The sequence below is a fragment of the Hordeum vulgare genome, chromosome 7H (genome assembly GCF_904849725.1).
Source record: "Hordeum vulgare subsp. vulgare chromosome 7H, MorexV3_pseudomolecules_assembly, whole genome shotgun sequence".
In the NCBI taxonomy this organism is placed as follows: Eukaryota; Viridiplantae; Streptophyta; class Magnoliopsida; order Poales; family Poaceae; genus Hordeum; species Hordeum vulgare.
Genome location: NC_058524.1, coordinates 621238877 through 621310965, shown reverse-complemented (window position 1 = coordinate 621310965; position 72089 = coordinate 621238877). Strand labels below are relative to the sequence as shown.

The 72089-nt window shown below is 44.6% G+C and overlaps 1 protein-coding gene, 1 long non-coding RNA gene and 1 pseudogene across 5 annotated transcripts; 1 reads left to right on the top strand and 2 right to left on the bottom strand.

The window, feature by feature from the left end:
* Positions 1-26547: 26547 nt before the first annotated feature.
* LOC123412644 lies at positions 26548-27372 on the top strand (annotated as a pseudogene).
* A 4604-nt stretch (positions 27373-31976) lies between these two features.
* Positions 31977-33910, bottom strand: LOC123407713 (proline-rich receptor-like protein kinase PERK9). Of its 4 annotated transcripts, none has more exons than XM_045100903.1 (7): positions 33437-33907; positions 33213-33299; positions 33046-33117; positions 32844-32919; positions 32589-32736; positions 32326-32513; positions 31977-32233 (listed from the first exon to the last, which is right to left on the bottom strand). In XM_045100903.1, the coding sequence occupies exons 1-7, from the start codon at positions 33709-33711 to the stop codon at positions 32162-32164; spliced, it is 918 nt and encodes a 305-aa protein (XP_044956838.1). In that variant the 5' UTR covers positions 33712-33907; the 3' UTR covers positions 31977-32161. The 4 variants fall into 4 exon arrangements, with proteins under 4 accessions (XP_044956838.1, XP_044956839.1, XP_044956840.1 ...); XM_045100904.1 differs by having other exon boundaries at positions 32326-32487; positions 33047-33117; positions 33437-33906; XM_045100905.1 differs by lacking the exon at positions 31977-32233 and having other exon boundaries at positions 32326-32487; positions 32570-32736; positions 33213-33298; positions 33437-33910.
* A 2762-nt stretch (positions 33911-36672) lies between these two features.
* On the bottom strand, positions 36673-37247 carry LOC123411404. Its single transcript, XR_006613255.1, has 3 exons — positions 37089-37247; positions 36907-36966; positions 36673-36781 (listed from the first exon to the last, which is right to left on the bottom strand). It is a non-coding gene; the product is annotated as an uncharacterized LOC123411404 (long non-coding RNA).
* Positions 37248-72089: the final 34842 nt, after the last annotated feature.

The following is a 72089-nucleotide window of genomic DNA, read 5'->3' as shown; positions in this document are numbered from 1 at the left end:
AGCAGCACCACAAGATGCAACAATCACATGATGCATGAGATGATAAATGAGCATGCACCGCTATTTCTATCACTAGTACAAGCAAAAGAAACTACTACAAGTTTCTGGACAGAACTGTACACTAAGCCATTTTGACATGCATGAGGATGGCATGAACAGATGCGGCTCATGAAAACGATGCAAAACCATATAAAGAACATTGCAAACGGAGCTACGGATCAACGGGAATCAACGAAACAAGATATGCAGCTCTACGTGGAAGAATAAACACCACAACCACAATTGGCCCAAATCTGGTATTCCCAGGTTGCCAAGACAAGTAACAACCCAACATGAATGGATTGGAGCAAGGAAGAACACCACAACATCAACTAAGCACACACAATGATCAAAATGGCTATACAACTCAATCTGCCCCAATCTGCATCTTAGCTCTTTGTGAACTACATGCAACATAGCTACAACCCTCCAAATATGGCAAATAATATATGTGGCTGCAGTCAACCAAGAACACTACAAGCACCAACAATTAAACTCTAGAAGATACAAGGCCACAAACTTTCCCAAAACCATCAGATCTCAGGGACTTAGTGAAAATTCCTGCACGTGACTTTATGTCTTTGTTCTGAAGCTTTTTGACGCAATCAAAACACAACCTACTGGACTCCAAATGAGATGAAATTTTACAGGGAGCTTCACAAACATATCAGGTCCAAAATCCTAGCACTGAACTAAGGCTAGTTCGCAACACAATGACCAGCACATCCTCATCTATAGGAGAAGAAAATGTTTCCAGAATTCCCAGACTTAGTGAAATTCCAGATTTCACTAAGCTGGACTTTTTCAGCCACATGCCCACTTTGTCTAGGCATAGTTTGCATGTAAATAACACCAAGTGATAAATGACACCACTATGGTGTGGAGCAAAACCCCTACTTCTATCACACAAAAACACATGCCCTTGGGCTCTACCTATTCCATGGAAACCAAGATCAAACTTGCAACAAATCTGAATATGTCCACTCCATGAAGTATCCCAATGGAAAAACTAACTTCACCACTGGATTCCTTGGGAGTTTCTACCCTAAAAACACATATAAAATGTGGGCATCTACTTGGATCAAATGACCACAATTTAAGGGAGAGGGAACTACTCCAAATCATGCCTAGGGAATGGGCATCATTTCCTGTAGTTCCTACTAAAACAACAACTACAAAGGTTGAGCTCATGTGCACAATGACAAAGTGACATGGGGGTTTGAACCCCATCTTTATGTCATGCACATCAACTTCACAACCCCTTCTACCAAGCTATCTACAGATACAAATCACCATGCCCTCTTACATATGCACATGAGGAGGAGCACAAGTGTTGCAAAGTGGGGCTGTTTTTCTCCAATGCATAACATCAACTCATATGCATATCACCTAGTAGAAACCACACCACACACACACACACATATGTGACTAACATCATGTGTATGCACACACACACACATGCACCTGTCACAAGCACACATACATGCACCACATCATCTAGCACTACTATAACAGCAAAAGCAAAGGAGATAAAAATGCCATTCCCAACTAAGTGTTAAGCACAAGACTATAAGCACATGCATCTACAATCTCTACTAAGTGCATTTGCACACACACAAGTGCATCATCAAGTATCCACAAGCCAGCAACAATTAAACCTCCTTGCAAATTATGAGAGGAGGTAGCACAACATATATGTGCAACAAAAATGGCTACCTCACTACAAATAACAAGGCTGCAAATTAGTGAAACAGAGAACAAGGGACAAAAAATAAAAAAAAGGGTGTCTGGGGGTCGAACCACAGACCTGCTGCTCTAGCAAACACACATAAGGTGGCCACCACTCTGCTAGGTGGGTTGTGTTCGACATAACAGAGAAGCAGTACAAGGTATGCTGCCGTGCTCTGTGATCCACTGTTACCAGAAAAACTAAAACGAAAAAGGGGGGTGGCTTCCCCTGGGATCGAACCCAAGATCTCTCGAGTACAAATACATCCAGCTACCATTGCGCTACGGAACGACGTCTGGCAGAGGGAAGGACTACAACTAGGCAAACTAATACATCATCTGGTGCTCTGCTGCGCACGCAGAGATCACCAGCGACAGGGAGGATACCAGGGTGGACCTGATGCTGCTGCTGGGCGACGAGGAGGGGGATGTCAACTACCTACTGCTCATCTACACAACACTATGAGGGGGGAGAAGCCCTGCTGCTCAACACCTAGCGCGCCAAGCTACTGCACCACAACATCATCTACTAGCCTGATGAACTGCAACAGACGGGAGGCACGGCGAGCACACGACGGATCCGGCCGATCTAAGGAGGAAGAGGCGTAGGGAGAGGTGCACCTCACCTTGGGAAGGATGGGGGAAGCTGATCGGAGAAGGAAGAAGCGCCGGTGGTGTAGAAGAACGACGACGAGGAAGATCTACTCCTGCTGAAGTAGAGGAAGGATGGCACCGTGGCCGCGGCGAAGACGAGCTCGGCCCCGTCGGTGTGGTCACTCCCCGACCCTACCGACGACGGGAATGGAATGCGGGGTCGAACCCCGAGCTCCTGGACATGGCGTACGGCGTCGGAGACGACGATGACGGCGGGGTAGACGCAGGCACCTTCTCTGGCCTATCTACAGAACTTACCAGAGGAGGGAGGAATAAGATGAGATGGATATGGGGAGAGGTGGCGGCGGCAGGAGGGAATGGAGAGGAACCCTATGCGAGGGGGAGGGCACGGACGCCACGTTATATGGGGGGGGGGATCTCGACGTTTGTGCACGGCGTTACTGCTCACACTCTCTCTCTGCCTGATGGAAAAGAACGCACTGGGAGGGAACGGCGTCAGGTGGGAGAAGGAGGAGCGGGGTTGGGCTCCTATGCGCGAGGGAGAGGGGAGATGGGCCGCTAAGTGGGAGCCCACTTAGTGCGCCAGAAAAAGAAAAGAAACCCTGCACCTGTTCTATTTAAAAGAAAGCCCAGAAAGAAAACAAATAATACAAGGCAAAAACTACTGGGTTAAATTCAAAAGAAAATACGCCCTGGTCATATAAAATATGACCTATTTAACTAAAATAAGATCAAGATTTTTAGGAGAAGATAATATTTCACAAAACAGTATCGGTTGATAGGCTTTGTAATTTTATGCACCTTTAAAACACCCATTCAAAACCAGCAATTCACATCTCTCAACCACCACAAATCAAAGCTAACACATGAGCATTTTTAAAAGGGGAAAGGAAGAAGTGCAACTTGACATAGAGTAGGATTTAGAGAGAGAGGGAGGATGGTTTGAAACCTATGCAAATACTATCACATGCATCACCCCACACAAGCTATACACCACATGCACATCATCACAAGGCAACACATGAAATCACAAGAACACAATGCAACAACAAGAACACATGGCATGATATGGAATGCATGCATGCAAAGGAAGAGTAATTAATAAGGTGACATCACATGACATAATGAGCATGGGCTCTCTCATAACATTGACATGGGGGACCCACATTGAGAATGTTCCAAATATGGAAGGATTACATCTGGGGCACTACAAACTCTCCCACACTACAAAGAAGATCTCGCCCTCGAGATCTAAGACTGAAAGAAATCGGGAAATTCGGAACCGAGGTGATCCTCGCGTTCCCACGTAGCCTCTTTATTGGAATGGTGAGACCATTGCACTTTGAGAAACTTGATAGTCTTGTTACGGGTCTTGCGCTCAGTCGCTTCGAGAACCGCAACTGGATGCTCACGATAAGAAAGGTCAGGCTGAAGGTCGATATCTTGAAGATGCACAGTGCGCTCGGGGGTCTTGAAACACCTCCGAAGCAGAGAAACATGGAACACATCATGTACATTTGCAAAGGTTGACGGAAGCTCGAGCTGGTACGCAAGGTCGCCCCTCTTGCCAACCACTCTGAACGGACCAACGAAACGAGGCGCAAGCTTGCCTTTGATGCCAAAGCGCTGCATACCCTTCATAGGCGACACCTTGAGATAGACAAAATCATCAAGCTCATAAGACATGTCACGGTGCTTGCTATCGTAATATCTCTTCTAACGGGACTGAGCTGCTCTGAGGTTGTCGCGAATGATCCGACACATCTCCTCAGCTTCTTCTATCATATCATTACCAAGGATCTGACGCTCGCCGGTCTCGGACCAGTTGAGCGGAGTACGACACTTCCTGCCATAGAGAATTTCAAACGGAGCCTTGCCAGAACTTGCTTGATAACTGTTGTTATACGAGAACTCCGCGAAAGGCAGTCAATCTTCCCACTTCATGCCAAAAGAGATAACACAAGCTCTCAGCATATCCTCAAGAACTTGATTCACTCTCTCCACTTGACCACTAGTCTGAGGGTGGAACGCTGTGCTGAAGCGGATCTTCGTGCCCATAGCAGACTGAAAGGAGTCCCAGAACTTGGAAGTGAAGATACTTCCGCGATCTGAAGAGATCATCATGGGTACGCCATGCAAAGAGACAATCCTGGAGGTGTACAACTCTGCCAACTGAGCTGCTGAAATGGACTCCTTGACTGGAAGGAAATGAGCCACTTTAGTCAATTTGTCGATGACGACGAAGATAGTATCATTGCCCTTCTTGGACTTCGGAAACCCGGTGACGAAGTCCATCTCAATGTGATCAAACTTCCACTCGGGAATCGGCAAAGGCTGCAAGAGGCCTGCTGGTCTTTGATGTTCTGCTTTCACCCTTCGACATACATCACACTCGTTTACGAACTGTGCAATTTCACGTTTCATACGAGTCCACCAGAATGTCTGCTTCAAGTCATGGTACATTTTGGAGCTTCCAGGATGAATAGAGAGCAGAGAGTTATGAGCTTCTTCCATGATCACCTTCCCGAGATCACCTTTCGGGACGACAAGGCGATCCTCGAAAAACAACGTGTCCCTGGCATCAACAGTGAAACACTTATACTTGGGGAGACTCTTTCCCACACCAATCTTGACCTTTTTCACCATAGCGTCAAGTAGCTGAGCTGCTCTGACCTGATCTTCCAAGGTAGGAGAGATCTGAAGGTTCGCAAGAAAACCCTGAGGTACTAGCTGAAGATTAAGCTTCCTGAAAGACTCAGAAAGACCCGGCTGGAGAGGTTGCAGAATCAGACTGTTGCAATATGCCTTCCTGCTCAATGCATCTGCCACAACATTTGCCTTGCCTGGCGTGTACTCAACACTCGTATTAAAATCCTGGAGAATTTCCACCCAACGTGTTTGCCGAAGATTCAAGTTAGGCTGAGTGAAGATATACTTGAGACTCTTGTGATCGGTGAAAACTTCAACCTTACGTTCCAACAAGAGATGTCTCCAAGTCATCAAGGCGTGCACAACAGCTGCTAGCTCGAGATCGTGCACAGGATAGTTCTTCTCTGTAGGCTTCAACTGCCTGGAGGTATAAGCAACCACCTTCCTATCTTGCATCAAGACTGCACCGAGACCCTGGAGAGAAGCATCACAAAAGACCTGGTATGGCTTGGAATCATCCGGAGGGGCCAAGACCGGAGTGGAGATAAGCTTCTCTTTGAGTGTATCGAAAGCCAGTTGACACTCTGGAGACCAAACATACTTAACACCCTTCTGAAGAAGACTAGAGAGCGGCTTGGCGATCTTGGAGAAGTTCTCAACGAACCTTCTGCAATATCCAGCAAGCCCGAGAAAGCTTCGAAGCTGTTTCACATTCTGCGGAGGCTCCCATTCAACAATTGCTTGAACCTTGGACGGGTCAACCTTAATGCCCTCGGCAGAGATAATATGCCCAAGATAAACCACTTCTTTCAGCCAGAACTCGCACTAGGAAAACTTAGCATACAGCTTGTACTCTCTCAGTTTATCAAGCACCAACCTGAGATGTTTCTCATGTCTTCCTCATTCTCAGAAAAGACCAGAATGTCATCGAGATAGAGCAAGACAAATTCATTCTTGTATGGGGAGAAAATATAGTTCATCAATCGACAAAATGTCGGAGGAGCATTAGCCAAACCAAAAGACATGACCGTATACTCATGCGAGCCAAAACTAGTCCTGAATGCCGTCTTCGGAATGTCTTCCTCGCGAATGCGAATCTGATGATAGCCCATTCTGAGATCAAGCTTGGAGAATACTTTAGCACCTTTCAACTGTTCGAACAACTCAGTTATGTTCGGAAGTGGATATTTGTTCTTGATTGTCTTCTTGTTCAATGGGGGGTAATCGACACACAGCCGGTCCGAACCATCCTTCTTCTTGACAAATAGAACACCACATCCCCACGGAGACGAGCTTGGTCTGATCAAACTCAAACGCTCCTGCTCATCGAGTTGCCTCTTGAGTTCCTTCAATTCTTCTGGACCCATCTTGTACGGCCGTGTGCACACTGGCTCTGTGCCTGGCTCAAGCTCAATGACGAACTCAACTTCACGGTGCGGAAGCATGCCTGGCAGCTCTTCAGGAAACACATCTTGATATTCGCAGACTACTGGAACTTGCTCAATAGGATTGATCTCACCCTTTTCATTCAAGGAGAACAGACGGATTGTATCATCGCGCGCCACGAATATAATCACATCCTCCGAAGAGTGGGTAAGCTTCACTTCTTTGGCTTCACAATCAATTGACGCCTTGTTCATGGCCAACCAGTCCATACCAAGAATCAAGTCGATGTCGGAATTGCCCAAGACAATAGGAGATGCCAGAAAAGCATAAGCGCCCATCTTGACAGAAACATCCGGAATGACTACATTAGTGCTGAACAACACTCCCGGGGAAACCACACGAAAAGGTTTGTCCAAGGTCTTAGAAATAAAATCATGATTCCATGCAAATGGTCTAGACATGAATGAATGAGAAGCACCAGAATCAAATAACACTTTAGCAGGAATATCGTTGACGAGGAGGTTACCCATGATCACATCAGACGATTTCTCTTCTTCAGCTGCGTTCACCATGTTGACTCGAGCTGATCTGGGGTTGAATTTGACAAGAGCGTTGCTTGGAGGTTTGCCCGGAGGAGGAGGCGGCAGACGGAGCTGAGAAGTGCATTTGTTGGCATAGTGACCCTTCTGCCCACATTTGTGACAAGTGACATCTGCTGGCTGCCGGAACTGAGCCTGAGGAGGCCCTTGCTTCTGATGCTGGTATCTCTGCTGGAAGCCAGGGTTGGGTGGGTGGGAAGAACCACATCCACCTGAGTGCTTCAGCTGCTGTGAGTGCCGAGGAGGAGGAGGAGAAACCCAAAACCTCAGTTGCTTCTGAACCACCTGAGTCGAGGAAGAGCTGGAATCTCTGAAGCGCTTCTTGGAATTTTCCACCCTGAGCAAGGTTGCCTCTGCTCTGAGAGATAAGTTGTAGAACTTGTCAAACTCCTCAGGATCGTGCAAAGCAAGCGCTAACTGCAAGTCCTCCTTCAAGCCACCCCTAAACTGGTAGATCTTGCTCTTCTGATCCGGGACATCCTGCAGCGCGTAACGGGCCAGCTCGTGGAACTCGACATTGTACTTGTACACAGAATTGCTGCCCTGCTTCAAACGCCTGAACTTCTCGCGCATCTCCTCCACAAAACTGGAAGGGATGTAGTGTTGGGGAACGTCACATGGGAAACAAAAATTTTCCTACGCGCACGAAGACCTATCATGGTGATGTTCATCTACGAGATGGGATTTCTGATCTACGTACCCTTGTAGATTGCACAGAAGAAGCGTTAGTGAACGCGGTTGATGTAGTGGAACGTCCTCATGTCCCTCGATCCGCCCCGCGAACCGTCCCACGAACCGTCCCGCGATCCGTCCCACGATCTAGTGCCGAACGGACGGCACCTCCGCGTTCAGCACACGTACAACTCGATGATGATCTCGGCCTTCTTGATCCAGCAAGATAGACGGAGAGGTAGATGAGTTCTCCGGCAGCGTGATGGCGCTCCGGAGGTTGGTGGTGATCTGATCTCGGCAGGGCTCCGCCCGAGCTCCGCAGAAATGCGATCTAGAGGTAAAACCGTGGAGGTATGTGGTCGGGCTGCCTTTGAAAAGTTGTCTCAAATCAGCCCTAATACCTCAGTATATATAGGAGGGAGGGGGAGGGAAGAGGCAGACTCAAACCCTCAAGGTTTGGCCAAAATTGGAGGTGGAGGAGTCCTACTCCAATCCTACTTGGAGTAGGATTCCACCTTCCCACTTGGAAACTCTTTCCACCTTGTGTTTTTTCCTTCTCAAACCTTATGGGCCTTAGTGGGAACTTATTCCAGACCACTAGGGGCTGGTTTATCTCTTCCCATAGCCCATGAGACCCCTTGGGGCGTGACACCCCTCCCGATGGTCCCCGGCACCCCTCCCGGCACTCCCGGTACACTACCGATGAGCCCGAAACTTTTCCGGTGAACAAAACAGGACTTCCTATATATCAATCTTTACCTCCGGACCATTCTGGAGCTCCTCGTGACGTATTGGATCTCATCCGGGACTCCGAACGACATTCGGTAACCAACCATATAACTCAAATACGCATAAAACAACATCGAACCTTAAGTGTGCAGACCCTGCGTGTTCGAGAACTATGTAGACATGACCCGAGTGACTCCTCGGACAATATCCAATAGCAGGACCTGGATGCCCATATTGGATCCTACATATTCTCCGAAGATATTATCGGTTGAACCTCAGTGTCAAGGATTCATATAATCCCGTATGTCATTCCCTTTGTCCTTCGGTATGTTACTTGCCCGAGATTCGATCGTCAGTATCCGCATACCTATTTCAATCTCGTTTACCGGCAAGTCTCTTTACTCATTCCGAAATACAAGATCCCGCAACTTACACTAAGTCACATTGCTTGCAAGGCTTGTGTGTGATGTTGTATTACCGAGTGGGCCCCGAGATACCTCTCCGTCACACGGAGTGACAAATCCCAGTCTCGATCCATACTAACTCAACGAACACCTTCAGAGATACCTGTCGAGCATCTTTATAGTCACCCAGTTACGTCGCGACGTTTGATACACACAAAGCATTCCTCTGGTGTCAGTGAGTTATATGATCTCATGGTCATAGGAACAAATACTTGACACGCAGAAAACAGTAGCAACAAAATGACACGATCAACATGCTACGTCTATTAGTTTGGGTCTAGTCCATCACATGATTCTCCTAATGATGTGGTCCCGTTATCAAGTGACAACACTTGCCTATGGTCAGGAAACCTTAACCATCTTTGATCAACGAGCTAGTCAACTAGAGGCTTACTAGGGACAGTGTTTTGTCTATGTATCCACACATGCACTGTTTTTCCAATCAATACAATTATAGCATGGATAATAAACGATTATCATGAACAAAGAAATATAATAATAACTAATTTATTATTGCCTCTAGGGCATATTTCCAACAGTCTCCCACTTGCACTAGAGTCAATAATCTAGTTCACATCACCTTGTGATTCCAACGAATCCAACACTCATATAGTTATGGGGTCTGATCACGTCTTGCTCGTGAGAGAGGTTTTAGTCAATGGTTCTGAAACTTTCAGATCCGTGTGTTCTTTACAAATCTTTATGTCATCTTATAGATGCTGCTACTATGTGCTATTCGGAAATACTCCAAATATCTACTCTACTATATGAATCTGTTTCACTACTCATATTTATTCGGATTAGTGTCATAGCTTGCATCGACGTAACCCTTTACGACGAACTCTTTAACCACCTCCATAATCGAGAAAAATTCCTTAGTCCATCAGTTACTAAGGATAAATTTTGACCGCTGCTAGTGATTCAATCATGGATCACTCTCTGTACCTCTCAACAGACTTTGAGTCAAGGCACACATCAGGTGCGGTACCCAGCATGGCATACTTCAGATTCTACGGCCAAGGCATAGAAGACGACCTTCGTCTATTTTCTTTATTCTGCCGGGGTCGGGTTTTGAGTCTTACTTAAATTCACACCTCACAACGCAACCAAGAACTCCTTCTTTGCTGATCTATTTTGAACTCCTTCAAAAACTTGTCAAGGCATGCATCTTGTTGAAACTTCTATTAAGCGCTTTCGATCTATCTCCATAGATCTTTGATGCTCAACGTTCAAGTAGCGCAATCCAGGTATTCCTTTGAAAACTCCTTTCAAACAACCTTGTATGCTTTACAGAAATTCTACATTACTTCTGATCCACAATATGTCAACCACATATACTTATCAGAAATTCTATAGTGCTCCCACTCACTTCTTTGGAAATACAAGTTTCTCATAAACCTTGTGCAAACCCAAAATCTTTGATCATATCATCAAAGTGTATATTCCAACTCCGAGATGCTTGCACCAGTCCATTGAAGGATCGCTGGAACTTGCATACTTGCTAGTATCTTTAGGATCGACAAAACCTCCTGGTTGTATCACATACAATGTTTGCTCAAGGAAACCGTCGAGGAAACAATGTTTTGACATCCTATGTGCAATATTTCATAAATAATGCAGCAACTACTAACATAATTCTAACAGACTTTTAGCATCGCTACGAGTGAGAAAGTCTCATCATAGTCAACTGTTTGATCTGTCGGAAACATCTTTGCGACAAGTCGAGCTTTTCTTAATAGTGACTTATCACCATCATTGTCTGTCTTCCTTTTAAAGATCCATCTTTACTCAATAGTCCTATGACCATCAAGTAGTTCTTCCAAAGTCTACACTTTGTTTTCATACATGGATCCTCTCTCGGATTTCATGGCTTCCAGCCATTTGTCGGAATCCAGGCCCACCATTGCTTTCTCCATAACTCGTAGGTTCACTGTTGCTCAACAACATGACCTCCAAGACTGGGTTATCGTACCACTCTGCAGTCGTACGCGATCTTGTCAACCTACGAGGCTTGTAGTAACTTGATCTGATGCTCGATGATCACCATCATCAGCTTTCACTTCAATTGGTGTAGGCGCCACAGGAACAACTTCCTGCGCCCTGCTACACACTGGTTGAAGTGATGGTTCAATAACCTCATCAAGTTCTACCACCCTCCCACTCAATTCTTTCGAGAGAAACCTTTCCTCGAGAAAGGATCCGTTTCTAGAAACAAACACTTTGCTTTCGGATCTGAGATAGGAGATGTACCCAACTGTTTTGGATATCCTATGAAGATGCATTTATCCGCTTTGGGTTCGAGCTTATCAGACTGAAACTTTTTCACATAAGTGTCGAAGCCCCAAACTTTCAAGAAACGACAATTTAGATTTCTCTAAACCTCAGTCTATACTATGTCATCTCAACGGAAATACGCGGTGCCCTATTTAAAGTGAATGCGGTTGTCTCTAATGCATAACCCATAAACGATAGCGGTAATTCGATAAGAGACATCATGGCATGCACCATACCAAATAGTGCATGGCTATGACGTTCACACACATCATCACACTATGATGTTCCAGGTGGCATGAACTGCGAAACAATTTCCACATTGTCTTAACTGCGTACCAAAACTCGTAACTCAGATATTCATTTCTATGATCCTATCATAGACAGTTTATCCTCTTGTTACGACGAACTTCACTCCTGAAACAGAATTGAACCTTTCAATATTTTAGACTTGTGATTCATTAAGTAAATACTCTTGTATCTGCTCAAATCGTCATTGAAGTAAGAACATAATGATATCCACTTTGTGCCTCAACACCTATTGGACTGCATACATCAAAATGTATCACTTCCAACAAGTTACTATCTTGTTTTATCTCAATGAAAACAAGGCCTTGCTCATGTGGTATGATTTGCATGTCACTAGTGATTCAAAATCAAGTGAGTAGCAAGATCCATCAGCATGGAGCCTCTTCTTGCAATTTATACCAACATGACTCAAGCGGCAGTGCCACAAGTAAGTGGTACTATCATCATTACCTCGTATCTTTTGGCACCAATATCATGAACATGCGTAACACTACGATCGAGATTCAATAAACCATTGAAGGTGATTATTCAAGCAAATAGAGTAACCATTATTCTCTTTAAATGAATAATCGTATTGCAATAAACACGATCCAATCATGTTCATGCTTAACGCAAGCACCAAATAACAATTATTTAGGTTTAACACCAATCCCGATGGTAGAGGGAGTGTGCGACGTTTGATCACATCAACCTTGGAAACACTTCCAACACGTATCGTCACCTCGCCTTTAGCTAGTCTCCGTTTATGCCGTAGCTTTCATTTCGTGTTACTAATCACTTAGCAACCGAACCGGTATCCAATACCCTCGTGCTACTAGGAGTACTAGTAAAGTACACATCAACATCATGTATATCAAATATACTTCTTTCGACTTTTGCCAGCCTTCTTATCTACCAAGTATCTAGAGTTGCTCCGCCTCAGTGACCGTTCCCCTCATAGCAGAAGCACTTAGTCCCGGGCTTGGGTTTAATCTGGGGTCTCTTCATTAGTGCAGCAACTGCTTTGCCGTTTCACGAAGTATCCCTTCTAGCCCTTGCCTTTCTCGAAACTTAGTGGTTTTACTAACCATCAACTATTGATGCTCCTTCTTGATTTCTACTTTCGCAGTGTCAAACATTGCGAATCGCTCAAGGATCATTGTATCTATCCTTGATATGTTATAGTTCATCACGAAGCTCTCACAACTTGGTGGCAGTGACTTTGGAGAACCATCACTATCTTATCTGGAAGATCAACTCCCACTTGATTCAAGCGATTGTCGTACTCAGATAATCTGAGCACACGCTCAATGATTGAGCTTTTCTCCTCTACTTCGTGGACAAAGAATCTTGTCGGAGGTCTCATACCTCTTAACAAGGGCACAAGCGTGAAATCACAATTTCATCTCTTTAGAACATCTCTTATGTTCCGTGACGTTTCAAAACGTCTTCGGCGGCTTGCTTCTAAGCCATTAAGTATTTTGTACTGAACTATCGTGTAGTCATTAGAAACGTGTATGTCGGATGTTCACAACATCTACAGACGACGCTCGAGGTGCAGCACAACGAGTGGTGCATTAATGACATAAGCCTTCTGCGCAGCAACGAGGACAATCCTCGGCTTTACAGACTAAGTCTGCAAAGTTTGCTACTATCAACTTTCAACCAAATTTTCTCTAGGAACATATAAAAACAGTAGAGCTATAGCGCAAGCTACATCGTAATTCACAAAGACCATTAGACTATGTTCATGACAATTAGTTCAATTAATCATATTACTTAAGAACTCCCACTCAAAAAGTACATCTCTCTAGCCATTTGTGTGGTACATGATCCAAATCCACTATCTCAAGTCCGATCATCACGTGAGTCGAGAATAGTTTCAGTGGTAAGCATCTCTATGCTAATCATATCAACTATACGATTCATGTTCGACCTTTCGGTCTCATGTGTTCCGAGGCCATGTCTGCACATGCTAGGCTCGTCAAGCTTAACCCGAGTGTTCCACGTGTGCAACTGTTTTGCACCCGTTGTATGCGAACGTTGAGTCTATCACACCCGATCATCACGTGGTGTCTCGAAACGAAGAACTGTCGCAACGGTGCACAGTCGGGGAGAACACAATTTCGTCTTGAAATTTTAGTGAGAGATCACCTCATAATGCTACCGTCGTTCTAAGCAAGATAAGGTGCATAAAGGATTAACATCACATGCAATTCATAAGTGACATGATATGGCCATCATCGTGTGCTTCTTGATCTCCATCACCAAAGCACCGGCACGATCTTCTTGTCACCGGCGTCACACCATGATCTCCATCATCATGATCTCCATCAACGTGTCACCATCGGGGTTGTTGTGCTACTCATGCTATTACTACTAAAGCTACGTCCTAGCAATATAGTAAACGCATCTGCAAGCACAAACGTTAGTTTAAAGACAACCCTATGGCTCCTGCCGGTTGCCGTACCATCGACGTGCAAGTCGATATTAACTATTACAACATGATCATCTCATACATCCAATATATCACATCACATCGTTGGCCATATCACATCACAAGCATACCCTGCAAAAACAAGTTAGACGTCCTCTAATTGTTGTTGCATGTTTTACGTGGTGACCATGGGTATCTAGTAGGATCGCATCTTACTTACGCAAACACCACAACGGAGATATATGAATTGCTATTTAACCTCATCCAAGGACCTCCTCGGTCAAATCCGATTCAACTAAAGTTGGAGAAACCGACACTCGGCGGTCATCTTTGAGCAACGGAGTTACTCGTAGCGATGAAACCAGTCTCTCGTAAGCGTACGAGTAATGTCGGTCCGAGCCGCTTCGATCCACCAATACCGCGGAATCAAGAAAAGACTAAGGAGGGCAGCAAAACGCACATCACCGCCCACAAAAACTTTTGTGTTCTACTCGAGAAGACATCTACGTATGAACCTAGCTCATGATGCCATTGTTGGGGAACATCACATGGGAAACAAAAAATTTCCTACGCGCACGAAGACCTATCATGGTGATGTTCATCTACGAGAGGGGATTTCCGATCTATGTACCCTTGTAGATCGCACAGCAGAAGCGTTAGTGAACGCAGTTGATGTAGTGGAACGTCCTCACGTCCCTCGATCCGCCCCGCGAACCGTCCCACGAACCGTCCCGCGATCCGTCCCACGATCTAGTGCCGAACGGACGGCACCTCCGCGTTCAGCACACGTACAGCTCGACGATGATCTCGGCCTTCTTGATCCAGCAAGAGAGACGGAGAGGTAGATGATTTCTCCGGCAGCGTGACGGCGCTCCGGAGGTTGGTGGTGATCTAATCTCGGCAGGGCTCCGCCCGAGCTCCGCAGAAACGCGATCTAGAGGTAAAACCGTGGAGGTATGTGGTCGGGCTGCCTTTGAAAAGTTGTCTCAAATCAGCCCTAATACCTCAGTATATATAGGAGGGAGGGGGAGGGAAGAGGCAGCCTCAAACCCTCAAGGTTTGGCCGAAATTGGAGGTGGAGGAGTCCTACTCCAATCCTACTTGGAGTAGGATTCCACCTTCCCACTTGGAAACTCTTTCCACCTTGTGTTTTTTCCTTCTCAAACCTTATGGGCCTTAGTGGGAATTTATTCCATCCCACTAGGGGCTGGTTTATCTCTTCCCATAGCCCATGAGACCCCTTGGGGCGTGACACCCCTCCCGATGGTCCCCGGCACCCCTCCCGGCACTTCTGGTACACTACCGATGAGCCCGAAACTTTTCCGGTGACCAAAACAGGACTTCCTATATATCAATCTTTACCTCCGGACCATTCCGGAGCTCCTCATGATGTCCTGGATCTCATCCGGGATTCCGAACAACATTCAGTAACCAACCATATAACTCAAATACGCATAAAACAACGTCGAACCTTAAGTGTGCAGACCCTGCGGGTTCGAGAACTATGTAGACATGACCCGAGTGACTCCTCGGTCAATATCCAATAGCGGGACCTGGATGACCAGATTGGATCCTACATATTCTCCGAAGATATTATCGGTTGAACCTCAGTCTCAAGGATTCATATAATCCCGTATGTCATTCTCTTTGTCCTTCGGTATGTTACTTGCCCGAGATTCGATCGTCAGTATCCGCATACCTATTTCAATCTCGTTTACCGGCAAGTCTCTTTACTCGTTCCGAAATACAAGATCCCGCAACTTACACTAAGTCACATTGCTTGCAAGGCTTGTGTGTGATGTTGTATTACCGAGTGGGCCCCGAGATACCTCTCCGTCACACGGAGTGACAAATCAAAGTCTCGATCCATACTAACTCAACGAACACCTTCGGAGATACCTGTAGAGCATCTTTATAGTCACCCAGTTACGTTGCGACGTTTGATACACACAAAGCATTCCTCCGGTGTCAGTGAGTTATATGATCTCATGGTCATAGGAACAAATACTTGACACGCAGAAAACAGTAGCAACAAAATGACACGATCAACACGCTACGTCTATTAGTTTGGGTCTAGTCCATCACATGATTCTCCTAATGATGTGATCCCGTTATCAAGTGACAACACTTGCCTATGGTCAGGAAACCTTGACCATCTTTGATCAACGAGCTAGTCAACTAGAGGCTTACTAGGGACAGTGTTTTGTCTATGTATCCACACATGCACTGTGTTTCCAATCAATACAATTATAGCATGGATAATAAACGATTATCATGAACAAAGAAATATAATAATAACTAATTTATTATTGCCTCTAGGGCATATTTCCAACATGTAGTGGGACCTGAAGTCACGACAAAACTCGTCCCAAGATATCACCCTGTCGCCTCTGGAGTCCTTAAGCTGCTGCCACCAAATAGAAGCCTGTCCCTTCAACAGAAACGTTGCAAACTTGACATAGTCCTCCGGACGCTCATTGCTACACTCGAAATGCTTGTTCATATCACGGATCCAATCTTCCACATCAAACGGCTGGTCGCAAGAAGTGAACGTCTTAGGCTGGTTTGACAGGAACTGATTCAGATTGGCGAAGTGATTGCCACCGTGTTGGAAATTGCCCTGCTAATGATTGGCTCTCTCCTGGATCAACTGCAACAACATCTGAGTGTTTGCATTAGTAGCTGCCATCATCGCCTGCCAGGCCTCTGCAGGAGGAGGAGGCGGCGGCGGAGGAGGAGGTGGAGGCGGCATATCCTCACGCGCTGGGGTCTGACGAGTCGGTGGAGCCATCCTGAAGACGGACAACATATTAGACCACATAATAATTGAAGATATTGCTGAATCAAAAGACAGAATATCTGAACAGAATTTAGCATTGCACTCGAACAACATAGCAAGAGTGCATCCTCAAAGTAACAGACGACAACAACTCCGATAAGGACCACTGCAAACAAGTGTGAGCTAGAACCGCTCGGAACAAACATATGACCGAGATTTCCCAAACCTCAATCAAGCGTCTGTAGGAAGATAGTCCTTTAAGATACTACTAGATATCCCACCTATGAATTCCCGAAATAACTGGTCATGCAATCAGGTACACGGATACAAGGAGTATTTCACACAACTCCTAAACTAACCGTCACCTGTATCACATCCTTCAACACACAACCAGCATCTCGGACCTTCATCTACAACAGATCCTCGTGATCACAACGATACCAAGTGTGGTAATACCCCCGAACAATCTACACCAGTACTGGGGACATGGGGGTTATCTCACCACTACCCGTATTGAAGCAATAACGAACACCCTCCGTTCTTAGATACTCAGAAATCTGAATGATGGCGATGTGCACGATAATCCCTGGAGCTCAACTCCCCTGATACTTAGAGCAGATAGGAGGCACCAGGATAGGATTCCGTCACATCAAAATCATATAGATTTCACAAATACCCGCGTGATCCTAAAAAAAATTTTGAGCAAGAAAAGGAGTAGAGTTAAAGATTTCCTAAGACGGAAACCTCACCAAAGCATAGAAGAGGAGAAAAAAGAATCCTACTCTCCGATATCACTAAGACTCAAAACATTTTCTAGACTCGACTCGGCCAAATACGATCACACAAAGGCTCCTATGGTCGTAAGACTCTGATACCAACTTGTAACGACCAAGATGCGGTCCTTTCCGATCTGGGGGTCGAGGCCCCCGAATAGGAAAGAAGCGCATCTAAGCTTTCGCAAGCAAGTAACATAGCACAAATAATAATAAAAGTAGACAATCCGGGATTCAACTGTCTTCTCATTAATAACTCAGAGTACATCACAGATACAATCAAGGTAGTTCCGCTACGGACTACAAAACATGGAAATGCTATGCTACCCTGCCTGCAGGCCCACGATCAGGACCACGCCTCAGTCCTCGGGATAGTTCACGTAGAGGCAGTCTGTCTCCTCGTCGTACTGCCACGCCAGCTGGGTGCCGTCGGGATCATCTGTCTCTGGGGTACCTGTACCTGTTGGGAGTTTCGGAGGAATCCGTGAGCCACGGGGACTCAGCAATCTAAGACCTTGGTGCCAGAACTAGTCATGTTATTCGGTAGGGTAAGGGTGAAGTGTATCAGGCTGCAACATCCTAAGCTTGATTAAGTGGCTAACTTACGCAAAGTAATTGTGAAGGTGGTCTACACTAGCGGTCGGGATTACTTGATCACTAAGTGATCCTGAACACCTACCTACGGCATTCATAACACCACCGTGTTCCCGATCGAAGAGAAATCTTCGAGGAGACAGTCACGGTTACGCACACAGTTGGCAATTTTATTAGCTTATGTTTAAGTTCTTTAATACCGGATGTTAACAAAATATTCCAAGTTGCCACATAACCGCGGGCACGGCTTTCCGAAAGATTAAACCCTGCAGGGGTGCTCCAACTAGTCCATCACAAACGTACACAGGCCGCAAAGGCATCCTCTATCATGAATCTCGTGATCTCGTCGGATTCCTTAGAGGAAAACCTCAACTCTGGGGGAAACCAAAGCTTCACTGGGATTCCTATACGCAAGATATACCGCTAAGGTAAGACAAGGCTAGCAGGACCTCCCGACGTGTCGACGATCCTGATAAGAGCCACGTATCTCAGTCTCAGGACACGCCGGATGAGCTACGCGTACAGTGGCCTGATAGAAATCTCTCAAGTTGCCCTGAGTTGGCCCCGCACAGTGCTCTAGTTTGGACCAACACTCATGAGGAGCACTGGCCCGGGTTGTTGATTAAAATCCTCGGGGTAGCTATTCCCTATGCAGTTTATTATTAAGTGATTAGCAAATTAACACCAATGTTGGGTCCTGCCGGACAAGCCTTAGCACTACGCGATTTATCGAGGGGGTCCCCATAACAACCCCGAACGTGTTAGGAGCGATCATTATGGAATCAAACACCGGTAACCGGTAACTAAGGCGGCAATAACGGAACAAAGCACCTGGCAAAAGGCTAGGCCTCCCGTCATTTACCAAGTATATAGGTGCATTAATTAAATAATAGAATTAAAGATAATGATATCAAGCTGATGTTATCACATGATTCAAAGCACCTGCATCTAGCAACGCTAACATTAGTAGCTGAGCAAAGCCTACTTAGCCATACAAGTTTTGCTAGGGAGGGGAACAATGTTTGGGCTCATGGCATATGAAGAGGCAATTTAATTTCAGTGGTAGGCAGCGAGCAATATGATATGGAAAATGAAACTATCATAACAAGTCTAGAGATGGAATCAAGGTCATATCATCTTGCCTGTGATATCCTCAGCTTGGAATGGTTCTGGTTCGTCCTGCACGTACTCTCCTGACTCCACGTATTCGTTCTCCGATCCCGGTGCTACCCAACATAAGAATAACAACCAATGAACAGCAGCACCACAAGATGCAACAATCACATGATGCATGAGATGATAAATGAGCATGCACCGCTATTTCTATCACTAGTACAAGCAAAAGAAACTACTACAAGTTTCTGGACAGAACTGTACACTAAGCTATTTTGACATGCATGAGGATGGCATGAACAGATGCGGCTCGTGAAAACGATGCAAAACCATATAAAGAACAATGCAAACGGAGCTACGGATCAACGGGAATCAACGAAACAAGATATGAAGCTCTACGTGGAAGAATAAACACCACAACCACAATTGGCCCAAATCTGGTATTCCCAGGTTGCCAAGACAAGTAACAACCCAACATGAATGGATTGGAGCAAGGAAGAACACCACAACATCAACTAAGCACACACAATGATCAAAATGGCTATACAACTCAATCTGCCCCAATCTGCATCTTAGCTCTTTGTGAGCTACATGCAACATAGCTACAGCCCTCCAAATATGGCAAATAATATATGTGGCTGCAGTCAACCAAGAACACTACAAGCACCAGCAAGAATCACAGCAAAAGGAATTAAACTCTAGAAGATACAAGGTCACAAACTTTCCCAAAACCATTAGATCTCAGGGACTTAGTGAAAATTCCTGCACCTGACTTTCTATCTTTGTTCTGAAGCTTTTTGACGCAATCAAAACACAACCTACTGGACTCCAAATGAGATGAAATTTTACAGGGAGCTTCAAAAACATATCAGGTCCAAAATCCTAGCACTTAAGTAAGGTTAGTTCTCAACACAATGACCAGCACATCCTCATCTATAGGAGAAGAAAATGTTTCCAGAATTCCGAGACTTAGTGAAATTCCAGATTTCACTAAGCTGGACTTTTTCAGCCACATGCCCACTTTGTCTAGGCATAGTTTGCATGCAAATAACACCAAGTGATAAATGACAACACTATGGTGTGGAGCAAAACCCCTACTTCTATCACACAAAAACACATGCCCTTGGGCTCCACCTATTCCAAGGAAACCAAGATCAAACTTGCAACAAATCTGAATATGTCCACTCCATAAAGTATCCCAATGGCAAAACTAACTTCACCACTGGATTCCTTGGGAGTTTCTACCCTAAAAACATATATAAAATGTGGGCATCTACTTGGATCAAATGACCACAATTTAAGGGAGAGGGAACTACTCCAAATCATGCCTAGGGAATGGGCATCATTTCATGTTGTTCCTACTAAAACAACAACTACAAAGGTTGAGCTCATGTGCACAATGACAAAGTCACATGGGGGTTTGAACCACATGTTTGTGTCATGCACATCAACTTCACAACCCCTTCTACCAAGCTATCCACACATACAAATCACCATGCCCTCTCACATATGCACATGAGGAGGAGCACAAGTGTTGCAAAGTGGGGCTGTTTTTCTCCAATGCATAACATCAACTCATATGCATATCACCTAGAAGAAACCACACCACATACACACACACACATATGTGACTAACATCATGTGTATGCACACACACACACATGCACCTTTCACAAGCACACATACATGCACCACATCATCTAGCACTACTATAACAACAAAAGCAAAGGAGATAAAAATGCCATTCCCAACTAAGTGTTAAGCACAAGACTATAAGCACATGCATCTACAATCTCTACTAAGTGCATTTGCACACACACAAGTGCATCATCAAGTATCCACAAGCCAACAACAATTAAACCTCCTTGCAGATTATGAGAGGAGGTAGCACAACATATATGTGCAACAAAAATGGCTACCTCACTACAAATAACAAGGCTGCAAATTAGTGAAACAGAGAACAAGGGACAAAAAATAAAAAAAGGGGGTGCTGGGGGTCGAACCCCAGACCTGCTGCTCTAGCAAACACACATAAGGTGGCCACCACTTTGCTAGGTGGGTTGTGTTCGACATAACAAAGAAGCAGTACAAGGTATGCTGCCCTGCTCTGTGATCCACTGTTACCAGAAAAACTAAAACGAAAAAGGGGGATCGAACCCAAGATCTCTCGAGTACAAATACATCCAGCTACCATTGCGCTACGGAACGACGTCTGGCAGAGGGAAGGACTACAGCTAGGCAAACTAATACAACATCTGGTGCTCTGCTGCGCACGCAGAGATCACCAGCGACACGGAGGACGCCAGGGTGGACCTGATGCTGCGGCTGCGCGACGAGGAGGGGGATGTCAACTACCTACTGCTCATCTACACAACACTACGAGGGTGGAGAAGCCCTGCTGCTCAACACCTAGCGCGCCAAGCTACTGCACCACAACATCATCTACTGGCCTGATGAACTGCAACAGACGGGAGGCACAGCGAGCACACGACGGATCCGGCCGATCTAAGGAAGAAGAGGCACAGGGAGAGGTGCACCTCACCTTGGGAAGGAAGGGGGAAGCCGATCGGATAAGGAAGAAGCGCCGGTGGTGTAGAAGAACGACGACGAGGAAGATCTGCTCCTGCTGAAGTAGAGGAAGGAGGGCACCGTGGCCGCGGCGAAGACGAGCTTGGCCCCGTCGGTGTGGTCACTCCCCGACCCTACCGACGACGGGAATGGAACGCGGGGTTGAACCCCGAGCTCCTGGACATGGCGGACGGCGTCGGAGACGACGATGACGGCGGGGTAGACGCGGGCACCTTCTCTGGCCTATCTACAGAACTTACCAGAGGAGGGAGGAAGAAGATGAGATGGAGATGGGGAGAGGTGGCGGCGGTAGGAGGGAATGGAGAGGAACCCTATGCGAGGGGGAAGGCACGGACGCCACGTTATATGGGGGGGGGACCTCGACGTTTGTGCATGGCGTTACTGCTCGCTCTCTCTCTCTCTGCCTGACGGAAAAGAACGCACTGGGAGGGAACGGCGTCAGGTGGGAGAAGGAGGAGCGGGGTTGGGCTCCTATGCGTGAGGGAGGGGGGAGATGGGCCGCTAAGTGGGAGGGAGCCCACTTAGTGCGCCAGAAAAAGAAAAGGAACCCTGCACCTGTTCTATTTAAAAGAAAGCCTAGAAAGAAAACAAATAATACAAGGCAAAAACTACTGGGTTAAATTCAAAAGAAAATACCCCCCGGTCATATAAAATATGACCTATTTAACTAAAATAAGATCAAGATTTTTAGGAGCAGATAATATTTCACAAAACAGTATTGGTTGAGCTGCTTTGTAATTTTATGCACCTTCAAAACACCCATTCAAAACCAGCAATTCACATCTCTCAACCACCACAAATCAAAGCTAACACATGAGCATTTTTAAAAGGGGAAAGGAAGAAGTGCAACTTGACATAGAGTAGGATTTAGAGAGAGAGGGAGGATGGTTTGAAACCTATGCAAATACTATCACATGCATCACCCACACAAGCTATACACCAGATGCACATCATCACAAGGCAACACATGAAATCACAAGAACACAATGCAACAACAAGAAAACATGGCATGATATGGAATGCATGCATGCAAAGGAAGAGTAATTAATAAGGTGACATCACATGACATAATGAGCATGGGCTCTCTCATAGCATTGACATGGGGACCCACATTGAGAAGGTTCCAAATATGGAAGGATTACATCTGGGGCACTACATAAACATAGCACCGCACCGCGCCAGCACACGCCCTTTGGTCCCGGTTGGTGCCACCAACCGAGACCAATGCCCCTCTTTTGTCCCGGTTTGTGGCACCAACCGGGACCAAAGGTCTCTGTTTCCCGCCCTTTGGGCTGCTGAAAAGAGGCCTTTGGTCCTGGTTGGTGCTACCAACCGGGACTAAAGGGGTGCATTGGTCCCGGTTGGTGCCATGAATCGGGACCAATTTGGTTCAGTTCGTTCTTCCCCGCCGCCGCCAGGCTGCCCGTTCGTCTCCGCCTCACCGTCGCCGTCGTCGCCCCGTGCCGTCACGCGCCGCCCTGACGCCGTCCCGCGCCGCCCCTGCCCCGCGCCCCGTGCCCCGCGACGCCGCCGGCCCCTGCCCGTTGCCGCCCCGCCCTGGCCCGCGCCGCACCTCACCATCGACCGTCGCCGCGCCGCCCCGCCCCGCGCCGCACCTCGCCGTCGCCGTCCCCGACACCGTCCCCGACACCGTCGCCGTGAGCAAAATTTTTGCTAATTCAATTTGATGTTAGTAGTAGTTAATTTAGATGTGTAGTATATAATTTAGATGTGCAGTTAATTGAGTTAGATTTTGTTAGATTTTTTTTGTTAGATTTTTTTGTAGTTCATAGATTTTTTGTTAGATGTGTAGTAATTTAGACGTGTAGTTCATAGATTTTTCTGTTATTTTTTTTCATATTGTGTAATTAATTTGTTCATATTGTGTTAGATTTTTTTTCTGTTAAAATATTTTTTTGGTAATATTATTGTTGAATATGCATGTTTGTATGTTCATATATATGCAGAGATCGAATATGTCAAAATTTTATGATTTTTTTCTGTTCATAGAATTTTTATGATTTTGTTCTGTTGTAGTTTTGTTCATAGAATTTTAATGATTTTTTTGTTCATAGTATTTTCTTTGTCAATTTATGTATATGTTCATATTGTGTATGTATAGGAAAATTATGCATGATCAAAGTCATTTATGAATATGTTCATATTTAGAATAGAGGAAAAAGGAAAAAATAAGAAGATAAAGTGTTTAATATAATTAGTTTTGAAAAGAATAGAACTATAGTTAAACTAGTTTATTTTTAGTAAGTACTACTTTATTTTATTTATAGTAAGTACTTCATATATAGTTGAACTAGCTAGTTCATTTAATAAACTACTTTATTTTACTATATATATAGAAGTAGTTTGTTTTTAGTAAGTACTACTTTATTTATTTATAGTAAGTGCTTAGTAGTTGAACTAGTTGATTTAATTAATAAAACTACTTTATTTAAGTATATATAGAAGTAGTTCCCGCATCAACGTCGACGATGCCTATCCCGTATCCTCGTCGTCGTCGACTCGACGGTGGAGCCTCCTTGATCAGGGCCATGTTCGGAACTGAGCTCCGCCGGGCTGGTATTGGGAGGTGCTACCTTCCGGAGGACGTAGGTTGGTGAGGAGGCAGCCCGTTGTTGACCCAATCCTTGTTTGATGGCGGTCGCGTGGGCCAGTGACGGCGCCGAGGCTTCCGGACACCGCGGAGGTGGTACGTCACCGTGTCAGCGAGGAGGACGAGCACGTCCGTCGCTACATGGTTGCATTGGAGGGCAGGTTCGACAATACCTGGCAGGTTCTTCAGGGATCTCACTGGAGCTATGATCCTGTGATGGTTCCTTATCTTTGGGTGTCCACCGCCCGCGACGATACCCGTCGGACGCTACGGTTCTAGCTGTATTAGTGATGCTATATGTATGACAAGAGATGATGTAGTTTTGATTATAATTGAATGCATGCTAATTTGAATACTACTTTATTTTACGATTTGGTTTTGCTTATTGAATGCTCAAATTGGAAAAGTACTCCTACTTTGAATGCTAAAATCGGAGAGCACTATGCAGAAATCTAGGATCCCCCTCCATCATCCACGTCGTCGTCCCCGTCACCGACCCCCCTCCGACCTCGAGTTAGGGTCTATATTGTTTTATGCTATTTTACCTTAAGGAGGGTATTTAATTAGGTCCTAGCTAATACTGATGATCATGTTGCTGTAAATGTTGTATGACAATGTTGTAAAGGGTAGTAATTGGTCTCTTTAGCTGCTTTTTAGAGATGGAGTTCTTCACGATTATGCTTGAGAAATCCTCCAACAGGCAGTTGCTGCCGGACAATTTTGTGAAGATGCTGGACGACCATCGGCCACAGAACACGAAGCTGAGGCAGGTCGGCAATGGGCTTCATAAGCTGTGGGACGTGGAGGTGGTGTTCGACACCGATGAAAGCATGTACCTAGATCGTGGCTGGAAGCAGTTCGTCCGTGCCTACGACCTGCGGCACGGGTACTTCCTTGTCTTCAGGTACGACGGCAACGCCACGTTCGCCGTGAAGGTGTTCGACACGACTATGTGTCCGAGGCGCTACCAGGACGACGACGATGCCAGTATGCTCTGTCTCTTCTTCCTCTCCATTAGGCTATGTCTCACACCCATTTAAAAAAAAACTTTTTTGCATTTGGCAAGGCAATGGGAGCAGGAGCAGCGAGTACTAACAATGTTGTAAAGGGTAGTAATTGGTCTCTTCTACTGCTTTTCAGAGATGGAGTTCTTCACGATTATACTTGAGAAATCCTCCAGCAGGCAGGTGCTGCCGGACAATTTTGTGAAGATGTGGGACGGTCATCGGCCACAGAACATGAAGCTGAGGCAGGCCGGCAATGGGCTTCGCAAGCTGTGGGACGTGGAGGCGGCGTTCGACACCGATGGAAGCATGTACCTAGATCGTGGCTGGAAGCAGTTCGTCCGTGCCTACGACCTGCGACACGGGTACTTCCTTGTCTTCAGGTACGACGACAATGCCACGTTCGCCGTGAAGGTGTTCGACACGACTATGTGTCGGAGGCGCTACCAGGACGACGACGATGCCAATACACTCTGTCTCTTCTTCCTATCCATTAGGCTATGTCTCACACCCATTTAAAAAAAACCTTTTTACATTTGGCAAGGCAATGGGAGCAGGAGCAACAAGTACTGCGACAGGTGCTATGTCTACGGCAGCAGGGACTCTGGCTAGAGCAAAATTAGCAGCGACTCTGGCTACAGCAAAAGTAGCAGCAACGATGGCCTTGCGATGGTGATCCCACAGCTGGGCGACAGGGCCATGCCAATTTTGGTAGAGGAGTACATCCCATAGCCTGGCCTAGGGCTTCGTCGCTCTAAGCGCATCAGGATGATGAAGGAGAAGGTGAAGAAGCAGGAGTGAAGATCTTAAGAACCCGATGGAGCTTTAATCTTTATAGTGTAAACCTTTTAAGTACGATAGTGTTGAACTGCTACTGCACTTTCAAGTATGATGGTGGTGTGCCTGATGAAATTTTGTGCATGCTCATGGATGCTCATTGATGAAAGATAAAATTATTTCTTTTTGTGCTTGCTCATGGATGCTCCTTGGTTGGTGTATATAACAACCTAAATTAACCTCTAAACCAGCCCTTTTCAAAAAAAAAAACTCAGCTTTATATATGCAATGTTCCTTATATAGAGTCGCAAAGAGGGAATCCTACTGATTACTTACTGTCATGTGTCTTTTATGTGCCTTTTTCATCAGTTGAGACCGTATGATGATTTAACTAACCATTTTCAAAACATTTCTTATACGAATAAGAGAAATGCCGCTTGAGGACACCCTCAGGTATCAAATTCAGGTCCAAAGAGAATTGTGTGAACAACTTGAGGTTAGAAAAGTTGTGCATCACTGCTTATACTACCAAACTTTGTACCATATAGGTTAAAAATGCTTGTATCAGCCTAAAAAAATGCTTATTTCTGTGATCAGGTGCAGAAGAAGCTGCAGATGCGAATAGATGCTCAAGTGAGATATTTAAAGGAAATACTAGAGAAAGCTCAAGAAAACATTTCCTTTGATGCAAATGGATCTGCTGGCCTAGAAAATGCTAGATCACAGCTTACAGACTTTAACATGGCCCTTCCGGGCTTGTCAGACAATGGAACACATGTGTATGAAGATCGCAGTGAACAGCCGGTGAAAGCTATATCTGATGACAATCTTCATGATAATAATTTGGATTTTCAGCTCTACCGTGAACGTAGTCAGGAGGCGAAGAATGCCAAATGCACCCTGAAAACTGAGGACCCTTATTAGACTTGAATATTAAAGGAGGATATGACCTGTCTTCGCGAGGAATGCAAGGGTGAGTCAGAATCCGAAGATTAACCAGCACAGGAAATAGAGATATATTTCAGCAATCTGACAGTTTTGGGGAGTTTCACTATTTGCTATTAGAATTTGTTTCCCTGTGGCAGTGCTTAGCATGCTGGGTCACAAGTTTGACTTACTTTGTGATAATGTTAAATTTGCTGAAGAAATTCATGAACGCTTGAAGCCTGTAATGTATGCATATGTTATGTAGAGTGCACATGGGAGATGAGAAAGCATGTAACAATCAGGTATCAAGATATATGTATATTCTAAATTTTCCTTTATGTACCACACATTGCATAGTTTGATGTGCACAGATCCACAGAACATGTTCCATTTTTTTGCCTTTATCTCGACGGGTAGGCAGAATAAATCCGATAAGCTTGATTGTTATCATGGTTATGGTTATTTATGATTTATCCTAAAAACCTAAACATTAGCTAAGCATGTGTATAATAACGAGAACAAAAGAGTTTATATGAGTGGTTTATTTTCTCATTGTCATATGAAGTGCCAAATATCAGTATTCTACATTTGCTGTCAATATTTGAAAAATTAGATTCAATTATTTACTGGTGGGCATCTCTTTTTCTTGAGATGCTTCTATATATATGATGATTGTCTCTTCCTTGGTTTATTGAATTATGTTTTCAAATGATAAACATAGCAATAAAAAAATAGTGAAAACAAAGAAAGAATAAAGTAACAAGGAAAAAAAATCAATGAAAACCAAAAATGTACGAAATAAAAATTGAAGATAAATAAGAAGAAAAGAAATAAATAAAACTGACAAAGAAACACAAAACCGGTAAAAATAAAAAATTCAGTGATTAACCCGAGGAATACGAGTGCAAAAACAAGAAAAAACAACAAAACTAAGAAACATACAAAAAACAAAGTGTAATAAAGAACCAATAAAACCTAAGAAGGAAAAAACAAATAAGAATAATTAAATAAATAAATAAAGTGTAATTAACCAAATGTTTCGTTTTTTCCATTGTAAAGTCGCTACGCTTTACTATGGTTATTAGCAAGCGGACTACAAATTTACCATTAGCATATTAGTAGCCCAAATGGCTAGAGCTCAACCCTTTTAACCCATAGTCCTCGATTCAATCCCACATAAGCTTATTTTGTTATTTTCTCTATTGAGCATATTTTTTTATATTAATAAAACACAAAACTGTGAGGGTGCTTTTAAGGGCTGTTATCCCACGCACAAATTTAAATATATGGCGCACAAATTTAAAAACGGAATGAGTAATTAAAATGAAAATATATGAAACATTGGTTAGCATAATAAAAGGTGTTAATAACCTGTTGAGGTATTTAACTTGCTTTATAAATCAAGCTGGCCATTTTTTCTGGCCGCAGCGACCACGTGGAGGCCCATCTGTCCCAGTTGGTGTAAGAACCGGGACTAAAGGACGAGGGCATTAGTAACGACCTTTTAGTCCCGGTTCCAAAACCGGGACAGAAGGCCCTTACGAACCGGGACAAAAGGCCCTTTTTCTACTAGTGAAATGAGCTCGAGCATTATCAAAGAACCCTCTACACCCTCCCGCACCCGGCTCATGATCTACGGGGCAAAAACCCGACAACACCTAAACTACACATACTTCATATCAACATTAAAAAAAGACGTTCAAGACAGTTAAGGACAGAGGGAACACACATATACAAGATCACATGACAGGAAAAAGAACACCAGCCATGACTTAAACATTGTAGCAACACCATCACTTCAAGAGCAATCAATGACCTCATCAACGAGATGCAGCTCGTGGGTGGACACCTAGCAGATTTGCAGCATTGATCTTAAGCATTTAAGCCCCTTCCTTCAAATCCACAACATGATCTGCTTTCTAGAGTCATGTCCAATACACCAAAAAAGAGAAGGCATCAAAAACAATTTCAAAAGGAGATTTGACCACCTTCTTCTCAAAGGTTGCCTTCTTGTGGCACAACCAAATCACCTAGTAGATATATGCCAAACCAACAACATAAAATATTTCGTCAATAGAAAAAAGAGTAATACACTGAACAAAATTACCAAAGAGATTTAGCGCAACACTCACTGCAAAACACTAATCCCATGATTCTCCAAAGAACTCTAGCCACAAGACATGTAAGGAACATCTGTTAAGCACATTCAGTTTGTGAATATAATGAGCAAGTTGTATTACGCGGCCAATTGTTTTCCTCATTACTTCTCTATTTAACATAATATTCTAAAAGAGCTTTTCGCCAAAGAAAAACATTATTGAAAAGCTGCCACAAAAAAAGAACTTATAGAGGGAATTTGCTTTCTAAATCCATTTCTAATTAGCACTAGCCACATGATTTTCTGGCTATTAGTACCTAGATTTGGTAGTAGATTTATTTTTCTTCTCTAGAGACTAGAGCATATTATCTGGATGTAGAGATGCACACAAATACACATTTGGGGGTAAACAATATAAAAAAAATATCAACAAAAATATGTAGACACAGATCTAAGCACACATACTCGCGTGACTGTCACTGAAATTAGAGCCATGGAGCTTGAAGATTGATAAAGCCACGAGATGCAACTCGTTGTTGTCGCCAGGTACATCCACTACTTACTGAAAACATTGTCTGCCTTGACACTGCTTCGATTTCGTGACCTCATGCGCATGGGAATGCAACCACCCTAACTCATTCAACCAAGTAGAGCTTGGCCTTCAGAAACTAGGATATTTTTTCCTCCCATGTTTTACAACGATACCATAGAGGTATGCTAGATCACGTGTTCATTATTTTGCGAAAATTGCCTACGATCATGAAGTTCATAATGATGAAATTTGCGTGATGCAATATGTTTTCTTGAAGTAATTCCGAAGATTAAGAATTATAAATCCCACTTCCTACCCACCATGCCGACTTAGGATTGCACGCAAGACCCGATCATAACCGAACACACTATAAGAAACGCAAGCTCATCCATCTCTGCTTATGTATACCCTAGACTAACTATATGAAAACTACAATAAATATTTTCTTTTTGTAACACCACATCCTACATCTTATCTTTTGTTAACTTAAATGTGAATACATATTTGTATGTTTGGAGGTCAAAATTCCAAGCTTTTCCAGTGGCCGGTGAGCTATGACAACGTCTAAGCATAGCGGAGTACATGCATGGAACCTTTGATCATCCTTTTGCGCCAAAGTGGCCAAGTTGCACCATTGGTTTCGAAGAGCAGGTGGTTAATTATTTTCTCGGGAAAGTAAGCAATTAAGATCTTTTAACACATATCAGTTACCAATCGTACCTATTCACTCCCGCTGGTTATTTTCTGCAGGGATCATATGGTGTATTTTTAGGAAATGCCTTGAATTAGTATTTATTGAAAGGAAACCAGAGATAGAATATCGACTCGGGGAAACATGACATGCCCAATGCGCCTTCCAAAACTTGGACTCGAGGAAGGTAAGAACCCTAGGGGAGGCCACACGCTGGAACCCCCGAGCTGCATGTTTGAAAAGCTTTCTAGTTTGATAGGGCAAGTAAAGAGTATGAACTGCCCTAGCAAAATTAATAATTTAGCAGTAGAACAAATCATGTTATTTTTCATTGGGTCGTCCACCCGTTAATTAAATAACTATATACTAGCAAAAGAGCCCGTTCGTTGCAACGGGTAAGAAAAACGCTCACTAATCTAACAATCATGGGTCCATAGGCCCGTGTCCTTTATTTCAACACATGAAATCCCGTGTGTATTTCTATTTACCCTTCTTTCCACGCTCGTCGACGCTGGCTTTAGTGTTCACACCATCACAACATGTTTGAATGTTGTCAATCTTAAGATGTCCCCCTCTCAACATAAAATGATAAATTTATTTTTTCTGTGAGGTTTTGACAAGGCGTGCATGCGTGATTATAGATATTGTTTTTATTCTCCATGCTAGTTTTGCCAAAGTGTTCATTTTCAATTCAAATCGACACCGATATGAAGGAAAGATTGATCATGCGCTATCGATTAAGGTTTTATCGTAAATAGCATTTTTAAATTGTTAACATGGAAAATAATATCATATTCAGATTCTACATATTTTTCTAATCAAATTTCATATATAACATGTTAAATTTAAAGTTAGCGTTAAAAAGATATGGATTTTCAAAAAATCAATTAATATATACTGCGGGTTGATTATCAGAAACTTAAGAGGGTTTCTAGAGAAAGAGTATGACGGACTAAGAATACCTATTTCTTTTATTAGTATGTATAGATTTCTTTTCAAACTTTCACAAGAAGAGAATCCTCACGTGAAGTTTCATTCCATTTCAAGAGAGCGTTTATAAATCAAGCTAGTGTTAGGAGAGATAGTTGCCCCATAGCTCGGTGTCCACTTTGAGCTTGATCTCTTTGCCTTATTCTAGTCGAAAGATGATTGTCAAAAAAAATCTAGTCATATGATGTGCCAACTTGTTATGTTTACCATTGGCAAGAAGATCAAGATTAGCAAATCCATAAAAAAAAATGTGCCCTCTAGAAGATGTCTTATTTGAGCCGGTCGATTCCATTTCATCGCCCCCTCCTCTTTCAGGAATTTACTGATTTCAAATGGTGTGGGAAATTAAGATGGCAATTTCCGAGTCGTATGAGGTAGGAAACTCTCAAGTATTGTTCTAAGGGAAGAAACTGCCTATTCTGATCGAGAACATGCCATTCTTCCTATTTCAACCGAGGAGAACATGCCATTCTAGAGGGTGATCGGAAATTACGGTTCAAGCTTTCCCAGCCTCTTTTCATGGATGGACTCTTAACGCCTACGAAGGCTTGTGTATAGGGGCGTACAACAATAATTTCCACAATGCCCTATTCACAACACTCTCTTACTTCAGGGAACCTATGAGAAAAACAACGTATATAATAACTAAAAATACATGACCATGTGGGCATACCCTGTTAACGTACACACCAAAGAAAGAAAGAGACATGTAGTAAGACAGCAAATACAAATTCACTGTAAAATATCATGAACAAAACAATCAAAAGATGAACAGAAACAAAATCGTCGGAAGCTCGCGAGGCTGGCTACAGATCCCTCCTGCCGCCGTTGCTCAGGTCCACGTCGTTCAGGGTCAGGCTGTCCAGAATCCTAACGACCTGCAACGCAGCCCAAGACGAAACAAATCAATGGCGAGAATAGACGTTGCGAGGTTGGAGGAGGTTCTTCTTCCTCGCCCGAACGCACGAACCTGCCCCATCTTGGGCCTCCTGGCGGCCGAGTGCCGAATGCACGCCACCGCCGCCTCGATCATGCGGAACATCTCGACGTCGTCGTAGTCACCGGTGAGGCACGGGTCCACCAGCTCCTCGAACTCCTGCTCGTCGATCGCGCGGTTCAGCAGCGGCCTCGACTGCGACAAGGGCACGAGCGAGCACACTGTCAGTGATGGATGCAATGGCGTACTGCATGGATGTGCTGATGCTGATGCCTGCCGGTGGTGATCTTGCTTACCCACTCCACGAGGCTCTCGTCGCCGAGGGGGCGGGATGTGTCGACGGGCTTCCGGCCGGTGATGAGCTCCAGGAGCACCACCCCGAAGGAGAACACGTCCGATTTCTCCGTCAGCTTCCCCGTCGAGGCATACTCCGGCACCAAGTACCTGTTCGTTTTCAGTCACCACAAACACAGAGTTTTTGACAATTTTTCCTCGTTTCCTATCGACGTGCCAAGATGAATGGCTCCTGCAGTTAGAGATGGTTTGTTTACCCGAATGTGCCCATCACACGCATCGAGACGTGCGTCACCTCGTTCTCCGCGAGCCTGGCGAGCCCGAAATCCGCGACTTGGATTACGATGAACGCGACATTCAGGTTTCGTCAGTAACTGAACATTTTTTTCTCGACAAAGGTAGTAACTGAACATACTACCATCGATAGAACAACAGCCATTTTATTGAGAAAGAGCATAACCTGAGCTTCTAAGTTGTCGTTGAGAAGGATGTTGGATGACTTGATGTCCCCGTGGATGATCCTTGGATGACCTATGTACAACAGCAAAGAGCACAAAAAATCAGCTGCAAATTCAGAACGAATAGACGCAGAAATAGGAGCAAAAGTAAACCCATCCACATCTTACAGTCCTCGTGCAGGTAGGCCAACCCACGTGCCGATCCCGCCGCGATCTTCACCCTCGTCGGCCAGTCCATCACCGGTCTTACCCTCCCTGCAAGCAAAGCAATTTAGACGCACAGAACCAGTGGGTGAGCCATGGCCGTTCAAGAAGTTAATACTATGCGTTTAACACAGCTAGAGTCAGAGAAGCAGAGAACGGGGGAATGGATGAGGGATTTGAGGCTGTACCAGGAGGAGGACGCGCGGGCGCACCCCTGCTCTTGCTGGGGAAGGGTTGAGCCCGCAGCGAACGGGAGGGGATCCCGTTCCAGAGCCGCCGCCCGCTGGTTCTTCTTCTTCCTCCTCTCCAGATCCAGAGCGAGCCGAGCCACCACTGATCCCGATCCAGAGCGAGTCGAGCCACCGCGCCCGTGTTGCTGCTTCTTCTTCCTCCTCCCCTCTCTTCTTCTCTCTAATCCCTCTTTGCCTCCCATTCTGCTGGCGCCATGGACCTCCGCCGGCATCCCGATCTCACCTCTGTTTCATTCCAGCAGGGGACGAATGGATCCGGGGTGTCTTGTGCCAGATCCGGCCTCGTTCGTCTCCTGCATGCCCCTGGCATCGCCCCGCCGGCGTTGTGTGCCGCCGTCCTGGCCATGCCTCGCTCGGGAGGTTGGTGACGACCCACCCCTCGAAGCTTCCCGTGGGCAGCACTGCCTTGCGGCCTCGATTCACTTAAAACTGTAGTGCGGGTTGAATAGCCAAAACAACAGGGGCTTTTCTGCAAAACCGACAACGACGTACGACAGAAGCAATCCGTGGTTTATTATTACTAGTAAAAGTGTCCGTGCGTTGCACCGGGTTAGATTGTCGATTTTTGGATCATGTATTTCGTATTTGACCCCCTCCCATCATGTTCTTCGTCAACATCTACTTGAACTTCGCACCGCCTTTGAAATGCAAGTAGGTATGTAAACATACGACAAATGATTATATATAGTACCGACTAATACCTATACAAACTCTCCAAGCAAAAGAAAATAAAAGGTACTAATAGAAACAATTTCCTCCATATGAATGGCTGCCCAGCAGCTCCAAAGAACAGCTACTTGCATCTGTATCAGTAGCAATTGAAAGTTAAGTTGTAAATAAAGACAGAAACTGCGCGGCACAAACTTGAAAATTTGTTTTTTGTAAGAGATATAAGATGACCTGCATGATTATAAAGGCAGAAACTACTTGCATCATTATTTTAGCAGTCTTATTTTACTTTTTTCCGTAAAATTTAATATCCATAGATCATAAGATGACCTGCATGATTATAGATTTTAAATATATTCAATTAAGTCCAAATGGCCGAAAGAGTTGTACATAAATATAATGAATTGAACAATGCCTATATTTCCTTTCTCAGAGGATTCCTGTACTATAATTTGGACCTTGCTGGCATAGTTGGGTATTGAAAACTCCTTATTTCATTTAGTTCATGAACAATTGTTTCTATGGGGAACCGGACCCATGGAAGGTATTTTTTTCCAAAGGTCCTCATATTTCTGTTGTGTGTCTTTGTATGTGTATAGGTCAAAAGAGACATGCCTGAACCGCATGAAGGTGTAGTGATCTTTTTTCTCCACATGATATGAAGGATTGCTTATATTGTAACAAAAGCAAACAGAAACTACAACAACAACTGCCATGTTTGTAACTAAAGCAAACAGATAATACAATGACAACTACCATATTGCATTTAAGTTATTTATGCCACACAATTTTTTTTCCATTCTTCTATGCTCATGTAAAGTTTGTGCACGTCTGCAACTCGCTGCTTTCAACTGCGCCTTCATGGTATGCTTTCTGTTCCGTAAGCGGTAAACCTATCCATTTGCAGTTCCGAATAGGATCTACTTCACTTCTCATCATAGGCGACGCCACCTGACTTTCAGTTTGAGTAGCTTCTTCAAGGTCGTCAAAAAAGTCTGCTTCAAACAACCCTCGCAGACTTTGGGTAGATCTAAGGGAAGCAAATTCATTATACAACTGTGCAAACAAAGGAAAGTTCCATGATCAAGTTCAGTTAACCATGAAACAACTTTTAGTTCTAAGCTCAAGGTTACTTGATTTTAAGTTTTTACATGAATGGTTGGACTATTGCTCGCTATAACTGAAACTGTTAGGAATAGAGGCACCAGAAGTTGACAACCAAAGTAGCAGGGTTGTTTTTAAGGGTGTCGAGGCATTACATACCTCTGGTGTAGCCATCGTTATTGGACAGCTCGACATATGTTCTTCTACCTCCGGCGAACTCGAAGCTTCTTCCTCCGGCGAACTTGAAGCCAACATGATGCTTTTCTGGTCCAACTACTCCAGGATTTGATGGATTTTCTGGTCCAACTACGCAACCTGATGGAGACGCCAGCCGAGGATCCTCAGCGAAGTCCAGCCCTGGTCGAGCAATCCATTGTTTTGTGTTGGAGAAGGACACCGTCACGAATTCAATCCAAGACAGACATGGCAACAGGAGAAGGCTCTGCCAGTGGCGAACAGGTCACAACGGCGTGCTCTCAGCCGGCACTGGTGGACGGCGTACTCACCCTGCCTCCTCGATGCATGCTCTCCCTCCACCGGCAGCGCTTGCGGTCGCGCCGCTCCGTCCTCGCCTCTCCTTGTCCCTGCTTCCGACCACCTCGGCAGCCCTGGTCTACAGCCCCTCATCGTCCTCTGCTCCGGCCGCACCTTGGCTAACCGAAGCATGTGCATCCTTGCGTTCTCGTCATCCTCTGCTTCATCCACCCTTTGGCTGGCCGATACCCGTGCTTCCAACTTTTGGTAGTATAGTATAGTGCTCCCAGGCTTCACGTCTATAGCCAACTTTTGATAGCTCATGGAAATCATGGTCTCATCACCCTTGATGGTATAATCTGTGGTTATGGTAATCTCTTGCCCCTGATTCAGCTTTATAGGCTTGCCATCTTTCAGAAAGCCTGTGCAAATTTCTGGTCCCTATACAAAGGCAGTAGATTGGCATAGTTAGAAAATAAATAATGTTGGCCAAGCTCATGCATGATTCATGTGCTACACTGAACTTTACAAGATGTTCAAAGAGATTTCTAGGTACAAGGTCATGAAAGCAGCTTTTAGCATTGCACAAATTACTAAGTTCAACAGTAAGTAGAATGAAGTAAATCCTGATATGCAACCCACAAAGCTAATAATTTCATCCAAGCTAATGAATATTTAATGCATTGGCTAGATCCTGTAAACCGTATGTCACAAGTAAATTATATTTAGTATAAAATGCATTTCAAATCCAAAACAGTACTTGTGCTATCTATCTCAAAATCACTATCTGAGAGAGATCTTTTGTACAAATCAAAGACATGATATCTTCATACAACATGAAATCTCAATTCGCATTGGAATCGGACCATTATCACACTCTTCACCACTGGACAATCAGAAAATACTGGTGATACTGACCTGATTCGCATACTGCAAGATGAGCTCTTCTGTTTGGTTTTTACGGAGCTGATTCTGTATCCAGACAACAGTCATCTCACAAGCCGTGCAGAGAAGATCAGAGCCTCGCTTCTCTTTCTTATTAACGACATATTCAATTTGGTTACTGCATAGTCATTCATGAAAGCAAAACTGTTATGAAAACATTGAGATACACATGTTTGGAAATGGGAAATACGGCTGCATGCGTATATTGTGCTAACCTGACAGAGTGACTACCATCAAATACACACAAACCGATCTGACTGCACACTTTCTGTGGCCTTGTCTGCTCAATGACAACTTAGTATTAGTATTCTTGTAATTGGTTAGAGAATTCAAGATCGGTGAGAAGATTGTAATAACAATAATCCAATTGCCAAGACAACATGAGCAACTGACAAACCTGTGCTACAAGCATCTCGAGGATCATCTCTCCATACTCTCTCTCTACTTCCTTGCATTCTGTACTGATAATCCCCTCAGCCCCAATTGCATGATTGACTTGAGCCACTATGGTCTAAGAGCGGTATAAAATACAAATGTACAATGGATGTCCCAGTTATATACCCAACAGGATAGAGTCAAAACTGTTTCATTTGAGAAAAAGAGCAAAAGAAGTAATTCACAACTTCTATACATATTTACACAAATACAAAAAAAATCACCTCAGAGCAAATGAGGAAAATTTACACATACAAAAAAATTCCAGACATGTTCTACATACTACTACAGCAAGCAGTGTGATTTTTGCAATAGAGTACTTTCAAGAAGTGGTGTGACATTTGTTCTAAGAAACGCGTGAGAGGGTTGAGAAACGCGTCAGCAGGGCCGACTTACACGGGGCCGGAAGTGGAGGCGATGACGCGGGCGTCGGCGGCGTAGAGGTGGCCTGGGAGGGGGAGGAGGTCGAGGTCGAGGAGGGCGTAGCGCACGGCGTACTCGAAGGCGTGCCCCACCGGGCGCCGGCGCGATTGCCGAACGCGGCCCTCGTAGAGCCGCGCGGCGCCGCCATCGGGAGCGGGACGGCGGGCGAAGGGGAGGCGGAGGAGGAGGAGCAGGGAAAGCAGGGTGGAGGTGAGGAGGGGTCCGACGCCTCACCTGCGCGAGGACGCGGCCAGATCTCGTCGCCTTCCTAAGAAAAGATTCGGGACGGCGAGGCGGGGAGAGACAGGGGCAAAGAAGGATTGGTCGCAAGTGGGATCTCGTCCCCGGCCTCGCCGTGCTCCGGCCCGGTCATCCCCGTCGCCGTGCCGCCCAGTGTCGGCCCGGCCGTCCGCATCGCGAGCTGAAGATGCGGTCGCTGGAAACGTTTTTTCAGATGCACTTACACAGGGACCGCGGGTTGATTTCGAAGAAACAGAGTTTTTTTTTTACAAAAATGCCATGACGGACGACCAGAAACCCTATTTGCTTTATTATTAAAAAGTTAAGAAGAGATTTGCGACATAGTGACATGCCTGATGGAGTCCTAAGCTCCTTTGATGGCTCTATCAGAATACTCCAGTTGCAAGTCAGACAGATCACTCGAAGCTTCCAACGAGCTCTCCTCTCATGGCCGGTGAGGTAGCTCTGAAAGAGACTAGTGTCCGGCCGGCCAAGTACACGGAACCTTCACCTGCTTCTTGCTCAAAGTGGCCAAGTTGCACCACCACCGGAGTCACAGAGCACCCGGTCTAAACTCCCAATTGGGTAAGCGATCAAGACTTTTAAGCTACTATAGTCAGTATCTATCCTGTTCTACCGCTGATGTTGATGATGATGCCTTGTCACTGTCCGTTTGGTTGCCTGTACCTAGTAGTATATACAGTTATAGCTTGCTTTTTAAGCTATGGTCGGCAAATACAAGCATATCTCGGCGGTTCAGAAAACTCAAGCAGCTGGGGGAATCAGACGCGCCGTGCCGGAGTGATAGATCAGGTTTCTTAACTGGGCAGGTGTCGACATTCGCATGATCGCATCTAGTTATGTTTGTTTCTGAAAACGACGTCGGTTTTGGACGGTCTGGCCTCGCTTCTGGCTTGCCATTGTTCCTCCTTTTGTTTCTTTGCCGAGAAAGTCAGGAGCTCTGCATTGCAGCATGGTTACTGTCATGAACGCATGCAAGGAGATGCACTAGTGGAAAACGGGCCTTTGGCCTGGACCCTTTAGTCCCGGCCTCCCTCTAGGCCGGGACTAAAGGCCCGACCACGCCGTCACAAATCGCAATGCCGCCCACGAGGCTTTGGTTCCGGCCCGTAAGGAGCCTTTAGTCCCGGTTTGTGTCTCAAACCGGGACTAAAGGGCTACGCGGTGTGCAGCCCGCATGTGCGCCACCTTTAGTTCCGGTTTGTGTCTTAAATCGGGACTAAAGTCCTCTGCCTATATATAGCACAGCCCCCCTCTCCCCTCTTCTTTACATTTTTCTTGGATGGAAGAGTGTGGGTGTGTGCTAGCTCTCCATTTTTTTGATGCACTAGAGGTGTTTGTTGAAATGTGTGTTAGAGCGATGCCGCTTTGTTGGGGCATAGTTTATCTCTAAGTAATTTTAGTGATTGATGACAGTACCGTAAAGGACTAACCGTGTGTGTTAAGGTTTCAGATAACACACGTCAACGGCACAAGACGACTCGTCTCCTCATTCATGGAACGGAAGCACGGCGCTCTCTACGATTCTCTTTATTTGAGTCATAGGAAAGCCGTACTATTAAGAGGGGATCCGTAGTGGAAAGGTTTGGGTGGAATCTATCGTTGCACGCGCACTCTTCACATATTCTCCCTTACCTTCTTCATTGGAGCGGCCCCCGCCACTGTGTTTCTGTCCTCCTTGCAAAATTGGTCCCCAGCGGTAGTACCGCTGGCCCTAGCGGTAGTACCGCTGGGATGCTAGCGGTAGTACCGCTGCAGCCAGCGGTAGTACCGCTGGCTGGCGGTAGTACAGCCCCTGGTCTGCGGTAGTACCGCTGGCTGGCGGTAGTACCGCCCCTGGTCAGCGGTAGTACCGCTCCAGGAGCTCAGTACCGCCTACCTAGCGGTAGTTCGTGGACGAACCTTTTTGTGAAGACTTTCTTGGCGGTGGTAGTGCTTTTTGCACTACCAGGGGCCCAGCGGTAGTACCGCTGGGGCCAGCGGTAGTACCGCTAGGCGGCGGTAGTACCGCCCCTGGTCAGCGGTAGTACCGCTGGAGTGCCAGCGGTAGTACCGCTGCAGACAGCGGTAGTACCGCTGGAGCTCGGGCAGAGAGTGGGAAAATGGTCTGATTTTTCCCCCCACTATATAAAGGGTTCTTCTAGCTGAGGAACCCTATCTCTTACCTCTCTAAGCTCCATTGTTGCCCCCCAAGCTCAAAAGTGCCCGATCTCTCTCCCTAGCCAATCAAACTTGTTGATTCTTTAGGGATTGGTTGAGAAGGCCTAGATCCACACTTCCACCAAGAGAAAAGTTGATTCCCCCACCAATCCCTTGCGGATCTTGTTACTCTTGGGTGTTTGAGCATCCTAGACGGTTGAGGTCACCTCGAAGCCATATTCCATTGTGGTGAAGCTTCGTGGTCTAGTTGGGAGCCTCCAAGCTTTGTGTGGAGTTGCCCCAACCTTGCTTGTAAAGGTTCGGTCGCCGCCTTCAAGGGCACCTATAGTGGAATCACGGTACCTTGCATCATGCGAGGGCGTGAGGAGAATACGGTGGCCCTTAGTGGCTTTTTGGGGAGCATTGTGCCTCCACATCGCTCCAACGGAGACGTACTTCCTGTCAAAGGGAAGGAACTTCGGTAACACATCCTCGTCTCCATCGGTTCCACTTGTGGTTATCTCTATCCTTTACTTTGTATTTGCCTATGCTTGTGACTATATCTTACTTGTCTTAATAGCTCTCGTTGTTAGCTTCTTTAGGGTTCACCTCATTGTCGTATTATTTGTGAACTCGTATGTTGCTTACCTTAACTTGCTAAGATTAATTAAAAAGTGGTCGTTGTCTATTCACCCCCCGCCCTCTAGCCAACCATCTCGATCCTTTCAGTTGGTATCAGAGCCACGTCTCTTTATTAAGGGTTTAACCACCCGACGAGTATGGAAGGCGAAGAGGGAATTAACCATGGGCAACCCGAGGCCATGGACTTGACTTCGGTCACAAGGGACGACTTGAATACGGCTATGGCCGCTCTCAAGACGTCCTTGATGAACGAGGTCAAGACCATGCTTAAAGAGTTAATTGAGGGATTTAAAAGTTCACCCGAACCGGCTATAGTGGTTAAACCCACCGTTTTCGATTCGGAGGCCAACTCCTCTAAGGAAGCGGTTAAAGGTATGCAACCTCCCTCGTCTCACGAAAAGGATGGGACTGGAACATATGCCTCAGTTCCACCCCCATGGTCTATGGAGGATCCTTTCCCGCACCACGTCTTAATCCTGTTGGTCCTCCTCCTAAGCTTGTGAAAGGTGACTTTGCTAACTGGGTATTTTCTATTAAGTCTCATTTGAATCACAGCTCAACAAATTTGTGGAGAATCATTGAGCAAGGATATTATCCCCATGATCCAAGCAACCTCACTCCGAGAGAAGATGCAGACAATCAATACAATCACTCTGCGTTGTTTATTCTCCAGTCTGCAGTGCCACCTGAAGATCTTCCTCACTTGCGTCCCTTCACTTTGGCCAAGGATTGTTGGGAGCATATTATGGTGTTGTACAAGGGAATCTCAAGCATTCAACGATACAACTATGAAGTGATACTTGATAAGGCTGATGAGTTTGTGATGAAGGAAGACGAGGACCCTCGTGATCTCTATCGGAGGGTGACTGCTATTGCTGTGGAACTCAAGGATCATGGGAGCAAGGATGTGGATTACACATGGGTCAAACGCAAGTTCCTTAAAGCCATCATGCCTTTCAATAAAGCTATGTCATCAGTCATTCGTCAGCGGCCAGACTTTCACTCCTTGTCTTCCAGTGAGGTGTTGGATGAATTCATTGCAATGTCAATCATGAACGAAACAGCCGACAATGCACTTGCTCGTGTTTTATCAAAGAAAACTTCACCCAACCATGCGTTGAAGGCAAAAGCAATGCTTTAAGAAGAAGAAGAAGATGAGGAAGAGGAGGGCTGCCCTGAGGACACAAAGTATGCCTATCATGAGCACATGGCTCTTGCATCAAGGAAGTTCTGGGGCAACAAGAGGAACTCAAGACCCACTTTCACCAAGAACAACTCAAGTGGATTCAAACCCAAACAACGAGTAAGGACATGCTATAACTGTGGTAACGTGAGTCACTTCGTGGCCGAATGTCCCTATGAGAAAAGGGAAGACAACGGAGGCAAGCTCATTCGCAAAGACAAAACCAAATCATTTCCAATCAAGAACAACTTTGTGAAGAAACCTCACCCAAAAGGGATGGTGGCCCTTGAAGAGTATCCTTCAGATGATGATGATGATGATGATGATGATACAGTGGCAACGACAACTGTTGCTATTGCCACTACCTCTCCCCAGAAGGTGTCTCTCTTCAACGCCCCCAACGAGAACCACATCACCAAGTGCCTCATGGCAAAAGGTATCAATCAGGTAACTCCCATCATTAAGACCAACATTGCTTCTGCTCCTTCATTGTTAAATTGTGTTGAAGATAGTGATGTTGGGGAACTTAATGAGCATGATCTTGACAAGTTTCTGTGCACTATTAAGGGAGAACCCAAGAAGCACTTTGTTGCTCTCTTAGAACAACTGGGTGAGGCCACTGACCTCATTGAGTCTCATGAGGAGACCATCTCTGAGCTTCAGGGACATAGTCGTGACTATGCCGATGAAATTGCCGAATTATCTAGTGCTCTAGAAGAGGAGCGCACTCTTCGTTTGGCTCTTGAGGAGTCATATAATGATGACTGCGCTAAAATGCAAAAGAAACTAGATCATGATGTTGTTCTTACTCGTATGCTTAAATCTGAAAAGTATGCTCTTGAGGTTGGCCATGACAGACTCAAAAAGGAGTTTGACATACTTGACAAGGCCCACAAAGCCTTGAAAGGTGCTCATTTCTCTCTAAAAGAGTCTCATGATCAACTCCAAGCAAAGCTTACCAAGGAGATCTTGTCCTCCCTTTGTGTTAATTGATAATGCTTGTGCAACTAACCCCTGTTGTGAGCATGTACATCTTGTGGAGGAAAATGCCAAGTTAAAGGAGAAACTTGAGAAGGGTCTTGTGGCATGCATACAAGGTGAGAAGAGTCTGAACGATCTCTTGAGCACTAAAAAGGGTGTTGTGGGAAAGGAAGGACTTGGACTTACCTCCAAGTCAAAAGGTAAAAGGAAGAACAAGAACAAACGATCTCTCACCCTCATGGACATCTTTGTCAAAGAGGGTGAGGGGACTCAGAAGGTGAACATGAACAAGGTGGACTATGGGAATCCCAAGAAGGGCAAAACCGTTCCTACTAACACAATCGGCAAACTCAATTCTTCTTATGTTTTGTGTTGTGCTAGTGATGGGCATGTTTATGCCAAATTTGTTGGTTCCTACGATGAGGATATTGAATGGGTTATCTGGGTTCCTAAGACCCTTATCTCTAACATGAAAGGACCCATTAAAAAATGGGTACCTAAAACCAAGCCTTGATCTATTGCAGGAGTTTGCTTCCGGTGGGGTGTCATGGTTGCTCGATAGTGGAGCAACAAATCATATGACCGGAAGCAAGGACTTAGTGGTGGATGTGCGTCCCTCTCCACCTATGCCCACCCATGTCCAATTCGCCGATGCATCCTCTTCAAAGGTATTTGGATTTGGTAAGGTGGTCGTCTCTCAAGATTTATCTATTGAGAAGGTCATGCTTGTTGAGTCACTTGCCTACAATTTACTGTCGGTTCGTCAACTTGCAATTATGGGTTTTCCACATTCTTTAATATTGACACTGTGGTCCTCCTAAGGAGCAAGACTCTTAAAGTAGCCTATGTTGGACATGTCGAAAATGGTCTTTATGTGGTGAACTTCTCAAAGCGGCCCACTAAGACTGTGACATGTTTAATGGCTAAAGTTGATGTGGGCTGGCTTTGGCATCGCCGTTTAGCTCATGTCAATATGAGATCTTTGCAAAGTCTTCTGACAGGGGACCATGTTCGAGGACTAACAAATGTGAGCTTTGCTAAAGATCGTGTTTGCAGTGCCTGCATTGAAGGAAAGATTCATGAAACTGCTCATCGTCCAACGACTCTTATCTACACTAAGAGGCCATTGGAACTTCTCCATATGGATCTGTTTGGTCCTCCATCATTTGATAGTCTTGGAGGCAGAAAGTATTGCTTAGTGATTGTTGACGACTACTCAAGATATACCTGGGTATACTTCTTTAAAAAGAAGAGTGAGACTCAGCAAACGGTCATCAACTTTGCTAATGAAGGGCAACGTCAACATGAAGCAAAGATCTTGATGATTAGGAGTGACAACGGCACAGAGTTCAAGAACTACACCTTAGATGAGTTTCTAGGTGATGAGGGAATAAAGCACCAATATTCTGCACCATATACCCCTCAGCAAAACGGCGTGGCAGAAAGGAAGAACCGGACCTTGATAGACGCTGCAAGGACAATGATGGCAGAATTCAAATCTCCATATAACTTCTGGGTAGAGGCCATCAACACCGCATGTCATGCATCCAATCGGCTCTACATCCGCAAAGGCTTGAACAAGACTCCGTATGAGATTTTAACTGGAAACAAACCCAATCTCAAGTACTTCCGGGTATTCGGTTTGGAGCAAAGTGGTCTTTGTGATGTAGGTGATGAAATTCCTCCCCAAGCCATAAGAAGAATGGGGATTGGTCAAATACTCCCCATTGAGGAACCCCTTGTGGCCGAAGGAGAAGGACAATGCTCTACTCACGTGGAGCCATCACCCCCACAAGCCCCACACGCTTCCGATGAACAAAGAGAAGACTCTCAACAAGTTGAACAAGCTCAAGGTCAAGATCAATTGCCCAACAATGGTGATGTGTCCCATGATATTCAAGCACTACCCCAAGACTCCGAACCTGCTCATGATCAAGATCAAGTGCATCCCCGAGATCCATACCAAGTAGAAGCACAAGATCAAGATCAAGAGCAACCACTAATACAAGAACAAACTAGTGAACCTGCTCAAGTCGAAGGACAAGATGATCAGGAGACTGTCTCACAATTCCCCTCTGGAGCTCCAACAGCTGGCTCAAGACGCAAGGGCAAGCAAAGGAAACAAGTCGATGCTCCCCCGTTATCTAATGAAGAACTCTTGGAGCGTCGAGCAGCCAAGAATGCGAACAAGCTGAGAGTCAAGTCACATCTTATGAAGAATGTACTTGGCAGTTTAAAAAAGGGAGTATCCACCCGTCAACAGCTTTGGAATTATTGTGAGCATCACGTGTTTGTCTCGTATTGTGAACCTCAACAGGTACAGGAAGCGCTCGATGATGAGGATTGGCTTATGGCCATGCACGAAGAACTTAACAACTTCGAGCGCAACCAAGTCTGGGATTTAGTTCCTCGGCCAACGGAGGAACATAATGTCATCGGGACCAAATGGATATTCAAGAACAAGCAAGATGCCAATGGAATTGTGATTCTAAACAAGGCAAGATTGGTGGCTCAAGGCTACTCCCAAGTCGAGGGTATCGACTACGGTGAAACCTTTGCCCTTGTTTCTCGTCTAGAATCTATTCGCATGTTGCTTGCATTTGCTTCTCATCATAACTTCAAATTACAGCAAATGGATGTGAAAAGTGCCTTTCTTAATGGTCCTTTGAATGAGTTGGTCTATGTCAAACAACCCCCGGGATTCGAACATCCCAAGCTCCCCAATCATGTGTACAAACTTAATAAGGCACTCTATGGCCTTAAACAAGCCCCACGCGCGTGGTATGAGTATCTTACTGAGTTGTTACAAGATCGTGGGTTTGAAATTGGGAAGATAGATCCCACTCTTTTTACTAAGAGGGTTAAATGGGATTTGTTCATATGCCAACTCTATGTTGATGATATTATCTTTGGCTCTCCTAACATTTCATTCAATGAAGAATTTGCTGCACTAATGACTGAGAAGTTTGAGATGTCCATGATGGGAGAGTTGAAGTTCTTCCTCGGGTTCGAGATTAGACAAGGTCTAGAAGGGACATTCATCAAACAAGCCAAGTACACTCAAGACATGCTCAAACGGTTCGAGCTCGAAGATGTCAAACCCGTCAAGTTCCCCATGCCAACAAGATGCAAGCTTGACAGTGATCCCAATGGTAAAGAAGTGGATCAAAAGGTATACCGCTCCATGATTGGATCCCTCCTTTACCTTTGTGCATCTAGACCGGATATTATGTTAAGTGTAGGGATATGTGCACGGTTCAATCTGCACCAAAAGAAAGTCATTACATGGCTGTTAAGCGAATCTTTCGATATTTGGCTCATACCCCAAACTTTGGCCTCTGGTATCCCAAAGGAGCAAACTTCAATCTAGTTGGCTATTCTGACTCAGATTGGGCAGGAGATTGTGTAGAGAGGAAGTCAACGTCTGGAGGATGCCAATTCCTTGGTCGCTCATTGGTAAGTTGGTCGTCAAAGAAGCAGAATTGCGTCTCCTTATCATCCACCGAAGCTGAGTATGTGGCAGCTGCAAGTTGTTGTGCACAATTGCTATGGATGAGGCAAACTTTAAAGGATTATGGTGTCACTTGTGACAAAGTGCCTATTCTATGTGACAATCAAAGCGCTATCAAGATTTCCCTCAACCCAGTGCAACATAGCAAAACCAAACATATTGATATTCGTCATCCCTTCATTCGTGAACATATCAAGCTAGGTGATATTGAGGTTCACTTCATCCACACTGAAGAGCAACTTGCAGATATTTTCACTAAGCCTCTAGATGAAGCAAGGTTCCGGGAGTTAAGGCATGAGCTAAATATCATTGATTCAAGTAATGTGGATTGAAACTAGGCATATTGCACCTCACTTTGCATTCCACCTTGGTCTAGATGTAGGCATGGACATAGGGGGAGTGTTGTTCTCTTAATGAACTTTCCCTCCCCCCATTATGCATAAATCAATCTAGTCTTTCACTTTAGCCATTGTCAAATGGCACTTGTGCTTCAAAGACGAGCATTGGTCATGAACCCAAGGATAATTCTTCGCGGTGTCATACCATTGTCTCAAACATAGGTGGCCTCGGCCACCGCCCCTTTCTTTTGTATAGAAGAAAGGATATACAATGACAAGTCAGTACATTTTTCTAGGTGATCTCGTTTTTACTTACTTGTCATTTGCCCAAGTTCTTCTCTTATCCTAGGCCGCGTTGTGACATTTGCAGCGGTACTACCACCAGGGTAGCGGTACTAACGCCAGGGGTAGCGGTACTACCGCCAGGACCCCAGCGGTACTACCGCTAGGGATAGCGATACTACCGCCAGGATCCCAATCTAACACGACCGGCTAGGAAATTTTTAGGGCTGTCTCAAGGGGAAGCGGTACTACCGCCAAGGGGAGCGGTACTACCGCCAGGACCCCAGCGGTACTACCGCTGCATCCAGCGGTACTACTGCTAGGTTCTCAGCGGTACTACCGCTGGCCCACATCCCTTGGGCTATATAAAGGAGGGGGGGTCCGTTTTTCTCAGCCTGTTTCTTCTTTCTCGCGGCTCCTCCCTCCCCTAGCCCGAAATCTCCCCGTTTGGATCTCGTTTCGAGGAGCTCCTTCTCTCCGTTGGATTGGAAGGGTTGCTCCACCTCTCCTTCCTCCTCCAAGGGCCATGAATCCCGGTAAAGCTCCTCCCCTTCTTCTATTTGGTTGATGTTCTTGTTCTAGGGTTAGGAGCATTGGGGATTGGATCCATGTCTTTGATCTTGTGCCTTGTTCTTGGATGGCATGAAGGAGATATTTGAGGGGAGTGTAGGTCCTATGAATCATTGTTGATTATGTTGTCATGCCCTAGGATTTACTTGTTTTAGATCTAGCACTTGAACTATGTTTGGTTTAGATCTAAAACTTGCTCTCTCTTGCCTAGGCATGTACTTATTTCGGTGCTACCTGTGATCCTCATGTGAGTAGGGCTGGGGTGGTGTTCTTAGTGCTCATATACAGCCCATGCCCTCATAAAATTCGTGTAGCCCTATGCATGAGGTCTATTTTTATCTGTCAGATCTGAAAGTCAAACCCCAGCGGTACTACCGCAAGGGGTGGCGGTACTACCACTAGGACCCCCAGCGGTACTACCGCCAGGGGTGGCGATACTACCGCCAGGGGTAGCGGTACTACCGCCAGGAGGATTCACTGTGCATTCTTTTCATGTGCTTGGCAATGAGTGTTTATTTTTTTGCTTTTTCTAGTTCATTGCCTTGACTCTTTTTGTCGCTTCTTTTTGCTGTGTGCTTTGTGTCACAGGTAGCTCTCGCCATTCGAGCCCCCCACGGGACACGCAGTCAAAGCAGTTTCGCAACCCAGAGGCTCCCGAGGGGTCTGCCACCTCAGGTCTTCAACCGAAAAGGCAGTCCTTCAAGAAGACCGCAAGCAAGGACAAGAGGATCAATGTCCGCACAATGTCCCCCAAGGACTTTCTGCGGTTTCGCACTCAGAACCCTTATCTCAACGAGAGGGCTGTGATCAAGGATGTTGACCATGTCTGGGCAAAGTATCAGTGCAGGATCTACCGTGATGTTGTCGCACACTTCAAGAAAAACTATGTCTCCGTTCAGTGGATTGACCTAGCTCATCTTTAGCATAACCTGGACTATTTTGGTGATGCCCTCTCTCTGATTGACAAACTGGGCATCAAGGACATCATCACTTACAAGACAGATTTTGACCCCACTGCTGTTGCTCAGTTCTATGTCACGGTCCACTTCTCTCCTAAAGAAGAGCGCTCTATGGTGTGGATGACTGGGACTCAGAAGATGACCGGTACCTGGCGTGAATTCATGCAGTTCCTCAACATTGACTTCCAGGGAGCTGACACTCCACTTGGGTTGCGTCCTCATGCTGCAGCCACCATCGATAGGGCCCCCGCAAAGGACAGATTGCAGAAACTCTATGTGAGGAAGGGTGTGCTCCCCAAGCACCTGGACATCATGCATCGGATCCTTCGCAACACCCTCTTCCCTCGCATTGGTAACTTCGACGAGGTTCATGGCTCCTTGGCTGAGATGCTGCTGCTTTGTGAGGAGGCTATGTCTAAGGAGTCTGCCCCTCTGGATATTTCTGATGTGATGTTCATGGAGCTCTGGAACTGCATCATCATGCGTAAGGTTCCCATCTACGGGCCTTATCTGTTCGCATATATTTGTCATAAGTGGCAAGAGGCTTTTCCGGAGGAGGTGCTCTACGCTCAGTCTGACTACATTGTGCACGACCCAATCAAGCTTTGCGTCAAGGAGAAATGGGCCAACCCATCAACTTCCTCTCAGCACATGGATACTGACACAGAGACTGCTACTGATAGAGGAACCGCCTCTCAGTCCCGCTCTTCTGCCATGCCATCTTGGGCCATCAAACTGCAGGATAAGATGAAGACTCTATTCTGTATGCAGGCTAAGGGTCAGTACCAGACGCACGTGGCTCAGAAGGAGAGCCGCCAGAGGCACAAGCGTGTTCTCAGGACTCTTGATGTGGACATCTCCAGCGGATCGGAGGACGACATCACTCCAGAGGCTACTTGGGTGCAGGCTCAAGGATACCAGTGGTCTGGTGATGAGGCGGAAGAGGAGGAGCAGGACGACCAGGAGGGTACCGACGAGTCTGGCGATGCTGAGGATGAGGAGTAGCTACCTGTGGCATTAGGTGTGCCCCTTTTTGGTGTCTTGTGCCAAAGAGGGAGAGAGTCTAGGAGCTGGATTTGCTTTCATAGTCGAACTTTGCTTTGCTTTGCTTTCTTTCGTGTGGTTTGCTTCGAACTTGGTTTGCTTCTAGTTTGCTATCATTTGTGAGACATGAACTTATGTGAGATTTATTTCCATCTTATGCTATGAGTCATATGCCCCGTATTGTCATATATCTCTATCTTTTTGTTCTCATATTATTCTCTGTGCAAATCCGGTATTGTCATCAATCCACCAAAAAGGGGGAGATTGTTGGGGCATAGTTTATGCCTAAGTAATTTTGGTGATTGATGACAGTACCGTAAAGGACTAACCGTGTGTGTTAAGGTTTCAGATAACACATGTCAACGGCACAAGAGGACTCGTCTCCTCATTCATGGAACGGAAGCACGGCGCTCTCTACGATTCTCTTAATTTGAGTCATAGGAAAGTCGTACTATTAAGAGGGGATCCGTAGTGGAAAGGTTTGGGTGGAATCTATCTTTGCACGCGCACTCTTCACATATTCTCCCTTACCTTCTTCATTGGAGCGGCCCCCGCCACTGTGTTTCTGTCCTCCTTGCAAAATTGGTCCCCAGCGGTAGTACCGCTGGCTGGCGATAGTACAGCCCCTGGTCAGCGGTAGTACCGCTGGCTGGTGGTAGTACCGCCCCTGGTCAGCGGTAGTACCGCTCCAGGAGCTCAGTACCGCCTGCCTAGCGGTAGTTCGTGGACGGACCTTTTTGCGAAGACTTTCTTGGCGGTGGTAGTGCTTTTTGCACTACCAGGGGCCCAGCGGTAGTACCGCTAGGCGGCGGTAGTACCGCCCCTGGTCAGCGGTAGTACCGCTGGAGTGCCAGCGGTAGTACCGCTGCAGACAGCGGTAGTACCGCTGGAGCTCGGGCAGAGAGTGGGAAAACGGTCTGATTTTCCCCCCCACTATATAAAGGGTTCTTCTAGCTGAGGAACCCTATCTCTTACCTCTCTAAGCTCCATTGTTGCGCCCCAAGCTCAAAAGTGCCCGATCTCTCTCCCTAGCCAAGCAAACTTGTTGATTCTTTAGGGATTGGTTGAGAAGGCCTAGATCCACACTTCCACCAAGAGAAAAGTTGATTCCCCCACCAATCCCTTGCGGATCTTGTTACTCTTGGGTGTTTGAGCATCCTAGACGGTTGAGGTCACCTCGAAGCCATATTCCATTGTGGTGAAGCTTCGTGGTCTAGTTGGGAGCCTCCAAGCTTTGTGTGGAGTTACCCCAACCTTGTTTGTAAAGGTTCGGTCGCCGCCTTCAAGGGCACCTATAGTGGAATCACGGTACCTTGCATCGTGCGAGGGCGTGAGGAGAATACGGTGGCCTTAGTGTCTTTTTGGGGAGCATTGTGCCTCCACACCGCTCCAACGGAGACGTACTTCCTGTCAAAGGGAAGGAACTTCGGTAACACATCCTCGTCTCCATCGGTTCCACTTGTGGTTATCTCTATCCTTTACTTTGTATTTGCTTATGCTTGTGACTATATCTTACTTGTCTTAATAGCTCTCGTTGTTAGCTTCTTTAGGGTTCACCTCATTGTCGTATTATTTGTGAACCCGTATGTTGCTTACCTTAACTTGCTAAGATTAATTAAAAAGTGGTCGTTGTCTATTGACCCCCCCCCTCTAGCCAACCATATCGATCCTTTCACGCTTCAGTTCACCGAACACAACTACGATATGAGATGCCCGAGCCACACTTAAACCTCTTCCTCTTTATTTCTACTTATTCTAAAAGGTTAGCAACTATATTTCCTCGTTTAGACCGTGCGGTACTAATTTTTCGGATCGTGATTGTATTTGATATACTGTCGTATAACGTAGATGAGCCATCCATGGATGTACGGTGATCGACGCACATCCGCTTATAGAGAAGGCGTGCATTCTTTTCGAGATGCAGCCGATGCGAACAAGCATGGTGGTGGCTATATGTTTTGTCCATGTGTTGAATGTCGGAATGAGAAGGATTACACTTCCTCAAGAGTCATTCAGAGCCACCTGCTTCGGTCCGGTTTTATGTCGGGCTATAATGTTTGGACCAAGCACGGAGAAAGAGGGGTTATGATGGAAGACAACGATGAAGAAGAAGAGAACGATGATGAAAACTACCGATCTATGTTCCCTGAGTATGCTGATACCGCAATGGAAGACAATGAAGAAGAAGATCAGGATGAAGAACGGGAACCAGATGAGCCCGCTGATGATCTTGGCCGGGTCATTTCTGATGCACGGTGAGGTTGCGACACAGAAAAGGAGAGGTTGCAGTTCGATCAGATGTTACAGGACCACAACAAATTGTTGTACCCAACCTGTGAAGATAGCCAGAAGAAGCTGGGTAGCACACTGGAATTGCTGAAGTGGAAGGCAGAGACCGGTGTGACTGACTCGTCATTCGAAAAGTTGCTGGTACTGATGAAGAAGATGCTTCCAAGAAAGAACGAATTGCCCGCCAGCACGTACGAAGCAAAGAAGCTTGTCTGCCCTCTAGGATTAGACGTGCAGAAGATACATGCATGCCCTAATGACTGCATCCTCTACCGTGGTGAGAAGTACGAGAATATGGATAAATGCCCGGTATGCACTGCATTGCGGTATAAGATCAGAAAAGATGACCCTCGTGATATTGAGGGCGAGCCACCCAGGAAGAGGGTTCCTGCCAAGGTGATGTGGTATGCTCCTATAATACCACGGTTGAAACGTCTGTTCAGAAATAAAGATCATGCGAAGTTGTTGCGATGGCACATGGAAGATCGTATGAAAGACGATAAGTTGAGGCACACCGCTGATGGTCGGCAGTGGAGAAAAATCGAGAGAGAGTTCCCGAGATTTGCAGCTGACGCAAGGAACTTATGGTTAGGTCTGAGTACAGATGGCATGAATCCTTTTGGGGAGCAGAGTTGTAGTCACAGCACCTGGCCCGTTACTCTATGTATCTACAACCTTCCTCCTTGGTTGTGCATGAAGCGCAAGTTCATTATGATGCCAGTGCTTATCCAAGGTCCAAAGCAACCCGGCAACGATATTGATGTGTACCTAAGGCCATTAGTTGATGAACTTTTACAGCTGTGGGCCGAACCAGGTGTACGTGTGTGGGACGAGCACAAACAAGAGGAATTTGACCTTCGAGCGTTGCTTTTCGTAACCATCAATGATTGGCCTGCTCTTAGTAACATTTCAGGACAGTCAAACAAGGGATACAATGCATGCACTCACTGTTTGGATCAGACAGAAAGTATATATCTGGACAAATGTAGGAAGAATGTGTACCCGTACAATCGTCATTTTCTTCCGCCCAAGCATCCCTTAAAGAAAAAAGGCAAGCATTTCAATGGCAAGGCAGAACCCCGGGGGAAGCCTGTCATCCGTACTGGTGCTGAAGTATTTGATATGGTCAAAGATTTAAAAGTAATCTTTGGAAAGGGTCATGGCAGCCAACCTGTTCCTAACGGCCCTGATAAGCGCGTACCCATGTGGAAGAAGAAATCTATATTTTGGGAGCTACACTACTGGTAAGTCCATGAGGTCCGCTCGGCAATCGACGTAATGCACCTGACGAAGAATCTCTGCATGAATATTCTAGGCTTCCTGGGCTTGTATGGGAAGTCAAAAGATACACCGGAAGCACGGGAGGACCAGGAACGTCATAAAGGAAGAGATGGCATGCATACAGGGCAGTTTCAAGGGCGTGCCAGCTACGCTCTTACTAAGGAAGAGAAGGAAATCTTCTTTGAAGTCCTTTTCAGTATCAAGGTCCCGACTAGATTCTCGTTGAATATAAAGGGAATCGTAAATATGAAAGACAAAAAATTCCAAAACCTAAAGTCTCATGACTGCCACGTGCTTATGACGCAATTGCTTCCGGTTGCATTGAGGGGAATTCTATCGGAAAATGTTCGCCTGGCAATTGTGAAGGTATGTGCATTCCTCAACGAAATTTCTCAGAAGGTAATCGATCGAGAAAGTCTATCAGGGTTACAGATTGATGTGGTCCAATGTCTGGTCAGCTTTGAGTTGTTGTTCCCTCCATCCTTCTTCAATATAATGACACACCTCCTAGTTCACCTAGTCGAAGAGATTAGAATTCTCGGTCCTGTGTTTCTACACAATATGTTCCCCTTCGAGAGGTTCATGGGAGTCTTAAAGAAATATGTTCATAACCGTGCTAGGATAGAAGGAAGCATCTCCAAGGGCTATGGAACAGAGGAGGTCACTGAGTTTTGTGTGGACTTTCTTCCTGACCTGAAGCCGATTGGTGTTCCTGAATCTCAGTATGAGGGTAGGCTGACAGGAAAAGGCACACTAGGAAGGAAAGCAAAAGTATGTATGGACGGGCATTCTTTCTCTCAAGCACACTACACAGTTCTACACAATTCCACCGTGGTGGCTCCGTATATCATGAGACACAAGAATATTCTACGCTCCGAAAACCCGGGGAAGGCTGACTCTTGGATTAAAGGGGAACACGAGAAGACTTTAGGCAGTTGGTTGCAGACACATCTCATGAATGACGACACCGTTGGAGATCAGCTATACTGTTTGGCCAGGCCACCATCTTCGACTATATGTACTTTCCAAGGGTATGAGATAAATGGGAATACATTTTACACGGTTGCCCAAGATAAAAAGAGCACCAACCAAAATAGTGGTGTCCGCTTTGATGCAACAGACGAGAATGGGCAATGTTTGGAAACATATTACGGGTACATAGAGGAGATATGGGAACTTGACTATGGACCTACTTTTAAGATCCCTTTGTTTCGGTGCAAATGGGTGAAGCTGACAGGAGGCGGGGTAGTTGTAGACCAAAAGTACGGCATGACTACAGTGGATCTCAACAATCTTGCGTACATGGACGAACCATTTGTCCTAGCCAATGATGTCGCTCAGGTTTTCTATGTGAAGGACATGTGTACAAAGACGAGAAAAAGAAATCAGCAAAAGAAGATATCGTCCGATGAGCCAAAACGCCACATAGTTCTTTCAGGGAAAAGAAACATCGTGGGAGTAGATGACAAGACAGACATGTCAGTAGATTATAATAAGTTTCATGAAATTCCGCCCTTCAATGTGAAAACTGACCCAAGCATCCTACTGAATGATGAACAGAAGAAGAAAACATAAATAATAGATAGAAATATTGGTGCAATAATCTAATAATGTCGTAGCCCTCTCAACTTTTTAACACATGCTATGTGGGTGAAATGATGATAGCATGCCAACTTTCAACATTTTCAGAGTTCATTTGTAGTGCTTTTCAATTTCAGGGTCAACTAGCTCAAAAAAAAAGTAAATGCACGAAGAATACCAAATGAAGTCAGAAATTGTTGAAATTTTGTGATGTGCCTTTGAATGGTGCATTTTGAACACACAAAAAGTATGGAGTTCAAATAAGTTCAAAAAAATGAAATCCCTTTGTAAGAGATGAGTTCTCGTTCGAAACCCTGATACTTCGAGAGAGATTGTCCGTTTTGTACACGAAGTGCATCCAGTTTTTGTCGTAGCCCTCTCAACTTTTTAACACATGCTATGTGGGTGAAATGATGATAGCATGCCAACTTTCAACATTTTCAGAGTTCATTTGTAGTGCTTTTCAATTTCAGAGTCAACTAGCTCAAAAAAAATAAGTAAATGCACGAAGAATACCAAATGAAGTTGGAAATTGTTGAAATTTTGTTATGTGCCTTTGAATGGTGCATTTTGAACACACAAAAAGTATGGAGTTCAAATAAGTTCAAAAAAATGAAATCCCTTTGTAAGAGATGAGTTCTCATTTGAAACCCTGATATTAGTGGAAAACGGGCCTTTGGCCGGGACCCTTTAGTCCCGGCCTGCCTCTGAGCCAGGACTAAAGGCCCGGCCACGTCGCCCCAATTCTCAATGCCTCCCTCGAGGCTTTATTCCCGGCCCGTAAGGAGCCTTTAGTCCCGGTTCGTGTCCCAAACCGGGACCAAAGGGCTACACGGTGGGCACTGGTGGTGGCAACCGTTCGTTTCCCCCTTTAGTCCCGGTTGGTGGCTCAACCCGGGACTAAAGGCCTAACACGTGGCCTGCCGTAGTGGTGGCAACCGTTGGTATACCTCTTTAGTCCCGGTTGGTGGCTCAACCCGGGACTAAAGGCCCAAACGGTTTGCATCCCGCGTCGTTTCGCGCGATGAAAAGCTCGAACCGAAGCAGAGTCGCCATTTCTCTGTTTCTTCTTCTCTCTCGCTCTCGCTCTCTGTTCTTCTCCTCTCTTCTTCCATTCTCTTCTTCCACCATGCCAACTCGCTTTGGAGAGGTGCTCGCACATGGTAAGACCATGCTCGATGTCGTGTACACGAACGAGAGCAGGGAGATGCCGTATTTTCTTGAACAGTTGAAGGAACGATGGCTTGACGCTGCAATGGATCATGAGAAGTTCTTGGGGCTTGATCTGGAGTACATGGCCGATCAACGCGGTGTTGCCGGCATCCAACTATGCTTCGCACACCATGTCTTGATCTTCCAATGGGCGAGGTAAGTTTTGAGGCTTTCTTTGATCCAAGGTACTGAAATTGTAAGTTTATTTGTTTCAATCATAGTTGGTTCCCTTCAAATAGTTGTAGTGAAACAATTTTGATTAGTTGAAGGGGAACACAATCTGATTGGAATAGTGTTCCATAATCTGAAAAATCATATTAGAATGAACTAGTGTTTAATATGTTCCATTGGAATCATAGTTGGTTCGCTTCAAATAGTTGTAGTGAAACAATTTTGATTAGTTGAAGGGAACACAATCTGATTGGAATAGTGTTCCACAATCTGAAAAATCTGATTGGTTCAATATGTTCCATTGAAATCATAGTTGTAGTGATACAATTTTATGCGGTGTTCTTTGATCCAAGGTTATGAAAATTGCATATAGCTAGTGATCTCTCTAGGTTCCATTGGATAGCAATATGATATGTCATAGTCATGAAAATTGCATATAGCTAGTGCTCTCTCTAGGTTCCATTGATAGCTATAGTGATCTCTCTAGGTTCCATTGCATATGTTCTATTTGAATCCTAAAGATAATTTTCTCTTTAGTTGTAGTGAAACATGTTTCCTTATTGCAGCAGTATGTAACATTTGTTCCATTTTAATTTGTTTCTGTTGCAGTAGTGACAAGCATTGTCCAGAACTCATGGACTTCCTTCACAGCGGCATCACTTTTGCTACCATTGACATAACGAACGACAAGCTGAAGATGAGGTACAACTACGGTATTGAGATACCAACTGGTTGCCTCATTGATCTCCAAACGGTATTCAGGCTTCGACATGTCAGGACTTCGATGGCTCATATGGCAGTTGCCTTGATCGACGAGGAATATGGTGATATGAAGACCAATTTCCCAAAGTCTCAGCACAAACTTTGGGAGAAGGCCCCACTTGATCGTATCAACATTGAGTATGCAGCAAAAGATGCATACGTTTCATACGAGTTGTACCGCAAGATTCGAGTCGTCAACTATGGCCAGCTTCACCTCGAATAAGGTGGACATTCTGATTCGAGTCATCAACTATGGCCAGCGTCACCTCGAATATATATATCCATGATAGCTATTATTATGTACTGTTTGGACTAGTATCATGTACTGCTTGGACCAATTTATATATGTCTAGTTTCTCTTTGTGCCATTATAGTTTCCAAATTTGAATGGTTTAGCCCTTTCTAACTTCATTTGCTCCTTTTGAATGGTTTAGCCCTTTCTAACTTCATGGTATCATGCATTTCGACCACATATATATACAAAAAGTCTTCAGTTCAAATAAGTTCAAAAAATGAAATCCCTTTTGTAACAGATCTGTTTTTGATTAAAACAGTCATTTAAAAATGAAAGACCATTAGTCCGACGTGGCGTGCAGCGGAACCACGTGGCGTGCAGCGGAACCACGTGGCGTGCTGCGGAACCACTTTTGTTGTGGGGGGCGCTTTTCCTTCTTCTCCTTGTGCTAGATATTTGTTATGCATTAGGGAAAGAAGGAATAGCGATCATCACCGACGGTCAAAAAATCAGGTGAGGGAGTGTCCACCATACATGAGAGAAGAAGAATGCCGACTGTTGTTGTGAGGGTTGCTTCTCCTTCTTCTCTTTGTGCTAGATATTTGTTATGCACTAGGGGAAGAAGGAGTAGCGACCATCATCGACGGTCGAAAAATCAGGTGAGGGAGCGTCCACCATACATGAGAGAAGAAGAATGTCGACTGATGTTGTGGGGGGTCGTTTCTCCTTCTTCTCCTTGTGCTAGATATTGGTCATGCACTAGAAGAAGTAGGAGTAGCGACCATCATCGACGGTTTAAAAATCAGGTGAGCTAGTGTCCACCATATATGAGAGAAGAAGAATGTCCACCATATACCATAGGTGAGCTAGTGTCCACCATATATGAAATTGTTGAAATTTTGTGATGTACCTTTGAATGGTGCATTTTGAACACACAAAAATTATGGAGTTCAAATAAGTTCAAAAAAATGAAATCCCTTTGCAAGAGATGAGTTCTCGTTCGAAACGCTGATACTTCGAGAGAGATTGTTCGTTTTGTACACGAAGTGCATCCAGTTTTTGTCGTAGCCCTTTCAACTTTTTAACACATGCTATGTGGGTAAAATGATGATAGCAAGCCAACTTTCAACATTTTCACAGTTCATTTGTAGTGCTTTTCAATTTCAGGGTCAACTAGCTCAAAAAAAATAAGTAAATGCACGAAGAATACCAAATGAAGTCCGAAATTGTTGAAATTTTGTGATGTGCCTTTGAATGGTGCATTTTGAACACACAAAAATTATGGAGTTCAAATAAGTTCAAAAAAATGAAATCCCTTTGTAAGAGATGAGTTCTCGTTCGAAACCCTGATACTTCGAGAGAGATTGTCCGTTTGGTACACGAAGTGCATCCAGTTTTTGTCGTAGCCCTCTCAACTTTTTAACACATGCTATGTGGGTGAAATTATGATAACATGCCAACTTTCAACATTTTCAGAGTTCATTGTAGTGCTTTTCAATTTCAGGGTCAACTAGCTCAAAAAAAATAAGTAAATGCACGAAGAATACCAAATGAAGTCAGAAATTGTTGAAATTTTGTGATGTGTCTTTGAATGGTGCATTTTGGACACACAAAAAGTATGGAGTTCAAATAAGTTCAAAAAAATGAAATCCCTTTGTAAGAGATGAGTTCTCGTTCGAAACGCTCATACTTCGAGAGAGATTGTCCGTTTTGTACACAAAGTGCATCCAGTTTTTGTCGTAGCCCTCTCAACTTTTTAACACATGCTATGTGGGTGAAATGATGATAGCATGCCAAGTTTCAACATTTTCAGAGTTCATTTGTAGTGCTTTTCAAATTTAGGGTCAAGTAGCTCAAAAAAAATAAGTAAATGCACGAAGAATACCAAATGAAGTCAGAAATTGTTGAAATTTTGTGACGTGCCTTTGAATGGTGCATTTTGAACACACAAAAAGTATGGAGTTCAAATAAGTTCAAAAAAATGAAATCCCTTTGTAAGAGATGAGTTCTCGTTCGAAACGTTCATACTTCGAGAGAGATTGTCCGTTTTGTACACGAAGTGCATCCAGTTTTTGTCGTAGCCCTCTCAACTTTTTAACACATGCTATGTGGGTGAAATGATGATAGCATGCGAACTTTCAACATTTTCAGAGTTCATTGTAGTGCTTTTCAATTTCAGGGTCAACTAGCTCAAAAAAAATAAGTAAATGCACGAAGAATACCAAATGAAGTCAGAAATTGTTGAAATTTTGTGATGTGTCTTTGAATGGTGCATTTTGGACACACAAAAAGTATGGAGTTCAAATAAGTTCAAAAAAATGAAATCCCTTTGTAAGAGATGAGTTCTCGTTCGAAACGCTCATACTTCGAGAGAGATTGTCCGTTTTGTACACAAAGTGCATCCAGTTTTTGTCGTAGCCCTCTCAACTTTTTAACACATGCTATGTGGGTGAAATGATGATAGCATGCCAAGTTTCAACATTTTCAGAGTTCATTTGTAGTGCTTTTCAAATTTAGGGTCAAGTAGCTCAAAAAAAATAAGTAAATGCACGAAGAATACCAAATGAAGTCAGAAATTGTTGAAATTTTGTGACGTGCCTTTGAATGGTGCATTTTGAACACACAAAAAGTATGGAGTTCAAATAAGTTCAAAAAAATGAAATCCCTTTGTAAGAGATGAGTTCTCGTTCGAAACGTTCATACTTCGAGAGAGATTGTCCGTTTGGTACACGAAGTGCATCCAGTTTTTGTCGTAGCCCTCTCAACTTTTTAACACATGCTATGTGGGTGAAATGATGATAGCATGCCAAATTTCAACATTTTCATAGTTCATTTGTAGTGCTTTTCAATTTCAGGGTCAACTAGCTCAAAAAAAATAAGTAAATGCACGAAGAATACCAAATGAAGTCAGAAATTGTTGAAATTTTGTGATGTGCCTTTGAATGGTGCATTTTGAACACACAAAAAGTATGGAGTTCAAATAAGTTCAAAAAAATGAAATCCCTTTGTAAGAGATGAGTTCTCGTTCGAAACGCTGATACTTCGAGAGAGATTGTCCGTTTTGTACACGAAGTGCATCCAGTTTTTGTCGTAGCCCTCTCAACTTTTTAACACATGCTATGTGGGTGAAATGATGATAGCATGCCAAATTTCAACATTTTCAGAGTTCATTTGTAGTGCTTTTCAATTTCAGGGTCAACTAGCTCAAAAAAAAATAAGTTAATAGTTTGGATAGTCAAAATAATTACTTTTGAAAATAGAAAATAGTTTTGCATTATTTATTCAATTTCAAACACTTTTCATTATCATAGTTTTTTCAAATTCTCAAATATGCAAAAAGAATTTTAATAAACATAGTTTTTAATTGAAAATAACAAAATAGATAATAGTTTGGTAGTCAAAATAATTACTTTTGAAAGTAGAAAATAGTTTTGCATTATTTATTCAATTTAAAACACTTTTCATTATCATAGTTTTGTCAAATTCTCAAATATGCAAAAAGAATTTTTAATAAACATAGTTTTTAATTGAAAATAACAAAATAGATAATAGTTTGGATAGTCAAAATAATTACTTTTGAAAATAGAAAATAGTTTTGCATTATTTATTCAATTTCAAACACTTTTCATTATCATAGTTTTGTCAATTTCTCAAATATGCAAAAAGAATTTTTAATAAACATAGGTTTTAATTGAAAATAACAAAATAGATAATAGTTTGGATAGTCAAAATTATTAATTATGAAAATAGAAAATAGTTTTGCATTATTTATTCAATTTCAAACACTTTTCATTATCATAGTTTTGTCAAATTATCAAATATGCAAAAAGAATTTTTAATAAACATAGTTTTTAGTTGAAAATAACAAAATAGATAATAGTTTGGATAGTCAAAATTATTAATTATGAAAATAGAAAATAGTTTTGCATTATTTATTCAATTTCAAAAACTTTTCATTATCATAGTTTTGTCAAATTCTCAAATATGCAAAAAGAATTTTTAATAAACATAGTTTTTAATTGAAAATAACAAAATAGATAATAGTTTGGATAGTCAAAATTGTTTATTGTGAAAATAGAAAATAGTTTTGCATTATTTATTCAATTTCAAACACTTTTCATTATCATAGTTTTGTCAAATTCTCAAATATGCAAAAAAAAATTTAATAAACATAGTTTTTAATTGAAAATAACAAAATAGAAAATAGTTTGTATAGTCAAAATTATTAATTATGAAAATAGAAAATAGTTTTGCATTATTTATTCAATTTCAAACACTTTTCATTATCATAGTTTTGTCAAATTCTCAAATATGCAAAAAAATAATAAACATAGTTTTTAATTGAAAATAACAAAATAGAAAATAGTTTGTAGAGTCAAAATTATTAATTATGAAAATAGAAAAAATTATGAGAATTTATAGAGAAAATTCAATCTAAATTCAAAGTGAACTCACTTTGAATTCAGGGTGAATTTTCTCCATAATTTCGAATATAGTTTCAATTTTCAGTGAGTTTAGGCCCGTAAGCCTGCTTTAGAGAGGAGCTCGATGGAGAAGCTGCGACGGGGCTTATAAACAAGTGTTAGTCCCCCTCGCTGGGCGAGGTGGGACTAAACTTATCGTGCAGCCGAGGAGGGGCTTTAGTCCCGGGTGGAGCCACGCCCCGGGACTAAAGCCCCTCGCGTGCCGCCTACCGAGGAGGGGCTTTAGTCCTGTTGGAATTATGCCCTAGAGGCAATAATACATATAGTTATTATTATAATTCCTGTATCAAGATAATCGCTTATTATCCATGCTATAATTGTATTGAATGAAGACTCATTTACATGTGTGGATACATAGACAAAACACCATCCCTAGCAAACCTCTAGTTGGCTAGCCAGTTGATCAAAGATAGTCAGTGTCTTCTGATTATGAACAAAGTGTTGTTGCTTGATAACTGGATCACGTCATTAGGAGAATCACGTGATGGACTAGACCCAAACTAATAGACGTAGCATGTTGATCGTGTCATTTTGTTGCTACTGTTTTCTGCGTGTCAAGTATTTATTCCTATGACCATGAGATCATATAACTCACTGACACCGGATGAATGCTTTGTGTGTATCAAACGTCGCAACGTAACTGAGTGACTATAAAGATGCTCTACAGGTATCTCCGAAGGTGTTAGTTGAGTTAGTATGGATCAAGACTGGGATTTGTCACTCCGTGTGACGGAGAGGTATCTCGGGGCCCACTCGGTAATACAACATCACACACAAGCCTTGCAAGCAATGTAACTTAGTGTAAGTTGCGGGATCTTGTATTACGGAACGAGTAAAGAGACTTGCCGGTAAACGAGATTGAAATAGGTATGCGGATACTGACGATCGAATCTCGGGCAAGTAACATACCGAAGGACAAAGGGAATGACATACGGGATTATATGAATCCTTGGCACTGAGGTTCAAACGATAAGATCTTCGTACAATATGTAGGATCCAATATGGGCATCCAGGTCCCGCTATTGGATATTGATCGAGGAGTCTCTCGGGTCATGTCTACATAGTTCTCGAACCCGCAGGGTCTGCACACTTAAGGTTCGACGTTGTTTTATGCGTATTTGAGTTATATGGTTGGTTACCGAATGTTGTTCGGAGTCCTGGATGAGATCACGGACGTCACGAGGGTTTCCGGAATGGTCCGGAAACGAAGATTGATATATAGGATGACCTCATTTGATTACCGGAAGGTTTTCGGAGTTACGGGGAATGTACCGGGAATGACGAATGGGTTCCGGGAGTTCACCGGGGGGGCAACCCACCCTGGGGAAGCCCATAGGCCTTGAGGGTGACACACCAGCCCTTAGTGGGCTGGTGGGGCAACCCAAGAGGTCCCTATGCGCCTAGAGAAGAAAATCAAAGAGAAAAGAAAAAAAAAAGAGGAGGTGGGAAGGGAAGGAAGGACTCCCTCCCACCAAACCAAGTCCAACTCGGTTTCAGGGGGGGGAACCTTCCCCCTTGGACTCGGCCGACCCCCTTGGGGCTCCTTGAGCCCCAAGGCAAGGTCCCCTCCCTCCCACCTATATATACGGAGGTTTTAGGGCTGATTTGAGACGACTTTTCCACGGCAGCCCGACCACATACCTCCACGGTTTTTCCTCTAGATCGCGTTTCTGCGGAGCTCGGGCGGAGCCCTGCTGAGACAAGGTCATCACCAACCTCCGGAGCGCCTTCACGCTGCCGGAGAACTCTTCTACCTCTCCGTCTCTCTTGCTGGATCAAGAAGGCCGAGATCATCGTCGAGCTGTACGTGTGATGAACGCGGAGGTGCCGTCCGTTCGGTACTAGATCGTGGGACTGATCGCGGGATTGTTCGCGGGGCGGATCGAGGGACGTGAGGACGTTCCACTACATCAACCGCGTTCACTAACGCTTCTGCTGTACGATCTACAAGGGTACGTAGATCACTCATCCCCTCTCGTAGATGGACATCACCATGATAGGTCTTCGTACGCGTAGGAAAATTTTGTTTCCCATGCGACGTTCACCAACAGTGGCATCATGAGCTTGGTTCAAGCGTAGATGTCTTCTCGAGTAGAACACAAAAGTTTTTGTGGGCGGTGATGTGCGTTTTGCTGCCCTCCTTAGTCTTTTCTTGATTCCGCGGTATTGTTGGATTGAAGCGGCTTGGACCGACATTACTCGTACGCTTACGAGAGACTGGTTTCATCGTTACGAGTAACTCCGTTGCTCAAAGATGACTGGCAAGTGTCGGTTTCTCCAACTTTAGTTGAATTGGATTTGACCGAGGAGGTCCTTGGATGAGGTTAAATAGCAACTCATATATCTCCGTTGTGGTGTTTGCGTAAGTAAGATGCGATCCTACTAGATACCCATGGTCACCACGTAAAACATGCAACAACAAAATTAGAGGACGTCTAACTTGTTTTTGCAGGGTATGCTTGTGATGTGATATGGCCAACGATGTGATGTGATATATTGGATGTATGAGATGATCATGTTGTAATAGAAAATATCGACTTGCACGTCGATGGTACGGCAACCGGCAGGAGCCATAGGGTTGTCTTTATACTAACGTTTGTGCTTGCAGATGCGTTTACTATTTTGCTAGGATGTAGCTTTAGTAGTAATAGCATGAGTAGCACGACAACCCCGATGGCAACATGTTGATGGAGATCATGGTGTGGCGCCGGTGACAAGAAGATCGTGCCGGTGCTTTGGTGATGGAGATCAAGAAGCACGTGATGATGGCCATATCATGTCACTTATGAATTGCATGTGATGTTAATCCTTTTATGCACCTTATTTTGCTTAGAACGACGGTAGCATTATGAGGTGATCTCTCACTAAAATTTCAAGACCAAATTGTGTTCTCCCCGACTGTGCACCCTTGCTACAGTTCGTCGTTTCGAGACACCACGTGATGATCGGGTGTGATACACTCAACGTTCACATACAACGGGTGCAAAACAGTTGCGCACGCGGAACACTCGGGTTAAGCTTGACGAGCCTAGCATGTGCAGACATGGCCTCGGAACACATGAGACCGAAAGGTCGATCATGAATCATATAGATGATATGATTAGCATAGGGATGCTTACCACTGAAACTATACTCAACTCACGTGATGATCGGACTTGAGCTAGTGACAGTGGATTATGAACCACTCAAATGACTAGAGATATGTACTTTTTGAGTGGGAGTTTAGCAAATAATTTGATTAAGTTAAACTCTAATTATCTTGAACATAGTCTAAGTCCACTTTGAATATATTTGTGTTGTAGATCATGGCTCACGCGACAGTCACCCTGAATTTTAATACGTTCCTAGAGAAAGCTAAGTTGAAAGATGATGGAAGCAACTTTGTAGACTGGGCTCGTAATCTTAAGCTAATCTTACAAGCTGGGAAGAAGGATTATGTCCTTAATGCTGCGCTAGGAGATGAACCACCCGCTACGGCTGATCAGGATGTTAAGAACGCTTGGTTAGCACGTAAGGAGGACTACTCAATAGTTCAATGTGCAGTCCTGTATGGCTTAGAATCGGGACTTCAACGTCGCTTTGAGCGTCATGGAGCATTTGAGATGTTCCAGGAGTTGAAGTTTATCTTTCAGAAGAACGCCCGGATCGAGAGTATGAGACCTCCGATAAATTCTATGCTTGCAAGATGGAGGAAAACTCGTCTGTCAGTGAACATGTGCTCAAAATGTCTGGGTACTCAAACCGTCTAGCTGAGCTGGGGATTGAACTCCCGCAAGAGGCTATCACTGACAGAATCCTTCAATCACTGCCGCCAAGCTATAAAGGCTTTGTGTTGAACTACAACATGCAAGGGATGAACAAGTCTCCCGGCGAGTTGTTTGCGATGCTGAAAGTCGGAGAGTCTGAACTCCGTAAAGAGCATCAAGTGTTGATGGTGAACAAGACCACTAGTTTCAAGAGAAACGGCAAAGGCAAGAAGGGTAATTCGAAGAAGAGCGGCAAGCCTATTGCCAATCCGACGAAGAAACCCAAAGCTGGACCTAAGCCTGAAACGGAGTGTTACTATTGCAAGGGTATGCGTCACTGGAAGCGCAATTGCCCCAAGTATCTGGCAGATAAGAAGGCGGCGAAAGAAAAATCAGGTATATTTGATATACATGTTATTGATGTGTACTTAACCGTCTCTCGTAGTAGTGCCTGGGTATTCGATACCGGTTCTGTTGCTCATATTTGCAACTCGAAACAGGAACTGCGGAATAGACGAAGGCTGGCGAAAGATGAAGTGACGATGCGCGTAGGAAATGGTTCCAAGGTTGATGCAATCGCCGTCGGCACAGTTTCACTTCAGTTACCATCAGGATTAGTGATGAACTTAAATCATTGTTATTTAGTGCCTGCGTTGAGCATGAACATTATATCTGGATCTTGTTTATTGCGAGACGGTTACTCTTTTAAGTCAGAGAATAATGGTTGTTCTATTTCTATGAGTAACATCTTTTATGGTCATGCACCTAATGTGAGAGGATTGTTCATATTGAATCTTGATAGCGATACACATATATATAACATTGAGACCAAAAGAGTTAGAGTTAATAATGATAGCACCATATTTTTGTGGCATTGCCGCTTAGGTCATATTGGTGTAAAGCGCATGAAGAAACTCCATGTTGATGGACTTTTGGAGTCACTTGACTTTGATTCACTTGACACGTGCGAACCATGCCTCATGGGCAAGATGACTAAGACTCCGTTCTCCGGAACAATGGAGCGTGCAAGTGACTTATTGGAAATCATACATACCGATGTGTGTGGTCCGATGAGCGTGGAGGCACGCGGCGGATATCGTTATTTTCTCACCTTCACCGACGATTTGAGTAGATATGGTTATGTCTACTTGATGAAACACAAGTCTGAAACATTTGAAAAGTTCAAGCAATTTCAGAGTGAAGTGGAAAATCATCGTAACAAGAAGATCAAGTTCTTGTGGTCTGATCGTGGGGGTGAATATTTGAGTTTCGAGTTTGGTACTCACTTAAGACAGTGTGGAATTGTTTCACAGTTAACACCGCCTGGAACACCACAACGTAATGGTGTGTCCGAACGTCGTAATCATACTCTATTAGAGATGATGCGATCTATGATGTCTCTTACTGATTTGCCGTTATCATTTTGGGGTTATGCATTAGAAACAACTGCATTCACTTTAAATAGGGCACCATCAAAATCCGTTGAGACGACACCATACGAACTGTGGTGTGGCAAAAGGCCAAAATTGTCGTTTCTTAAAGTTTGGGGATGTGATGCTTATGTCAAAAAGCTTCAGCCTGAAAAGCTGGAACCCAAAGCGGAAAAGTGCGTCTTCATAGGTTACCCAAAAGAGACTGTTGGGTACACCTTCTATCTCAAATCCGAGGGCAAAGTGTTTGTTGCTAAAAACAGAGCTTTTCTCGAGAAGGAGTTTCTCTCGAGAGAATTGAGTGGGAGGAAGATAGAACTTGACGAGGTTGTCGAACCTCTCATCCCTCTGGATGGTGGCGCAGGGCAAGGGGAAACCTCTGTCGTTGCGACGCCGGTTGAGGAGGAAGTTAATGATGATGATCATGAAACTCCGGTTCAAGTTTCTGTCGAACCACACAGGTCGACGAGACCACGTGCTGCTCCAGAGTGGTACGGTAATCCCGTCTTATCAATCATGTTGTTAGACAACAATGAACCTGCAAATTATGAAGAAGCAATGGTGGGCCCAGATTCCAACAAATGGCTAGAAGCCATGAAGTCCGAGATAGGATCCATGTATGAGAACAAAGTGTGGACTTTGGAGGTACTACCTAAGAGCCGCAAGGCTATTCAGAACAAATGGATCTTTAAGAGGAAGACGGACGCTGACGGCAATGTGACCGTTTATAAAGCTCGACTTGTGGCAAAGGGTTTTTCACAAGTTCAAGGAGTTGACTACGATGAGACATTCTCACCCGTAGCGATGCTTAAGTCCGTCAGAATCATGTTAGCAATAGCTGCATTTTTCGATTATGAAATCTGGCAGATGGATGTCAAAACGGCGTTCCTTAACGGTTTCCTTAAGGAAGAGTTGTATATGAGACAACCCGAAGGTTTTGTCGATCCTAAGAATGTTAACAAGGTGTGCAAGCTCCAGCGATCCATTTATGGACTGGTGCAAGCATCTCGGAGTTGGAACAAATGCTTTGATGAGGTGATCAAAGCATTTGGGTTTATACAAGTGGTTGGAGAATCTTGTATTTACAAGAAAGTGAGTGGGAGCTCTGTGGCGTTTCTAATATTATATGTGGATGACATATTGCTGATTGGAAACAACGTGGAGTTTTTAGAGAGCATAAAGGATTACTTGAATAAAAGTTTCTCTATGAAGGACCTAGGAGAAGTTGCTTACATTCTAGGCATTAAGATCTATAGGGATAGATCAAAACGCCTGATAGGACTTTCACAAAGCACATACCTTGGTAAAGTTTTGAAGAGGTTCAAAATGGAACAGTCCAAGAAAGGGTTCTTGCCAGTTTTACAGGGTACGAGATTGAGTAAGACTCAGTGCCCAGCAACTGATGAAGATAGAGAGCATATGCGCTCCGTCCCCTATGCTTTAGCCTGGCCATAAGTATGGCAGGTAGGTTCCAGAGTAATCCAGGAGTGGATCACTGGACGGCGGTCAAGAATATCCTAAAGTACCTGAAAAGGACTAAGGAGATGTTTCTCGTGTATGGAGGTGACGAAGAGCTCTCCGTAAAAGGTTACGTCGATGCAAGCTTTGACACAGATCCGGACGACTCTAAGTCGCAAACCGGATACGTATTTATTCTTAATGGGGGTGCGGTAAGCTGGTGCAGTTCGAAGCAAAGCGTCGTAGCAGATTCTACATGTGAAGCGGAGTACATGGCTGCCTCGGAGGCGGCTAAGGAGGGTGTCTGGATGAAGCAGTTCATGAAGGATCTTGGAGTGGTGCCAAGCGCACTAAATCCAATAACCTTGTTCTGTGACAACACGGGTGCCATTGCCTTAGCAAAGGAACCACAGTTTCACAAGAAGACCAGACACATCAAACGACGCTTCAACCTCATCCGCGACTACGTCGAGGGAGAGGACGTAAATATATGCAAAGTGCACACGGATCTGAATGTAGCAGACCCGCTGACTAAACCTCTTCCACGGCCAAAGCATGATCGACACCAGAACTATATGGGTATTAGATTTATTACAATGTAATTCACATGATGATGTGAGGGCTAGATTAATGACTCTAGTGCAAGTGGGAGACTGTTGGAATTATGCCTTAGAGGCAATAATACATATAGTTATTATTATAATTCCTGTATCAAGATAATCGTTTATTATCCATGCTATAATTGTATTGAATGAAGACTCATTTACATGTGTGGATGCATAGACAAAACACCGTCCCTAGCAAGCCTCTAGTTGGCTAGCCAGTTGATCTAAGATAGTCAGTGTCTTCTGATTATGAACAAAGTGTTGTTGCTTGATAACTGGATCACGTCATTAGGAGAATCACGTGATGGACTAGACCCAAACTAATAGACGTAGCATGTTGATCGTGTCATTTTGTTGCTACTGTTTTCTGCGTGTCAAGTATTTATTCCTATGACCATGAGATCATATAACTCACTGACACCGAATGAATGCTTTGTGTGTATCAAATGTCGCAACGTAACTGAATGACTATAAATATGCTCTACAGGTATCTCCGAAGGTGTTAGTTGAGTTAGTATGGATCAAGACTGGGATTTGTCACTCCGTGTGACGGAGAGGTATCTCGGGGCCCACTCGGTAATACAACATCACACACAAGCCTTGCAAGCAATGTAACTTAGTGTAAGTTGCGGGATCTTGTATTACGGAACGAGTAAAGAGACTTGCCGATAAACAGGATTGAAATAGGTATGCGGATACTGACGATCGAATCTCGGGCAAGTAACATACCGAAGGACAAAGGGAATGACATACGGGATTATATGAATCCTTGGCACTGAGGTTCAAACGATAAGATCTTCGTACAATATGTAGGATCCAATATGGGCATCCAGGTCCCGCTATTGGATATTGACCGAGGAGTCTCTCGGGTCATGTCTACATAGTTCTCGAACCCGCAGGGTCTGCACACTTAAGGTTCGACGTTGTTTTATGCCTATTTGAGTTATATGGCTGGTTACCCAATGTTGTTCGGAGTCCCGGATGAGACCACGGACGTCACGAGGGTTTACGGAATGGTCCGGAAACAAATATTGATATATAGGATGACCTCATTTGATTACCGGAAGGTTTTCGGAGTTACGGGGAATGTACCGGGAATGACGAATGGGTTCCGGGAGTTCACCGGGGGGGCAACCCACCCTGGGGAAGCCCATAGGCCTTGAGGGTGACACAGCAGCCCTTAGTGGGCTGGTGGGGCAGCCCAAGAGGGCCCTATGCGCCTAGAGAAGAAAATCAAAGAGAAAAGAAAAAAAAAGAGGAGGTGGGAAGGGAAGGAAGGACTCCCTCCCACCAAACCAAGTCCAACTCGGTTTGGGGGGGGGAACCTTTCCCCTTGGACTCGGCCGACCCCCTTGGGGCTCCTTGAGCCCCAAGGCAAGGTCCCCTCCCTCCCACCTATATATACGGAGGTTTTAGGGCTGATTTGAGACGACTTTTCCACGGCAGCCCGACCACATACCTCCACGGTTTTTCCTCTAGATCGCGTTTCTGCGGAGCTCGGGCGGAGCCCTGCTGAGACAAGGTCATCACCAACCTCCGGAGCGCCGTCACGCTGCCGGAGAACTCTTCTACCTCTCCGTCTCTCTTGCTGGATCAAGAAGGCCGAGATCATCGTCGAGCTGTACGTGTGTTGAACGCGGAGGTGCCGTCCGTTCGGTACTAGATCGTGGGACTGATCACGGGATTGTTCGCGGGGCGGATCGAGGGACGTGAGGACGTTCCACTACATCAACCGCGTTCACTAACGCTTCTGCTGTACGATCTACAAGGGTACGTAGATCACTCATCCCCTCTCGTAGATGGACATCACCATGATAGGTCTTCGTGCGCGTAGGAAAATTTTTGTTTCCCATGCGACGTTCACCAACAAGTCCCGGTGCGTGGCTCCACCCGGGACTAAAGGCCCCTGCTTCCCGCCTTCTGGTCTGCCCGAAAAAGGGCCTTTAGTCCCGGGTCGTGCCTCCACCCGGGACTAAAGGGGGTCTTTAGTCCCGGATCGAGCCTCGAACCGGGACTAAAGATCCACCTATATAAGCGGGAGTTAGAAAATTTCCAACCCAAATTAAATTTCCTTCTCTCCTTCTTCCTCGTTCTCCTGCCCGGCGCGGCACAGCGACGAACTCGACGACGTCGCCAGGCTGCCCGCCGTCCTGCTCGTCGTCGCCTGCCGTCCTCCTCGCCGTCGCCGTCGTCCTCCTCGCCACCGCCGTCGTCCTCACCGCGCGCCATCGACACCTCCGGCCGGTAAGCCCCCCGCCCCCTCCTCCCCAACACTCCGGCCAGTAGAAGAAAAGAAGTAAAAGGAGAAGAAAAGAAGTAAAAGGAGAAGAAAGGAAGAAAAAGGAGAAGAAAGGAAGAAAAAGGAGAAGAAAGGAAGAAAAAGGGAAGAAAAGAAGAAAAAGATTTTTTTGTCATTTAATTCCTATTGTTATTAGGTTTGTGCTAGATTATTAGGGTTAGTAATATTTAGAATTAGGAAAAAGGAAAATAAGAAGAGGAGGAGAAGAAAAGAACAAAAAGGAGAATAAGAAGAGGAGGAGAGGAGAAGAAGAGGAAAAATAGAAGAAGAGGAGAAGTAGAAGAAGAGAAAAAATTAGAAGAGGAGGAGAGGAGAAGTAGAAGAAGAGAAGAGGAGAAGTAGTAGAAGAAGAGGAGAAGTAGAAGTAGAAGAAGAAGTAGAAGAAGAGGAAAAATTAGTTTACGGTTACAAGAAGAAGAAATATTGTATAGTATATATGCTTAAGTGTTAATAGTGTTTCTTAGATTATTGCTTAATTTTGTTATTGTATATGCTTAAGTGTTAATAGTTTAATTTTGCTATTGTATATGCTTAAGTGTTAATAGTTTATTTTTAGCAAGAAAATTAATAGAACTAGTTTATTTTTAGTTCATTTTACGATGCCTATCCCGCATCCTCGTCGTCGACTCGGCGAAGGACACCTGCTTGATCAGAGGGGCCCTGTCCGGGACTGGGCTCCGCCCGGCTGGTATTGGGAGGTGCTACCTTCCGGGGGGCGTAGGTTGGTGAGGAGCCAGCCCGTCGTTGACCCGATCCTTGTTTGGTGGCGGTCGCGTGGGCCAGTGAGGGTGCCGAGGCTTCCGGACACTGCGGAGGTGGTACGTCGCCGTGTCAGCGAGGAGGATGAGCACGTCCGTCGCTACATGGTTGCGTTGGAGGGCAGGTTCGAGCATACCTGGCAGGTTCTTCGGGGATCTCACTGGAGCTATGATCCTGTGATGGTTCCTTCTCTTTGGGTGTCCACCGCCCGCGCCGATACCCGTCGGGCGCTACGGTTCTAGATGTATCAGTGATGCTATATGTATGATAGTATTCGAGGAGTATTAGTGATAATATTCGACGATGTACGGACAAAAG

What these genes read in the sequence shown, in the direction of transcription:
- LOC123407713 (XM_045100903.1), bottom strand. Translation starts at nt 33,711, where the DNA reads ATGCCGGCGGAGGTCCATGGCGCCAGCAGAATGGGAGGCAAAGAGGGA. An exon ending in CGACAACTTAGAAGCTCAGG is followed by an intron (nt 32,920 to 33,045) that starts TTATGCTCTTTC and finishes TCGTAATCCAAG; the next exon opens with TCGCGGATTTCGGGCTCGCC. An exon ending in CGTGTGATGGGCACATTCGG is followed by an intron (nt 32,737 to 32,843) that starts GTAAACAAACCA and finishes GAAAACGAACAG; the next exon opens with GTACTTGGTGCCGGAGTATG.